The 51,026-nt window shown below is 39.9% G+C and overlaps 1 protein-coding gene across 1 annotated transcript; it reads left to right on the top strand.

Annotated features, from left to right (window-relative positions):
- The first annotated feature begins 8,010 nt into the window (after nucleotides 1-8,010).
- LOC114648976 (diamine acetyltransferase 1-like) lies at nucleotides 8,011-25,531 on the top strand. The gene is made up of 6 exons (XM_028798341.2): nucleotides 8,011-8,127; nucleotides 10,205-10,256; nucleotides 16,634-16,717; nucleotides 18,105-18,206; nucleotides 20,695-20,735; nucleotides 24,985-25,531. The coding sequence occupies exons 1-6, from the start codon at nucleotides 8,065-8,067 to the stop codon at nucleotides 25,162-25,164; spliced, it is 522 nt and encodes a 173-aa protein (XP_028654174.1). The 5' UTR covers nucleotides 8,011-8,064; the 3' UTR covers nucleotides 25,165-25,531.
- Nucleotides 25,532-51,026: the final 25,495 nt, after the last annotated feature.

Raw genomic sequence — 51,026 nt, 5'->3', positions numbered from 1 at the left:
GACTGGGAGAGCATGGGGGTTCATGAGGTCGCTGGAAAGGGGTGTGTGGCGCTCCCGATAACTCTCTATTATAAAAAAAAATCCTGGAGAGAAACTGTAGGGCTTCGAGACGTGATCTTAACGTTTAGATCACGGAAGACAGTTAAAAGACCCGCAAGAACCTTAAACATGAGACATTGTGCCAAGAGATTGACCCAGGACCGTCTCCCGATGACGTAGAACATGAGATTCTTGCAGGACATGCCCTAATTACAATCAATATCAAATAAGACAACGGGGCAGCAAAACATTCAGTCTTATGAAGGATTTGAGCACACACAGATCCAGGGTCTCAGCGCATATAAAGCATATAAGGACAATATGTTAGAAATAAAATGTTGACTATGCGAAGAAGAAAGCAGTGCGGAGAAAAGAGACTCAAAAACGTTGGAGAGAAAAAAGAGCAAAAAAGAAAAAATAATCTAGGTGCAAATTCAGAAAATAAGGAAAGTAATTATCAGCTCATAACAAGTGGAATTGAAACCAAGCACGTCCAATCGGGCTCAGAATTAAAAGACAGAGTAAAAGACTAAGTAGAACTTCATAAAGATGTTCACAAATGTTGGTGCTATACACATGCAGAGCAGTTTATGAAAGCAGTGGAATTTGAAAGGCTCAAAAAAAAAACGTATGCGTGATACAAATGTGGAGTAAGTTAAAGAATATGAAAGTAGGAAAATTAGAAACTATAAAAAAAAAGAAAGTAAAGATCGCAGTAGTGCAAACAAACGGAAATTATTACCCGAAAAAGGGAAAATAACCACCACGGACCAGGTGTCATTGAAAAAAAAGCAGGACAAAGCGAGGTCAGAAATAAAAGACAGAGTAGAAAACAAAGTAAAACGTCATAAAGACGTTACAAAACAAAGGGGCCAAACACATACAGAGCAGGTTAGAGATAATGAGAACTGGAATTCAAAAGATTAAAAAAAAAAACGTAGGCGTGAAACACATGCAGAGCAAGATACAGAATATGAAAGCAGAAAAAAACGACAGTGTCACAAAAAGAAAGTAAACATCACAATAGCGCAAAAAAAGAGAAATTATTATTTGGAGAAATACAATGCCTGGCCAAAAAAAAAGTAACCACCAAAAAAAAAAGGTCACACACTCTAATATTTTGTTGGACCGCCTTTAGCTTTGATTACGGCACGCATTCGCTGTCGCATTGTTTCGATAAGCTTCTGCAATGTCACAAGATTTAGTTCCATTCAGTGTTGCATTAATTTTTCACCAAGATCTTGCATTGATGATGGTAGAGTCTATTGCTGAACCTAGACCTGACCAACTGCAGCAACCCCAGATCATAGCACTGCCCTCACAGGCTTGTACAGTAGGCACTAGGCATGATGGGTGCATCACCTCATCTGCCTCTCTTCTTACCCTGATGCGCCCATCACTCTGGAACAGGGTAAATCTGGACTCATCAGACCACATGACCTTCTTCCATTGCTCCAGAGTCCAATCCCTTGAGTTCCCCTCGCATTGTGCGTGTGGAAATGCTCTTACTTCCACTATTAAACATAGACCTGAGTTCTACTGTTGTTTTTCTTCGATTTGATTTCACCACACGTTTAAGTGATCGCCGATCACGATCATTCAGGATTTTTTTCCAGCCACATTTCTTCCTCGAAGACGATGGGTCCCCACTATCCTTCCAGTTTTTAATAATGCGTTGGGCAGTTCTTAACCCAATTTTAGTAGTTTCTGCAATCTCCTTAGATGTTTTCTCTGCTTGATGCATGCCAATGATTTGACCCTTCTCAAACAGACTAACATCTTTTCCACGACAACGAGATGTGTCTTTCGACATGAGTTGTTTAAGAAATGAGAAGCAACTCATTGCACCAGTTGGGGTTAAATAACTTGTTGCCTGCTGAAAGATAATCGCCCATGCAGTAATTATCCAATAGGAGGCTCGTACCTATTTGCTTAGTTAAATCCAGGTGGCAACTTTTTTTTTGGCCAGGCAGTGTAACTAAAAGGTGAATAAAGATCGAATATATAGACACAGGTGATATGTCAGAAGTATGTAAATATTGTAAGGCTTTGAAGTTTAAGTCAGAGAATTTCAAAAACGTGTTTTACCTCACATGCATTTATTGGTTACTTTGCAAACAAAATTATTAACTGCTGATGATTTGATCGTTTTGTCTGTGCTGAAATTCCAAACAGAGAAACCTATCCTGAATTATGGTACAAAGTCATTAAACACATGTCTCACTGACCTCATTTAAAAGATTCAGCATATTGGGGCTAGAAAGATTCCAAATATTGTTTTTACATAAGTTCTGAAATAAAAGTGAAACTAATGAAATTGCAAAAAAAAAAATCTTAAAAGTGTGTATCCGGAAAACCAAACACGGGGGTTGGCGAGCGAAGCGAGCAGGGGGCACAGCCACCTAGTCTATGCAAAAGGACAAAGGTCCAAGTCTTTAGAGTCCTGGTGCTTCCTGTCTTGCTATATGGTTGCGAGGCATGGACGCTATCCAGTGACCTGAGACTAAGACTGGACTCCTTTGGTACTGTGTCTCTCCGGAAAATCCTTGGGTACCATTGGTTTGACTTTGTTTCGAATGAGTGGTTGCCCATGGAGTCCTGAATGAGGCACATTACCTGCCTTGTGAGGGAGCGTCAGTTACGGCATTATGGCCATGTGGCGCGTTTCCCCGAGGGTGATCCAGCTCTTAAGATCCTCATTGTTGGGGACCCGAGTGGCTGGACCAGGCCAAGGGGTTTCCCCACATAACACCTGGCTGCGGCAGATAGAGGGTCATTTCCAGAGGGTGGGACTGGACCGCGTGTCTGCCTGGGGGGTTGCCAACTGGGATCTTGAGTTGTTTCGTCATGTAGTGTGTGTAGGGTGCGGCAACACATTGTACCAGTGCATGCTCCCCAGCTTGACTTGACTTGACTCCTTTCACCTCATTTGTTATACAAATAACCTGTGGTTGGCTTGGCCTTTTAAGGAATTGTTGGAAGCCAGCAGCCTGAGACTGCAAGGTGGAGCTCTAGTCAGGGAACTTCAGAAGATCCCTAGAGCAATGTAATCCCCAGTACTGGTCCTGGAGCCTTCCGTGAGAAGATTTCTCATTTATAGTTCAAAACACATAGAGAGAGAGAGGGGTTGAGAGCATGCACAGATACAGTACATTGCCATACACAACGAAACCACCTCAGGATCCCAAATTAGGACCTGAATGCAGTCGTACTTAAGAAGAAAATAGCAGGAGAGGCCACATGTTCAAGAGGAACAGGAAGGTAAAAGAGGAGAGCTTTTCTGTGTTTTGGGAATTGGATATGTGCTTTAAACACACCACACAGATTGGGGAGAACCTGTGTAGGTAGGCTTATAGAGGAGAATATTTATTGATTTCTTGTATTTTTTGTTCTGTGTTCTCCATAAGGGTAAGCCTTCCTTTGTATTTTTGAATAGTCTGTAAAATATCCCTTTTTAGAAATTCTGAGTCCATTTAGGGGTGGCGCAGTGGTAGCGGTGCTGCCTCGCAGTTAGCAGACCTGGGTTCGCTTTCCAGGTCCTCCCTGTGTGGAGTTTGCATGTTCTCCCTGTGTCTGTGTGGGTTTCCTCCAGGTGCTCCAGTTTCCTTCCAAAGACATGCAGGTTAGGTGCATTGGTGATCCTAAATTGTCCCTAGTGTGTGGGCCAGCACCCTGACTGGGGATTTGTTCCTGCCTTGCGCCCTGTGTTGGCTCCAGCAAACCCCCATGACCCTGTGTTAGAATATAGCTAGATGGATGGAGTCCATTTTGATTGTTTGGGGTCTTTTCTGTATTGTGAACAAATATTAATTGATTCCAGCTTTGCTGCTCGATGTTGCTAGGATAGGCTTTGACTCCCCACAACTCTGAACTGGAATAAGAGGGTTTGAAAAAAAATAATGAATGAATTCAGTAGTTAATTATACTCTACAACATATTGGTATTATAGAAAGTGTTGGTGTACAGCGTCTGCTGATGCCACCTCTGTCCAAACTGCTAACTCTTTCAATGTGTCAAAGAAATGTCGGAAGACTCTTGCTCTGATAGTTTGTGTAATTAATAATAGATTTGATAAGTGTAGCTAACTTTCATTGTTTTAAAGCTTTTAACTTATGGTGATAAGTTTTGTAACCTTGCCTTGTAATACTTGTTTCTAAACAGCCCCCAGGCGTATGTGTACTTAATTATTATGTTGACCTCTTTTGTAAATTGTTTTGACAAAAGCCTCTGCTAAGTAAATAAATGTAAATATAGAAGGAGCACTTTAAACTCTTAAGTAAATGACAGACTTCATTAGACATGTCCTTAAACAGTGTCAGTGTTTTTTTTCTTCTGTAATGTTTAGTATGAAAAATATATTTAAAGCAAACTAAAATTTTTATTTAACTAAGGAAGATGTGTTGGTGCAGAGCTTTGTAATGCTGCCTCCTCACTGACTTGGCCTGCTCTCTGTCTGTGCAAGTGTATCCCAAATGCTGTACACTCTTCACGTGTCTATATTCAACACCATCCAACCTCTGCTCTTTAGAGACAAGCTGACAGAGATGGGATTCATACCTGGTGGCATGGATCGTGGACTATCTTACAGACAGACCTCAGTATGTGTGTCTTGGGAACTGCAGGTCTGACATTGTGGTCAGCAACACAGGAGCGCCGCAGGGGACTGTACTTTCTCCGGTCCTGTTCAGCCTATATACATCGGACTTCCAATACAACTCGGAGTCCTGCCACGTGCAAAAGTTTGCTGACGACACTGCTATCATGCGCTGCATCAGGAGTGGGCAGGAGGAGGAGTATAGGGACCTAATCAAGGACTTTGTTAAACGGTGCGACTCAAACCATCTACAACTGAACACCAGCAAAACCAAGGAGCTGGTGGTGGATTTTAGGAGGACCAGACCCCTCACAGACCCTGTGATCATCAGAGGTGACTGTGTGCAGAGGGTACAGACCTATAAATACCTGGGAGTGCAGCTGGATGATAAATTAGACTGGACTGCCAATACTATTGCTCTGTGTAAGAAAGGACAGAGCCGACTATACTTCCTTAGAAGGCTGGCGTCCTTCAACATCTGTAATAAGATACTGCAGATGTTCTATCAGACAGTTGTGGTGAGCGCCCTCTTCTATGTGGTGGTGTGCTGGGGAGGCAGCATAAAGAAGAAGGACGCCTCACGCCTGGACAAACTGGTGAGGAAGGCAGGCTCTATTGTAGGCATGGAGCTACAAAGCGGCAGGCACTGAGCAGGCTCCTGTTAATCATGGAGAATCAACTACATCCACTAAACAGTATCATCTCCAGACAGAGGAGCAGCTTCTGCGACAGACTGCTGTCACTGTCCTGCTCCACTGACAGACTGAGGAGATCGTTCCTCCCCCACACTATGCGACAATTCCACCCGGGGGGGTAAATGTTAACTTTATTCAAAGTTATTGCATTTTTATCAATCTTTAATTTAATATTTTTTTTTATCAATATGCTGCTGCTGGAGTATGTGAATTTCCCATTGGGATTAATAAAGTATCTATCTATCTATCTATCTATCTATCTATCTATCTATCTATCTATCTATCTATCTATCTATCTATCTATCTATCTATCTATCTATCTTCCAAAACAGTGTGCCTGTCAGACTTATCAACAATTTTAATTGACCCTCTATATATATGGCGTGACTGTACATGTCCTCATCTTGTTCCAGTTTTGTGCCCAATCCTGCTTTGATTGACTCCACCACTCCACAGAACCCTGAATTGAAATAACTGGGTTCTGAAAATGGAAAAATATGTTAATTAACCAAATTATTACTGTACTAATAATGGCTAGGACCTCCTTTTGTTCTCAAAACAGCCTTACTTCTTCATGGCGTGGATTCCACAAAATGTTGGAAGCATACTTTTAAGATTCTGTCCCATGTTGACATGTTTGCATCATGTAATTTCTGCAGATTTCTCAACTGCACATTCACACTGTGAATCTCCTGTTCTACCACATCCCAAAGGTGTTCTGCTGGATTAAAATCTGGTGACTGGGAAGGCCAGTGAAGAATTCTTGTAATCACTTTTGTTTTGTGACATGGTGCATTATCATGCAGGACGTAGCCATCAGAATATGGGTAAAATGGTGCCCATGAAGGGATGCATATGGTCTGAAACAACAGTCAAACAGGCAATTGCATTTACATGATAATACAATTGTTATTAATGGGTACAAAGTATATGCTAAAAAAACATCCCCCCCACCAATACACCACCACCACCACTACTAGGCTGGACTAGCCTGGACTGTTGAGGCAAGGTAGGCTGGGTGAGCCAAATGTTTACCCTATCATCTGTGTGCCTCAGCAGAAATTGTGGTTCACCAGACCAGGCAACTTTTTTTCCAGTCTTCAGCTGTCCAGTTTTGGTGAGCTTGTGCCACTGCAGTCTCAGGTTTCTGTTCTTGGGGAACAGGTGCGGAATCCAACATGGTCTTCTGCTGTTGTAGCCCATCGCCTCAAGGTTCAAAGTGCTGTACATTCTGACATGCTTTTCTACTCACTACCATTGTAGAGAGAGTTTATCTGAGGTACCGTAGCCTTTCTATTAACTTGAACCAGTCTAGCCAGTCTCCTCTGACCTCTCTCATTAACATGGCACTTCTGTTCACAGAACTGTCACTCATTTGGTGTTTTTTGTTTTTCGCACCATTCTGAATAACCTCTGGAGACTGTTGAAAGTGAAATTTCCAAACGATTAGCAGTTGCAATATGACGTCTGGCACCAAGAGTTATGCTATGGCTTAAATCACCAAGATCCCATTTTTTCCATATTCTGGTGTTTGATGTGAACATTAACTGACGCTCTTGACCTGTATCTGGATGATTTTATGTACCGTGCTGCTGCCACATGACTGGTGGATTAGATATAACATGGATACGCAGGTGTAGAAGTGTTAATAAATTTGCTTCGTGAGTATTTATTTAAGCGGTTAATCTTCAAAAACACACACACACACACATTTGTCTCTGGCTAGCACCCTGTCCACATCTGGTTCCTGTTTTGCGGTTGACACTGCTTAAATAGTGGCTCCCTACATCTCGAACTACGTTCACTCCTTTATTTTATGACCCCCCCCACTTATTTTAACGTTAAGTTTTCGTTTGTTCGCTTTGTTACCATGTTTTGGGCTCACCTCTGCATTAATATTTCGAGTCGTACACACCGATACCCCATTTGACAAGAACTTCCGATCTTTTTTTGCGAGGAAACAAAGCGAGAGCCTTAACGATGTGAGAAGTAGGGAGATCACATCCAGCTACCCGTTATCTACGCGTTTCGACCAGGCTTTTGGGTCCGAGCTCAGTAACTTAAGCTCCCTAGTGCGAATACTTGCGACTTTTTTTCTTCTAGTATTAAGGTTATCTTCCATATTCAGAAGACGTGCAGGTTAACTAGCGTTTACAAACTGATCCGAGATGAGCGTGTGTAGACGAATATGTGATTGGAACTTTGTATATATAGGCTACTGGTGACATAAGATAATACTATTTGAAAGCTTTGATTGAAAAAAGACCCATTGCGTGAATAGTATTAGTAATGTTGTTATTATTATTATTATTATAAGTACTGGTGAATTACTGTACCTCTGACATACTTTAGCTCTACATTTTACTGATTAACTGACGATTCACCTCAATATTGTGTATGATAAAAATGCAGAACAACCTGCTTGTTTAGCGACCTTCTGTAAAATGAGTCGGATCGTCAGAAGCGAGCACGCCCATCATTAAAAAGAGGGGTAAAACTTATAGACAAAAGAGCACTCAAAAAGTAGTAATTCGCCAATTAAAACTTAATACTACATAATCTAAACCATTTAAATATGTATATATATATTTCGTTCCAAAATAAAATACACTCTCTAAAGATCATCCCTACAATTTTTGTCAAAAGAGTCACTTGGTACATCCCAGCTCATTACAAAATATTCTGCTTTACTGTCACATACCGGTAGCTGGAATTTAATCCAGGAACGAAAAGAAAATGAAGTACACCATAAGACATGCCGGCCCCCAGGACTGTCGTGAAATTATGAGGTTAATTGTGGTAAGATGTATTATGTTTTTGATATTTACACTTGAAAGTAATTATTATTATTTCATATATGTCTATACCATTTTCATTGTTACTTTGTTCTATATATCGTAACCGAAGCGGCTTCACAAATAGGTCAAGTTTATCACAACAGGGTTCACAATGTGTAGCTTTAAAAGTTTTTAGTCAAATCAATTTTTAACAATGTGTTCCTATCTACCTCAAATGAGAAATAGCATATTTAAAGGTTTTATATCTCTCAATCAAAATCTGTGCAGCATATTCCAAAGTTCCCGTTCAGGACAGGTGGCTCAGTGGGTAGTGCTGTTTCTGATACTCAAGGTCGCAAACAATTCTCAATGTTTAAGGCTTACATCAGTCAAGTTTTTGAATCCTTTGTGTATTAATGGATTATTTGCTTTTTAAAAAAGTGTAAATAATAATTTTATTGTGTAATTAGATTTTGCTAGTGTTTGAAGGAAAAACAAGCAGCACAGCTTGTACATGTTTGCATCAAAAATTATACTTTGCTAAAGTTCCATAAAGAATGAAACAAATGCTTTTGGGTGCATTCAGATTTAGAATACAAATGAATGATCTAGTTAACACCTGAATGTATGCTACCATTAAGGCACTGGATGAACGGAGAGCCACTTAATTTAATATTTTACTTTTTAGTTTCTTCACATAAGGCCCAATGACAACTGCTTCATTTTTTAATTACTTTAGCCATAAAACACTTTCATTATCCTGCTTTGGCCTTTTTTTTTTTTAAAAGAAAGCAAATGGAAGTACATTTTCAGATTGATGGTGACTGTGATGCCTGTGATGGAGATGAGGTTATTTAAAAAATCAGTAATATATACAACAATCTTCATTTTATATAGTGCTCTTCATCAAGTAAACAACCTCAAGGTGGCTTACAGAGCAAGCAAGAATTTAATTTAAAGTAATAAAATAAGGAAATGAACCAAGTTCATTCAGCGCAAGGAAAGAAGCCATGAAGAGTCTATACAATAATGAAGGGTGATATAGTTTTATATAGCAAATAATTTGGGGAGATATGACTCTGAATTCAATTAAGTGGGTATGAAAAGTAAAAGGTGGATGGATTGATGGATGGATGGATGGATGGATGGATGGATGGATGGATGGATGGATGGATGGATGGAACATTTATGTGGCCAAATAACCTTAAATTGGATTAAGGGGATTTGAAAATTGATGGATGGCATGATCAATCGATCAACAGAACTTTTATGAGGGCAGCTCTATAGTGCAACTGGATTCAGTGTAAAACTTAAATAGATTTTCATATTAAGTGAGTGTTCTCCTGTGGTCCATTTGTGCAGTAGACTAGAGACCTGTCCAGAGAAGGTTATTGCTGCAGTCACCTCAAGTTCTTTGTAACTATACTACAAAAGCAGGTTCAAACAGATGGATAGACTTTGTTGATAGCCAACACTTCCAACGTGTCTTGCGTAAACAGTTCATCACATGTCTATCCCTATTTGTGATATTTTTCAGCTTCATATTGCTAATCCTAATTGCTAATTGCTCTGCAGTGATTTGCTTCTTGTCCGTTATTTAAAGAACAGGAACTCTGTGTATCTCCCTTGCTCCAAAGTAATGTACACATTAGAAAAGATATGAACTAGCATCCCACCATCACTCACCTTTGCCATTTACATTTCCCCAGTTCATTGCCCATACTGTAATGAGTTTATGTCACCTCTAGTGTAGCTGGAAATTTATTCTTTCCTGACAGCATGGTGTAGTGGGAATGCATTCACCCTCCCAGTTTAATCCATTGTCCATGAGCAAACCACTTAATCACACTTTTGTGGCAAATCTACAAAGAAAAAACCTGTACTTGTATTGTACCATTGGATGATGTTCATTTTAATTTATTTGAACATGTAATTTTTATTTGTTTTTACTATTTCATATTACCATATTTTCCATAAAAATAGATTATGATATTGTAGTGATGCTTCTGGTAAACAATATATAAAATAAAAGTTAATTCACATGCAAATGTAAAGTTTTTAATGTATTGATAATTATTATTTTTTGTGTTTTTTTCTAGGAGCTGTCAGTATATGAGAAATTGGAAGAGCAGGTTAATATCACACACAAAGGTATTCCGTGCAGATAAAATCAAATATCTTTGCTACTCTTTACAGTATCATAAGACTCAATGATACATTTGTAAATTTAGAGATCACTAATTTAGTTGCACTGGGTTTCTGTGTTTTGGGGTGAGTCACTTATCTGTCTACTACACTACAAAGAGTTAACTTTGGAAAAGTATTATAAAACACATTAAAGGTTATTTAGTTTGTATTTGCAATTTTGTATAGTAATGTAGAAGTATTTTCTTACTGTACTTGAGTATGTTTTGAGAGTATATCTATTTGACTTAAGTATAAAACTTTCTGTCTTTTTACTTTCACTTTTAGTTCACTAGATATTCCAATGCAAATCACTATTTTTACTCTAGATTTTGACAGACACATTTATTTCTGCAATATTATACCAGAAAACAAATAGGTTCAGCATATACACACAATGCTATACTCAGTCACTTATCTAAAATACAGGCTTCGACTACTTTAGGAACATCCTTCTTCTTCTTCTTCTTCTTAAGCTTTTCCCTCTTTTCATGTGGGGTCGCTATATTCAACCAGCCTCCTCCACTCTCATTTTTTGTATACTTCCACATCTATAACCACATTCTCCCTTAGGTCCCCAGTTCACTCAGTTTTTCTAAGCTGATTGCATTCAGTAGTTTATTTTTAAATGTTGCTCACCTTCCACTGTTAGTGTTAATCCAAGATATTTGAATGTACCCACTACTGTATTTTATTCTTTTCTCCCTGGTGGTTAACTCCTCCACCATGTTGTTGTCCCTTAAATCTTAAATATTCTTTTTTCAAGTAATCTTAAGGCCTCTGCCCTCCATAGCTCTTCTCCTCTGCTCCTCCAGTTTCCTTCCCACAATATTTTCAGTGGGCCTGATCTACTATTCCTCTGGTAATAACATTCATAACTTTTAAGACATGAGCTTAATGATGATTTTTAATGTAACCCTGCCATAACTGCAAATCCATCTGTTATTCCTACACCGCTTCTCATTTGTGTGTAGGCACCCTGATACATATCATTAGCTATCCTTACATTTTACTCTGGTACTTCCTTCTTTCTCATACTTCTTCACATTTCTTGCTGGGGAACTCTATCATATGTCTTCTCTTAATTAAATAATGCCATGTACAGTCTTTTGTTTTTCTCTCTACATTTTTCCATAATTAGTCCATCCATCCATTATCCAACCCGCTATATCCTATCTACAGGGTCACAGGGGTCTGCAGGAGCCAATCCCAGCCAACACAGGGCACAAGGCAGGAAACAAACCCCGAGCAGGGCACACACTAGGGACAATTTAGAATCCCCAATTCACCTAACCTACATGTCTTTGGACTGTGGGAGGAAACCCACGCAGACACGGGGAGAACATGCAAACTCCACGCATGGAGGACCCGAGAAGCGAACCCAGGTCTGCTAACTGCAAGGCAGCAGCGCTACCCACTGCGCCACCATGCCACCCCCATAATTAGTCTCAAGGTGAAACTCATACCTGTTGTATTTTTTCCTGGCATAAATCCAAAGTGTTCTTCCCCTATTGTTATCGCACTTCTTAGCCTTTTATCCATTATCCTTTCTCATAATGTCTATGACATCATCTTTAGCAACAATCACTTAATGAAAATTCACATATACTGCATGAAGAATCAAATGTTGTAGACATTCCAAAAACACCTTGCCATGTCCTGTAGAACGGGGCAAGACTGGATGTTTGAGGTCAGGACTGAATGTTTGCAATGCACAATCTCAGTTATTCCCACATCAGATGCTGCTGCTGCATTCAGACACTGTCCTCACAGCAGTCTGCCAGACTTGTGGGCTGGTCCATTAGTTGCAGTGACATCTTGTTACATATGTTGCTCACATGTCGTCTAACATTATCCTGGGCATAATAGCTCCAAAACAGATCATGAAAAAGTTGTAAAAGCCTAAAATGAACCATAAGGCCATTCCTTTGAATGTAAAACTAGAAGTGATAAAGCCTAGATAAAGAGCTTTGTCAAACATTATTTAATGAAGGGCAACGTCTTAATAGTGTTTAGTTTAATGACTAATGTTCTGATTCAGCTGAATCTATAATTCCATGCAGTTTGTTGTTATCCAAACAAAAATGTTGGCCATTTTTAGGGCCAGAGAATGCTTAAAAATGGTTTCATTTAAAATAATTATAATAAGGTTGTGAAGATTTACTTTCTACTAGTATTTAAGGAATGGATTAGCTCTTTAAATCAGGAGAAACCTGTACACCTTTACAATTAGCACCCTGCTCAATAATTTAGAACCCAATGATTAAGATGTACACTTGTGATGAATGTCACTGCTTCAAGTTGCAGTTACATGGCTCATACATTAGTTATTGTAATATGTCTCATACGCCAAGATAATGTTTATAAAGACTTTTTTGACTACATATATAAAACAGTTAGCAATCCTACAATTTACTTGTAATTTTGATACTTAATTTGAGATTATTCACGACTTCTACTTGAGTCATTTTCTCATGGACAAATATTACTTTTATTTAAGTCACTTTCCCAGCAGGATTATACAGTATACTGGTACTGAAAAAGTACCTAATTTTAAAAACAGTATGGTATCAGTATTTTTGGTAACTGTAATAAACATTCATTTTCTCAACTCCACTCTCTCCCCACCCCCAATGCGCTCAAGACTTGATGGTCCCATTCCCTACTTTGTCACAATCAAGGCTTTTTGGGGGATCCTTACTTTCCTTGACTTGAATGAGACATCATGGGGATTCCCCTTCCCCCTCTTTGCTTCAAAGCGATAGAGACTTGATGAGGGACCCCCCGCCATGCTCCAAGAGGGATGCAGAACAGAGTGTGACACAATGGTGTGGTGTACAGGGAGGCACATGATTATATGGTGCACCGGGGTGGCTGCATTAAACATACCTTTAGATAAAGTGATGTAATTAAAAAAAATAATGTAACTTTACAATATTTTAATCAACAAAAAATTAAAAGATATGCCAATTCTGTCTGTAGAAAAAATAAACACACACTTGGATTTAATAGCGCATATTGCCCCCCTTTTGCAGAAATAAACTCACATAGGCCTTTCGTATAATTGCATAATAGTCTCTGACATTGACTGGAAGAAAGTTTTTCCCATTGCTCCATGTAGAATCTTTTCAGCTTTCCAATATTTGAGGTGTCTTGCATGCACAACGCTTTTTTTAAATACCCTCACACATCGCGATGAGATTCAGATCGTGGCTTTGACTTGGCCCTTCTAGAACCCTCCATTTCTTTACTTTCAGCCATTCGTTGGTGGGCTTATTGGTATATTTAGGATCATTGTCATGTTGCAGGGTCCACTTTCTCACATTTTTCAAAAGCACCCTTTAATCTTCGTATGGTGGTAACTCATACTTTAACAACAAGAAGCAACCCAAACAAAATGTCTTGAGTTTTAAATAAGAGTTCAGACAAGATTCTCACTAATGATATTGCAGTCCTTTACACCTGATATGGTGCACTTGATTTTAATTTGAGGTATCTGAAGTAGTGATAAATGGAAGGGTGCACTTACTTATTCCACCTGCAAACTTTGCATTTATCTTTATGCAAATTATTGAACAGACTACAAAATGTAAATGTGGCATTTAGTTTATTTAATTATATCATATTTATCTACAGATATTGTTTGAATGAGGATCAAATTTTGATATCTCCACAAAAAAGAAAAAAATCAGTGTGCTTACTTTTTTACACAACTGTACATTATGTGTTTATTTATGTATTACTTGTAACTCGCATTACTAAAACAAAATCCTACTGTGGGATAATATTCAGTGCCTCAAGTTTTCTTTGGCAGCACATAATGTACTAAACGACAATGGCAAGTAGTGACTACAAAGAGCCAAAGCTTATCTGTTTGTCTGTTCACTTCAAATTTGTAGGTATGAATAAAACTTGCATCAAACATTTTGGTTTTTATGCTTCTCTCCCAAACAGATTCCAAATATTGACGTCATACTTGGCACCTGTGGCGGGAAGGTCTTGTAAGGATACAGTGTGTGTTGTTGCCATAAGAGGCTTTTTATTTTACTTTGGTGTGGTAAATTTGGGTGGGACCGGTCAAATGAGTTTATAGTGGATTTTATTGTTTAGCTAGTGATAACAGCATGTTGAGATTAGAATATCGCCTTCTTAAAAGAGATTTACAGCAATAAAAGTTTCTGTCACTTGGGGATTTTGGCTTGAGTTCAATGCTTTATTCTTTAGCTTATGTGCTAAAAGTTATAAGAGTTACATCCTTGTACAATTACTATGTAGATTTATCTTTGTAGTTTTATTATATATTGTAACAAAACATGGAATATAATTTACCAGAAAAAGCAGTTAAAGTTTATGTAGACTATAACTGGAATCTTTGGCTGATTTAATATTATTCACTAGTGGATTTGTCTTCACTAGCTGACTCGCTTCTACAATACAAAACAATACAATACAATTTGTTTTTGTATATCCCAAAATCATACCAGGAAAAAATCCCTAGTAGGGAAAATAAAAATGGAAGAAATCTTAGGAAAGGCAATTCAAAGATATTCCAGGTAGGTTGGGCATGTAGTGGGTGTCAAAAGAAAGGGGTCAATACAATACAATGCACAGAGCAGGGCACGAGTAATCCTCAGTACAATACAATAATACAGTAGTAATATTACAAGTACAGAGCAAAATGCAAGAGTAGATGATATCACATAATACGATTCAGGTTAGTTCAGAGTCCCGGAGACCTCAGCCATCAAGCTGCCTCCCCCCTACTGGTCTTTCCACAGGTTCTCTGAGAGTTATGAAAATTTATTGTTTTATTCACATTTTCTTCCACATTCCTTAATGATGCACTTTACATTAAATGGTGTATTCTCAATTGTCGCAGTTCATGAGCGTGGTCTCTTGTTGCCAGGATAGGCACCATCAACTGGACTCTGCATTGGATTCGGTAAAGCCTGAAAATAATCAATAATTAAATTACCCCACTGACATTTTCATGACTCTTTATGAAGTGTCAAAAATATCAACCCAATGCATAAACTTTACAAAAATATGTCAATTTTCAGAACCTGCATTGTCCAATCTGTGGTTGAATTTTCAGGATGAAGAATTGCACATAATGCATGAGCCAACACAGGATAGCACCATCATGCAAATATATACTTACTTATGATGGAGGTTTGTACAGTCACTGAGTCACCAAACACTCACAACTTTAGGATATGCAAGGAAAGCCATAATGCTTACAAAAATCTTTACTGACAAAGGGAGAATGTGCAAATTCCACATTGGTAATTACTGGGTAGCATTTGACCACTAGCCTAACATAGGCACAATACAGCTGTGTTGCCCATTGTGCCACTGTACACTTCATGGGAGCTTGAAATAGTATGTGGATTGGACAACTGACAGTGGCTAGGAAATCAACTATACCTTCACCACGCAAAACTCAAGTCAATACGAAATGTCCAGTAAGTTTACACATATGCAGTTATGACAAGAACAAAAAGCTGGATTGTTGAGAATCATTAGCACATTTCCCCTCATAATCTCAATTTAGAGTATACCCTTAAACAAATTAATTGGTGACTCTAAATTGGCCCAGTGTGAGTCAATGTAGGTGTGTATTTTTGCACTCCAGTGATCTAGCACGGCGGCACGGTGGCGCAGTGGGTAGCGCTGCTGCCTTGCAGTTGGGAGACCTGAGGACCTGGGTTCGTTTCCCGGGTCCTCCCTCCGTGGAGTTTGCATGTTCTCCCCGTGTCTGCGTGGGTTTCCTCCCACAGTCCAAAAACATGCAGGTTAGGTGGATTGGCGATTCTAAATTGGCCCTAGTGTGTGCTTGGTGGGTTTGTGTGTGTCCTGTGGTAGGTTGGCACCCTGCCTAGGATTGGTTCCTGCCCTGTGTTGGCTGGGATTGGCTCCAGCAGACCCCTGTGTTCGGATTCAGCGGGTTGGAAAATGGATGAATGATCTAGCACCCTTTCCAGAGTTTGGTTTGATGCTGTCATAATCTAATTATATGGAGATAATTTGTTTTCAAAAATAAAGTGGTTTAAAACAAAATTTTGAATTATTCCAAACTAACATGGGTTAAAGTTGAAGGAGGCTATAAGTAAGCTTTATAACACACTGAGTTCATCAACAACACGGGGGCACAGATGGAAAGAGGATAGATTTCACACCAACATTAGGAAGTTGTTCAGACGCATGGAAGTAGTGTAGTAGACAGCAGGACTTTAGGGACCTTCACAACTCAAACTTGTTTTTGCCCTGCAGGTTGGGCTGTTCCAGAAATGAATTAAGCATCAGGTCTTTTTTTAGGTTTTATATCTAATTGTTTCTTGCAGAGCTTGAAGTAGATGGATTTGGAGAAAACCCATTTTTTAAATGTTTGGTAGCTGAAGTCCCAGAAGACAAAAGAACTAAGGAAGGTAACTATTTTTGCTAGTTTTGTTTTTGCTAGTTGTCAACACCACAAACTAAGAGCCTTAAAAACTGTACTTTATCCTAATCTTGTAAGTCACCTTGCATAAAGGGGTAAACCATATTTGCAATAATAATAATAATATGCCTCCAAACTCCATGTAGCTGGTCCCATTATGGGTCTGGAAGTCTAATTTAGAGTAGTGAGTTCTACTGGGTAAAGCAGGGGTTCTTAACCTTTTTAATCTGATGACAAAAATAGGAAAATACTGGGACCCAAAAAGACAAATATCACCATAATGACACTAGAACCATAAAAAAGACAAATAACAGTTGCCATATAATAAAAATTGTAAACATTTTTGCTTCCTTTTGAGCATATATCTCGTATAATTATTACTAAATGAGAAGTGGAGAGAAAACATATGGTTAATAAAGCAACAATAATCATTCAAAATAGGAAATAAATTCCTGAGATATATCACTGCCAGTGTAAATGCTTAGTTTAAGCTTTTGTAAAGCTGAAAAATCAGTTTTTGAGGTGCAGCGTGAAGATATGGTGATTTCTGAGAGGATGGTCATTTAAGTCAGGGGTGGGATAAGGAATGGAACAGTCAAAAAACAATTAATTAATGCAGTTTATTTTTCTTGTCTTATGTAACATTTTTAAAATAACATTTTTCAAATGAGCTCCACCATTAACAATACATTTTTCTAAATTAGTTCAGAAATAATTGAACATATCACACTTTTCATTTTACAACTCAATAAATTGAGTAAAGAAATTGAGAAAAAAGAACCTTACTTTCTGAGAAAAGTTTAAACATGTGGGCACACTTTTAGAATTCTTCATTGAAGAATCCCCCCTGATTCATTGGTCAGAAGTCACTTTTGAATTGAAGACCCAGCTAACCACTGCATCCACTTAATAGTATCATCTCCAGACAGAGGAGCAGCTTCAGCGACAGACTGCTGTCACTGTCCTGCTCCACTGACAGATTGAGGAGATCGTTCCTCCCCCAAACTATGCGACTCTTCTATTCCACCCGGGGGGGTAAACGTTAACTTTTAGCATTATACAAAGTTATTGTTATTGTCTGTTTTTCACCTGCATTATTATCGTTCTTTAATTTAATATTATTTATTGTATCAGTATGCTGCTGCTGGAGAATGTGAATTTCCCATTGGGTATCTATCTATCTATCTATCTATCTATCTATCTATCTATCTATCTATCTATCTATCTATCTATCTATCTATCTATCTATCTATCTATCTATCTATCTATCTATCTATCTATCTATCTATCTATCTATCTATCTATCTAAAGCAAGTAATGTGAGCCGGCACATTAGATCGTTCATTTCTTTTTGTTTTTTTTGTTTTGTTTCTCAGGACACACTGTTGTGGGATATAGTATGTACTATTTTGCTTACAGCCCATGGAAAGGTCGATCAATATGTATGGAAGTTTTGTACGTGATGCCCGATTTCCGAGGTAGGCAATCACATACCCTTAACTGTACACTCCATATGTTTCCAGACATTATGTGCCACTGTATATGAGGCAGTGAGCTGAACTTCTTTAATAGAGTTTGTTCAAGTGAGTCCTAAAAAATTTTAACAGTGACTGTCTAGCTCATTCGTGGAATGTTATGACTGCCCAACAAATAGTGCCGCTGTCTCTGAGGAGACAGTGCGACTCTCTATGTGGATTTTGCACATTCTGTGTTCATGTGTGTTTCCTTTCAGTACTCTTCTTACCTCAAACATGCCAGTGAGTTGCAGGCCAAGTTGATTCCTGGCTCAAATTTGCCCAATATGAAATAGTGCTTATTTGTGTGTTTGTGTGCTCAACAATAGAGTGACATTGTGTCCAGATGTGTGTCCTGCTTGGTGCCTGGTGCTACTAGGATGGTTTCCAGCCATAATCTGCAATGACGAGGTTTGGAAAATGAGTGGATGGATGGTTTTAAATATATGCTGTTTATATGCTACTATGTAACTTGCTGTATAAGAAAATAGAAAATATTTTCTCTTTCTTATTCTTGATGGACATCACCTAATTCTGATAAAGTTCCTTGTACCATAACTTGAGACTATTTTCTCCACTCTGCAATGAGCAGGTTTACAAAATGGGTGGAGGGGTAGAAGGGTTGTTTACTGTATATATTGCAATATTATGTGATCTGCTAGAAAGCAGAAAATAACCTATAAATTAAGAATTAAAATATTAGTGCTATTGTTGGCAAGTTGCTGGAGCCACTCTGCCAGTGAGGAAATGTGTGTTAAAATAAATAAAGGCTAAAGGGTCAGGAAGTCTCAATGAAGAGGTACCACTACTGATGTCCAAACAGAGCAAACTCATGAAATGATGATTCTAGCAGAATTCCAGTGAATCGTCTCCTTGAGGACACCTGTTGAAATTAAGAGGAAGTGCATTTAGGACTGAATGACAGGAAGTGCTTCTTTACTCAGAGAATTGTGGGAATTTGGAACAAACTATTAAGTCATGGAGTTGAAACAGAATCCTTGACAACCATCAAGAAAGACAGCAATTAGCTAAACAAACAAGCCTGATGGACTGAATGGTCTAATTTGTCAAATTAGTTATGTTCTTATGTGTGACTCAGCCAGATGAAAGATCTTGGCAGTTTGACCAGTGGAGTGGAAATGCCTGTGTGTGGCAACTGCAAAGTTAAAATAATCGACAACTGTGCATAACATTACATCCCTAACTCACTTAGTCTAACTCTTTCTCATGATGAGAAAGAGCCTCTCCTAGTAGCAGTGTTCACAAAGTGGGAAACAGCCCTGGATAGCTTATCAGGACCTAATATGGAGTTGACAGTCAACTTAATATGACCTTCCTAAGGACATGGGAGGAAAAGTAGAGTATCTAAAGAAAAACCTACACAGACACAAAGAGAATATGTAAAATCTAGACAGACATTTTCTAGGCCCAGGATTCAAACCTAGGATGCTGGTTCTTTGAAGCAACAGTGTTAACCACAGTAACTTTGTTAATGTAGTCGAAACAAGTGTTATGAATCTCAGCAAAACTGTAAGAAGCAAAAAGCAAATGGACAATCAACACACAAGATATGTATAGTGCAGTGCAGAGGCAAGTGATCGGGACAAAAGATGGTAGGGTGTAGATTTTATTGTAAACACTATTAAACATGCTGTAAATCAAGGGATATTGTGCTCATACTGTATTATGTTCTAGAGTACTGTGTCCAGTTCTGGTACTGTGCTACAAGAAAGAAATAGCAGCTGTAGAGGCCGGACTAGGGGGCATGTTCTGTTCCTGAAGGCTCAGGGAATTAAACTTTTTAGTCTTAAGCAGATAATCTATATGGGGATCAAATCCCAGTCTTCAAAATTCTCAAAGGCATCAATAAGGCTGACCCAGCAGAATTTTTTAAAATAAATACCAATTCAGGAACACTGGTTCAAATGATGATGTAGTGGATTTAAAGCCCAAGCCAGAAAACAATTTTTACAAAATGATTTATGACAGTCTACCAGAAACTGCAGAGTTATGTTGTCATAGCTGAAACATTAACATCTTTTATAAGTATCTGGGTGAGATTTTGGGAAAATATATATTTTAGCTAACCAAATGAGCCTGATGTACTGAATGGTCTCCTCTCATCTGTCAAGTTCTTTTGACTATATAATAAGGGTTTATTGTTTTCCCAGTGTCTATGTAGTTTTTCTTTGTTTATTCTGGTTTCTCCACATCTTAAGAATGTACAAGCTAAGTTGATTGATAACCCTAAACAGGTTCATAAAATTAGTTTGCCCTGCAAAGCACTGGCGTTCCTTTCATGGCTGTTTCCTTCTTTGTATCCAGTGCAACGAGAATAGGCTGTAGCCCACAATAAACATGTAATTTAATGAATAACTCCAGAAAATGGTTGAGTGGAATTCTATTAAGTGACCATTTATTTAGCTGTACTCTTCTTTTCATTATTTGGCAGGTCAAGGAATTGGGAAAGCTTTGATGTGTGGTATTGCAAAGGTAAGTTTCTTTCTTTCTTTATTTAAACAAAATGTTATTTAGACTGTTTTGATTTTAGCACATTTAATTAATAAAAAGAAAGATAAAAAGCAAATAACCCAAACTCACAAATTCCATTTCATTTCATTGCACTTGTGCTGTTTTGCTTTTGTATTACTGATAACTGACATATTTGTCTAAATGCTTCTGTTTAGGACAGTTGTATGGAGTCAGTGTTCTTGGTTTGAATACAGTGGCCAGTCACTTTTTGTGTAGATCTCGCACTTTGTCCCCATTTCTACATGGGTTTTTCTTCTGAATACTTCAGTTTTCCTTCTACATCCCAAAGTCAGCAGGTTTTCTTCACTTTTTTCACATTTTGCCAAGTTGCAGCCTTGTTCTAAACCTATTTAAATTCATTTTTTTCCCATATCATGCAACACTCAATATCCCAGATTGTCAAAGTGGAAACGGGATTTTAGAAATTTTTACTAATTTGTTAAAATAAAAGACTGACACATTGACACAAGTATTTAGACCCTTTCCTCACTAGCTGAAGCACATTTGGCAGAGATTACAGCCTGGAGTCTTCTTGGGACTGGCACACAAGAATTTGGGGACTTTCTGCCATTCTTCTCTGTAGATCTTCTCAGGTCCTTTCATCAGTGGACAGCTATTTTTGGGTCTCTCCAGAGAAGTTAAATTGAGTTCAGGACTAGGCTCTGGATGGACAACTTACTATAAGTACATCCCTAGAGTTATACCTAAGCCGCTTCTGTGTAGTTTTTGCTTTATGCTTAGGGTCATTGTGCTGTTGGAAGGTAAAACTTCAGCCAAGGTCCAGAAATCATTGAAGCAGGTTTTTATTAAGGATAATTTTGTACTTTCTTTCATTTAACTTTCCCTCAACACTGTCTACTCTCCTAGTCCCTGCTATTGACTAACAACACCACAGTATGATGTTGCAGCCATCATACTTCACCATGGCAGTGGTGTTGTCCAGGTAATGAGCGGTGCCTGATTTCTTCCAGACATGACGCTAATCTTGGTTTCATCAGATCAGATACTCTTGTTTCTCACAGTCTAAGAATTCTTTAGGTACGTCTTTTGCCACTGTGCATAAACCCCAGATAATTGGAGTGTAGCAGTGATGGTTATTCCTCTGCAAGTTTCTCCCATCTTCACACAGGTTCTCTGGAGCTCAGTCAGAGGAACCATAGAGTTCTAGGTCACCTCTCATACCGTGGGCCTTTTCTATGATTGGTCAGTTTGGTTAGGTGGCTACTTCTATGAAGAGTCGTGGTTGTTCCAAATGTATTCTATATAAGAGTTATTGCTCTTGGGAATCCTCAATGCTGCAGGAATTATTTTTTGCCTTCCCCATATCTGTGCCTCACACCCCTGTCTCTAAACTCTGCATACAATTCCTTTAACCCTGTGGCTTGTTTTTTTCTGATACACATTGTCAACTATAAAACCTTCTATGGACAGGTGTGGGCCTTTCCTAATCATGTCCAGTCAATTGAACTGACTACAGCTGTACTTCAAACAAGGTGTAGAAACATCTCAGTGGTGACTAATAGAATGGGATGCGCCTAAGCCATATTTCAAGTGTCCTAGCAAATGATCTGTTCAGCTATGTCAATATGATATTTTAACTTTTTTTTTAATATATTTGCAAAACTTTTTAAAATTGTATTGACACTTTGTCATAGTGGGTATAAAGTGTTGCTTGATGTTGGGAAAAAATAATTTAAATGATTTTAGCATAAGGCTGTCACATAACAACATGTGAAAAAAATGAAGGGCTCTGAATACTTTCTGAATCCACTGTACATGCTGCTGTAATCCCCTGCACTTTTGATTAATTTGAGTGTGCACCAAAGTGCCTACCTTCCAAATGTAAAAAAATTAAATTAGATCAATATATATATATATATATATATATATATATATATATATATATATATATATATATATATATATATCCTGCGGTGGGTTGGCACCCTGCCTGGGATTGGCTCCAGCAGACCCCCATGACCCTGTGTTCGGATTCAGCGGGTTGGAAAATGGATGGATATATATATATATATATATATATATATATATATATATATATATATATATATATATATATATATATTGTGGCACTTCAGCCAGGACACAGACAGGCAGACACCAATGGTTCCAACACACACACATTTTATTTACAATATTTACAGTTCCCAACACAGTCCCGCACAGCACACAGTGTCCCTGCACTAATCACCCTCAAAGTTCGGGCCTTCCAATGATCCTTCCCTTGCTTCACCGCCTCCACTCCTCACCTCCAAGCTTCGTCCTCTTCCTCCCGACCCCGGCTGACGACTGGAGGGAGGCAGCCCCTTTTTATTTCCACCCGGATGTGTTCCAGGTACATCCTGATGAGCTTCCTGTGGCACTTCCTGGTGTGGCGGAAGTGCTGCATGAGCACCCAGAAGCACTCCAGGTGTCCCTGGTATTTCTTTCGCTACCGGAGGTGCAGATGTCCAGGGCTTCACAATCATCCTGATGGGCCCCTATAGGGTTGAGCTTCCATGCTCAATTCCCGTAGCCCCCATAAAAGCCAGGGTGGCTGCCTTCTCATGGTCTGGGGGAGGTATAGTCCCTCTCCCGGCCCTTCTAGTCGTCAGCCCTCAGCTACCCTCCACAATATATATATGTATGTATATATATATTTGAAGTCACTTTGGATTAACATGTGTGCTAAATGTATAATAATAGCAATAAGGGTTCTCCTTTTCCTTGCCAATCCAGGATATGCCATGCTTAAGGATCTTGAACATGGCTTATGACTGAGTACAGCAGTGGTTAACTGTTGGTAAGTGAAACAAAAGTATTAGATTCATAATCTGCAGCAGTATCTTATTTGGACCATGTATTGGCATCAAATCAAGTGCCTTTAAAGTGGGCATATACCCTTTCTTCTGTATTAATTAGGATTTTCTAGGAGATCTTCAGATATTTTCTACTTTGGAAACCTCTGCTTTTTATCAGATGATTTTCCTCTTCAACAGGGTTGTTCTCAGCTGAGTGTGACACAGTCAGTGTGAAAATTAGCATGTCCAAATCTAAGGCCACCATCTTCTCCTGGAAAACAGTGGCTTGCTCTCTGCAGAACTGTGGGAACAGTTGATCAAAATGGAGGAGTTTAAATATTACTTACCCCATGTACTTTGTTGCGGTGACTAAGAAAAAAATTTAATCTTGTGATTTTATGCAAAGTGGGGAGAAAAAAGTTGATGATACAATAGAACCAATAGTAACCAATACTGTACAATGGCAAACATTGTGAAAAACACTCATGGAAAAAAGAAGAAAAATCTCACGTTACTCGCATCACAAAATCAATGTCAGTTATGCAGTCTTATGCTCAAAATAATGTTAAACATATTCCTCCAGAGTACTCAGAGTGCACATCATAAACAGGAACCTAAAGGCTCATGAGAATGACTTCTTGAATTGAAGATCCACCTCTCCCTCTCCCTCTCCCTGTTGTATTTAATTCCTTAGTACCTCAGGATCATTAATGAAGATATAGGTGATCATGTGATTGAGCAGTGGATTCTTTTAGGGATGGAAGTTCTGTACGTTTTACTGGCAATGAAGCTGGGAGTTAAGCCTTTCAGTTTACTAGTCAGTCCACAACCCAAACCTCACATATGGTCTCAACCCATATGAAAAAAAAGATGGCAAGTACAAGCAGCGAATAAGAGTTTCCCATGTAGGATTGCTATATTCAAATCATGTGAGAAAGTGAGGATTTCCATTGCATCACCTTTATATAATTCATTGTAAAATGCTTATGCTTTTAGATTTATTATTATGTGTGTGGAGAGACAATTGAAGGGCGCTACTCTGTGTCAATGACTAAATGTGTCTTATACTGCACAAAATCCAAAAAAATGTGTTTATTAACTCATGGCTTAATTAAAAATACCTCAGCCTCCATTCCTGCTGAGTCACACATGTACAGGTTTTGCAAGGTTTTAAACACACCATTTAATTATAAAAGAAGATCACATAACACAAGTAGGATTAGCTTCCAATTTTAAAAACTGGTTGGAACAAAAAAAACTATTTCTAGAATATTTATCACTTTCTTGAAAGATTATGAGACTTGTTATTTAGTTAGATTGTCCCCCAGTTCTTTTTTCACTTTTTCATTTCATATTTTTGCTGTCTTACAAAGAATTCCCTATCTGTTTCTTTCTTTCTTTCTGCTGTGCAGATTGGCTGGGACAACAAATGCACTCGGCTTCAGTTTGTTGTTCTGGACTGGAACAAGCCTTCTATAGATTTTTACAAGAGTCATGGTGCACAGAATGTTACGGAGAAAGAGGGCTGGCAGGAAATGCGCATCGACGACAATGCCATGGAAAAGTTGGCACAGATGGCACCTAAAATTTGATTAGCAAGCGTGCTGATGTATACTAATTATGCCTCTCGAGATCCAGGTGTTAAGCAAAATACTGTAGCTGTGTGTGACATTCATCCAGCATACGTCCTCTAATTCAAATAAAGAGGACTACCCCATAGTCACAGATGGAATGGAAAACAGTTTGCAGGGGGGTGGGGGTACGGAGTTGGCATAACAATCAAAATATTCTAAAGGCAGTGGAATGTAAGACCATTTGAGTTTTTAGGCAATGCAAATTAGTTAACTGAATGTTAAAATTTAAGTTTATGGAGACTAAAGTAAATGTATGGTGCATTGCTCAAAGAGGATGTTTCTGCCCTTTTGAGTTTTTATCTTGTCCTAATAAAAAAGTGATGATGCCCGCATTTTGTTTTTTTTTTGTTTTGATTTTTAATTTATAAATGTATTGTTACTTGTAGAATGGCACAATGGGTTAGCATTGCTGCATCACAATCTGTGGATTCAAATTTGTGCTGCCTCTAAATGCTATTGGTTTATCACTTATCCCAAAGACATAGAGATTAGAGTAAGTGATCAGTAAAATCAAGTTTAATTGTGCCTATCCATGGTCAATTCCTGCCTTCTGCCTCATTCTGCCAGAACAGGCTGTGATAACACAGAAATGAAAAATGCAGTTTCAAGTTCATATTCAAATTTATTGTCATGTGTACAAAGTACAATGTAGCTCTTTTCTGTATGTCTCCAAATGACTAGTGACAGTAGGACTATGCAACACCATACATTAAACACAACATTAGATAATATATATCAAGAAACACTTGTGCAGTTTGTGGTCATCCAAGTGTGGGATGGCTCATGACGCAAAATAAATGTTGGGGTGCCAACCCAGTCATCCCTGTTTACTTCAATCGTCCAAACAAAAAATAACACAATAAACAACAAAAATACTGCCACTCAAGGCCTCTTTGTAATACGTGTAATTTGCTTTCCCAGTCAATATATATATAGTGACACATGAGTCACTGTCTTGCACCGCAAAACATGAGGCTGAGTCTCAGTACTTTAGCAAAACCAGCTTTATTCAGCTTGAAACAGGAACAGCACCTCTATTTATTGTAGTGGGATCTACCAATCTCCTATACACAAACACAGCAGTCAAGCAGGGTCATAGCCAGTTTAGTGGCCCAGTAATACTGTTCCCTGCATTTATAATATTCCTTTCATCACCCATCGATGACAGGAGCTTATAGCGCAACCACGATCGGCTCAGAGTTGCTTTCACGGCAATGGACAAGCAATCTTCCACAGATGTGATAATAGCGCTTCTGGATGCACTTGGCGTGTCATCCCATTTGGGGGTGTCCCAAAAGATTTCAGAAACCAGCTTGGTCCATACCGGTGTGGGCAAAGCGACCGTCTAAGCCAAGCGGGAGAGAACGTCAGCATTGATGTGTGCAGCCACGTGACGGTGGCGAACATCAAAAGCAAAAGCCTACAAACTAATAGACCACCGAGTGAGCTGGGCAATCATATCCTTCTGGTTGTACAGTCATTGCAGTGGGCTGTGGTCAATCACCAGGGTAAATTGTCATCCACAGAGGTAGTAACGGAGGGCCTTCACTGCCCACTTAATCGCCAAGCACTCCTTTTCAATAGTTGAATAAATTATGCTCCGTGGGTAGCAGCTTTCTGCTGAGAAACATCATGGGGTGTTCTTCCCCCTCAAAACATTGTGAGAGCACCGGTCCTAAACCGAAAGCGCTAGCATCTATTGCAGAATAAATTCCTTCAAAAAAGTGTGGATTACACAGAACCGGGAACATGATAAACCGGCTTTTAGGTCTGAGAAAGCTCTCTCACAGGCGTCGGTCCAGACAACACTATGATTCTTTTTGCCCTTTGTCAAGTCAGTGAGGGGGGCGGCTCGATGTGTAAAATTGGGAATGAACCAACTGTAGTAGTCCATAAGCCAGAGGAAGGCATGAACCTGCCTCTGTGTTTCGGGATGTGGATACGCAAGCACCTCGCCCACCTTGTCCATTTCAGACCTGAGAAAACCCTTCTCTATGGAATATCCCAGATAATGGGTTTCCGACATACCCAGCTTGCACTTTTTAGGGTTGGCTAAAAAAAAAAACTGTCAAGCACTGCCCAAAGGTTGACGAGATGAGATTCCCATTGTTACTGATAATGGCTACATTGTCAAGATAGGCACCCGCGTATGCAGAATGGGAATGCAGGATCTGATCCATCATTCGCTGAAAGGTCAACGGTGCACCATGGAGACCAAAAGGGAGCACCATAAATTCAAACAACCTGTCCAGAGTGGCAAACATGGTCTTCTCATAACTAGACTCCTCCAAGAGGACCTGCCAATAACCCTTCGTGAGGTCTAGGGTGGAGATGTAAGAAGTCTGCCCAAGCTTTTCCAACAACTTGTCCACACATGTCATCACGTATGCATCAAACTTGGAAATCTTATTCAAACGCCTAAAATCAATACAGAGCCATACTGAACTGAACTGTCTGGCTTTGAGGCAATTACGATTGGACTTCGCCATTCATTTTTACTCAGCCGAATAACGCCCAATTGGAGCATCTGTCGGACTTCCTCGTGTATCTCTTTCCTTGTTGCCTTTGGTAGGTGATAGGGGCAACCTGTAAAGTAACACCGGACGGATTGACAATCTTCTGTTCTGCGATTGTCGTCCGGCCAGGCACTACTGAAAAGACATCCGAGTTCTCCTCAATTAGTGATTGCAATTCCGCTCTTTGGGTGTCAGTTAAATCATCCCCAATGGCAATCTCAGTCTGGAGAACCACTGCGGCCATGACCAGGACTTCGTGACAGTTGTGCCACTCCTTTAAATGATTAATATGAAAAATTTGTACAGGTTTCTGTTGCCCGGGAACTCTGACTTTATAATTCACTGGGGACATGCGCTCTTCTATCACTGTTTGCCCTTGCCATTTGGCCCGAAATTTATGTTAATCGGATGGGATCAACACCAGCACACGATCCCCCTTCTTAAACTCATAGAGTTTACTCGTCTTGTTATAATTCCATTTTTGTGCCTCCTGTTTGCGCTGCTGATGTTCCACCGCAATAGAGGACAATCTGGTAATCTGCTCTTGCAGTGAAACGATTTGGTCGACAAACCTTCCCCCATGGTGTGTCTCGTGAGTCCATGTTAATTCTTCCTGAAAAATGTCCAACACCCCGCATTGTCGGCAGCCAAACAATAGTTCGAAAGAGCTCATCCCAGAGGACTCCAGGACCTCCAGTACAGCAAACAGGAGGAAAGGTACTACCGTATCCCAGGAGGTTGGATTGTAATGGGCCACGTGCCAAATCATCTGTTTTAGGATTTTATTAAATTGTTCAGTCAGGCCATTCGTTTGAGCACTCCATTATTTTTCAGGTTCTGCCTTCTGGTTAGCAATCTATTGGAATTTTTTGCTTTTCGTTTCCCAAATGGCAAACCTATTGAATGTAGCGTTTTTGCTCCTACCTTTTTTTCTGCAATCCCTTTTAAATCATCTGAATAAATATCTAAATATTAAAGTGTCATAATATAGTTTTTGGAGTTTCTGAAGACAGGAACCTAGTGGTGGTTTGTTAAAAATAATACACGTTCTTCTGCAGCACCATGTTGTTTTTTGTATGAACGCTATCATGCTGGAGACTGGCTGCTAGGTTGTGTTTCTGAAAAACTGTTCTTGAAGGTCACATGTCATGACATCAAAAGCATACCGTTTTAACACTAGAATTACCAGAGCCTACGAAAAAACTCGTAAATCCGTCCCACCTTAAATCGCGTCTTAAATCCGTTTGCACCTCTCCGCCAGAGTCCTTTGTCATCTAAATGTGCTGATAAACCAAAGCTACTAGCAGCCAGCTATCCCATCCCCCCACCGACTTAGAATGAACTTCTCTCCTAGCTCAAGCCTTGCCTTGATTTGATTACCTGGGATTGAAGTGGAGTTTTACAGTGGAAATAATTCTAGCGTTATTTGGAATACACGCATTTCATGTGTGTTCCATTTCTATAGTTGGCTGTGCAAACACATTTTTAAAACAGAAACGTTTTTCATATTCTAATAGTAAATGACAAAATGTAGGCATAAACTATATAACGTATGAACCCTGAAGTCCATATATCAAAGAAACACTTTCACAAAAGGTACAAATAAAAGAACATGTGCGCCTTCATTAAAAAAAAAAAAAAAAAAAAAAGCCGCGTTAGCATGCCACATTGACACACTTATTACAACCGCCGCGGTGGTGTAATGGTATCAGCACCTGACTGGGGATCAGAGGGTGGTGAGTTTGTTCCTGCACGGCTCCACTTCGAGAAATTAACTGCTTTTATTCTTACAATTTTAGAATAACAATATAAATTTGATTTCAGTCTGTAACAGGCGGTGTAACTTATGATACTGGTAAAGGTTAGCTTTTTTTTTTTTTTTTTTTTTTTTTAATTCACTTTTCATTCTCGCAGTCACATTCAGAATCAATCCATACAACCCCATCTGACACAGCTGGTTTCACATAAATAAAAGTGCACTTTTATTCAAGACTATAACCGAAGAATAAAGAAAGCAAGTTACAGTTGGTGGTTGATACGACAGCTTGCGTGGTGCAATGTTAAGAACTGCTGATTTCCGATCCGTGCTATATAAAATCATCACATTCAAATATTAACAGTTCCCACACACCCAAGGTCCGCCATTCCTACATTTACAACATGTGTACTTGTTGCAGTGTACACACCTCTCTGTGCTATGGTTCCTATTACAGTGAATGAGCACCTGACACTGTACTTTCTTCCCTGGGGGAAGCTGAGGTCTTAGAACGGAAGTTTGTTGACGCTGTGTCATCTTTTCTTTTTCCATCGCCTTTTCCTGTAAGAAGCGACGACGAAGTTCCTCTGCAAGGTGAGCCATGAACACTCTTCTTTTCTCAGCGGACCCCGTGCATGCCTTATACACTACGTGTGCGTTCATCGCTGCTAGGTCAAGGATGTTGTACAACACAGCAACCGGCCACCTGCGTGTTCCTGTGCGCACTGAACAAGCACGCGCCTTCTGGTCCATGATGTCAACGCCACGCTGGGGAAAAAAGAAAGACAAATATATGTGACATTTTGAAGAAATCATTTTATCACCAGAAGAGCACCAGAATACTTCGTCACACTAATATTTTTTTCATTAGCATACCTTCATGTGGTTGTAGTCTGTGACCGTGTTTGTTTTTTTTTTTTTTTATCTTGCCCAATCTCCACATCATGGTGCATTGTGCTGAGAATGCAGACAGACTTCATCTTTTTGGGCACATACACTGTCAGCATGGCACTGGGAGATCTAAACACCAGCGTGGAGAATTGTTCGTGTACTGAACTGACTTTAGCTGCAGGTGGAAGTTCCCGTCGCACTTTATTCATGGTGCCAAGCAGAGTTGTATTGCGGTGCAGCAGTCTATTAGCCAGCGAAAGTGACGTGAAGAAGTTGTCTGTTGTTACGGTTCTGCCTTTTTGGATTGCGGCAGATTTGGAGACAAAGTACATGTGCAATGCCACTCCTTATTTAGGAAAAGATCCCAGTCGTCCCACGGGAGAAAGACTTTCCGAGTCTGTGGTCATAAAGCTTATGGAGCCATTTCTGGACAAAGGCAGAACCGTAACAACAGACAACTTCTTCACGTCACTTTCGCTGGCTAATAGACTGCTGCACCGCAATACAACTCTGCTTGGCACCATGAATAAAGTGCGACGGGAACTTCCACCTGCAGCTAAAGTCAGTTCAGTACACGAACAATTCTCCACGCTGGTGTTTAGATCTCCCAGTGCCATGCTGACAGTGTATGTGCCCAAAAAGATGAAGTCTGTCTGCATTCTCAGCACAATGCACCATGATGTGGAGATTGGGCAAGATAAAAAAAAAAAAAAACAAACACGGTCACAGACTACAACCACATGAAGGTATGCTAATGAAAAAAATATTAGTGTGACGAAGTATTCTGGTGCTCTTCTGGTGATAAAATGATTTCTTCAAAATGTCACATATATTTGTCTTTCTTTTTTCCCCAGCGTGGCGTTGACATCATGGACCAGAAGGCGCGTGCTTGTTCAGTGCGCACAGGAACACGCAGGTGGCCGGTTGCTGTGTTGTACAACATCCTTGACCTAGCAGCGATGAACGCACACGTAGTGTATAAGGCATGCACGGGGTCCGCTGAGAAAAGAAGAGTGTTCATGGCTCACCTTGCAGAGGAACTTCGTCGTCGCTTCTTACAGGAAAAGGCGATGGAAAAAGAAAAGATGACACAGCGTCAACAAACTTCCGTTCTAAGACCTCAGCTTCCCCCAGGGAAGAAAGTACAGTGTCAGGTGCTCATTCACTGTAATAGGAACCATAGCACAGAGAGGTGTGTACACTGCAACAAGTACACATGTTGTAAATGTAGGAATGGCGGACCTTGGGTGTGTGGGAACTGTTAATATTTGAATGTGATGATTTTATATAGCACGGATCGGAAATCAGCAGTTCTTAACATTGCACCACGCAAGCTGTCGTATCAACCACCAACTGTAACTTGCTTTCTTTATTCTTCGGTTATAGTCTTGAATAAAAGTGCACTTTTATTTATGTGAAACCAGCTGTGTCAGATGGGGTTGTATGGATTGATTCTGAATGTGACTGCGAGAATGAAAAGTGAATTAAAAAAAAAAAAAAAAAAAAAAAAAGCTAACCTTTACCAGTATCATAAGTTACACCGCCTGTTACAGACTGAAATCAAATTTATATTGTTATTCTAAAATTGTAAGAATAAAAGCAGTTAATTTCTCGAAGTGGAGCCGTGCAGGAACAAACTCACCACCCTCTGATCCCCAGTCAGGTGCTGATACCATTACACCACCGCGGCGGTTGTAATAAGTGTGTCAATGTGGCATGCTAACGCGGCTTTTTTTTTTTTTTTTTTTTGAATGAAGGCGCACATGTTCTTTTTTTTGTACCTTTTGTGAAAGTGTTTCTTTGATATATGGACTTCAGGGTTCATACGTTATATAGTTTATGCCTACATTTTGTCATTTACTATTAGAATATGAAAAACGTTTCTGTTTTAAAAATGTGTTTGCACAGCCAACTATAGAAATGGAACACACATGAAATGCGTGTATTCCAAATAACGCTAGAATTATTTCCACTGTAAAACTCCACTTCAATCCCAGGTAATCAAATCAAGGCAAGGCTTGAGCTAGGAGAGAAGTTCATTCTAAGTCGGTGGGGGGATGGGATAGCTGGCTGCTAGTAGCTTTGGTTTATCAGCACATTTAGATGACAAAGGACTCTGGCGGAGAGGTGCAAACGGATTTAAGACGCGATTTAAGGTGGGACGGATTTACGAGTTTTTTCGTAGGCTCTGGTAATTCTAGTGTTAAAAAACTGGCTCCATGTGTACCTAATTCATCCAGGATTGTATGCCTAAAAGAAAAATACTTTGCGACATTTTCTGTTGTAAGTTTTTGATTCTACTTTTTACATTCTTTACTGTCCTCTAATTACGATTTACATCTTGTGTTTCTTGGCTGTACTTACATGAACCCTTTTTGGCTTATTATTTACCACTCAGTTTTGTGACTATGATACGGGTTACATTTAATTCTCGTCTTCCCAGCCCCGACCCCTGAATGTATTTAGACATCTCTTGCTATCTTCCAATTCCTTTTTCTCTCTAAAGTGCTGTTGCCTTGCACAAGCATTACATAAAGAAGCTTTGTTTTATTTTGGTGTCAGAGGTTTTTTAATGGTTCTCCTTTCCCTTTCTTGGACGTTTTGATGTTTTACTATTTTAAAGCCTTGGCACTGTTTTGGACTTAGGCCAGCATGAAGCTTACCTGTTGAGTTTGGGCTTGCCTGCAAGTGGTAAGGCCTACAGTGGGGTGCCAGACCAAAGTAAAGCTGTGGGCTGACTGATCATTTTGAGTCCTGCACCATCTTTTTCGTGTTTCATGCTGGGAGGGTTGTACAGCCATAATGCACTAACATGATAAAGAAGAACCCCTGAGGAAACACTCCATTAGAGTTACAAAGACATATAGTTAATGAAATATTTAATTGGATATACATACAATGTCTAATAAATACTGTTTTCTAACTTAACATAATAAAGTAACCATAACTTTTAAGACCAAGTACGGTAGTAAGACTGTCACTCCTGAAATAGCATGAACGACATTATCAAATTAAATGATTCATATCCTACCACTAGCTCACTTATTATATATACTCAATGAGCAATTCATTAGGAACACTATACTAACATTGGGTATGGCCTCTTTTTTCTTTCCAAACAGCCTCAATTCTTGTGGATTCCACAAGATGTTGAAAACATTCCTTCCAGAGTCTGGTCCATTTTCACATGATTTGGTCTGCAGATTTGTCAGCTACACATTCATGAGGCAATCTCCCGTTCTACCATGTCCCAAAGGTGTTCTATTGGACTCAGATCCAGTGACTGGGAAGACCACTGAAATTCACTGAACTCACTGTCATGTTCATGAAACCAGTTTGAGACTAGTTTTGCTTTGTGATATGGTGCATTATAATGTCTTCTGTTGTTCTAGTTCATCCTCTTCAAGGTTTGAAGTGCTGTGCATTCTGAGATGTTTTTCTACTCAACGCAATTGTACAGAGTGGTTATCTAAGATACTGTAGCCTTTTTGTCACCTCCAACCGTTTTGATGATTTTCGTCTAATCTCCCTCATCAACAAGTTATTTCCATCCACAGAACTGACATTCACTGGATATTTTTTTTGTTTGTTTTTTTCACCATTCTGAGTAAACTCTGGAGACCATTGAGCATGAAAATCTTTGGAGTTCACCAGTTGCAGAAACACTTAAACCAGCCCACCTAACGCCAACATTCATAACATGGACAAAATCAATGAGATCACAAGTAAAAAGGAAACAAGCAAAGCATCTAGCAGGTTTAAAGAAAAAAAATATGTAAATGTATTATCATTAAATGAAAGTAAAAGGCTTAAAAAAAGAGAGAATGGAAAATGATTAACAAAAAAGGAACTTGACCTGAATGACTCACTAACAAAAGAACTGAACCAGTGCCAGGAGCATTCCTAGAAAATAAGTGAAGCTCCTCAAGAGTGCCTGGCTGCTGCAAGCAAATGGCATGGCAAATGTAAAATCTACAGAAGTAACCATAGGAAAAATATAAAATACTGCTCGGTGATTACTCAGCTTTTACTATTGTAAGATAAAATGGGGTAAATGCTCACTGGCAGAAGGAGAAATGCTCTACTAACATCCAGCCCAGTAAATTAGCAGGATTTTGGTTTGTGCTTTTATTGAGTTGTACTTTGTGTTCCTTTCTTTTTAAAACATCCTTCAATCTTAATTAATATGTTTAAACTCATTCTCATTCCAATTATCCTGTAGGACCTCCATGTGCTTATTTTCTGAAGCCTGCTTAGTCCAAATCAGAGACCCTAAGAGGTGTACTCTTAAAATATATGAAATTTCTCCTGGGGACATGGAGGAACTCCAAATTCATGTGTTTCTCCCCTTATCCTAAGCCAGATACCACCACTCTGTTGTGCCCCTTCAAGAGTTGGTGATCAGTTTATTCACATAGCTATCTGTACAGTTCCTTATCATAGACTCACCATAATACCCTGTTCTCTTGAACTGTTTGAGCTGCAATATATTTGAAGGAATGCTGCAAAAAAAAAAAACTGTTAACTTTATGTTTTCATGCAAAGTGGAGATAACAAAGTTTCTGGTAAAGTAGGCATCAATGGTTAACTAACGCTGGACAACAGGAAACGATATCAGAAACATCCATTTCTCATGTATTCCTCAGGTTGTGTAATCCTTATATCAATTCATCCAGTTGTATGCTCACAACATCACAAACACGTGCATTTCTACCTAAATATTAGTAAATAAACCACTTTTGGAAAACACTCTCGTGAACTAAAACAACATCCTCAAACATGACCAAGCATTTGATTTGAAGACCCAGCTGTCCAATTAATTGATAGATCATGAGTCCAGCCTGTAATGGTATGTGGTATGGTTTATTAAATTTTTTTTTGCTCATTTAGTATTAACTTTCTGCATTTTTCAGACATTCCATATGGGGTTTTAGAAGGCAAGGAATTTAATTCTTTTTTATTTCTTGCTATATCGTGTGGTTTAGAGTATCGTAATTTATTTTTTATCATTTCTGCTACCATTTTGGTTTTGATGGGCATCTCTGTTTTGATCTCCCATTGGTAAGACACCAGCGCCGTTAGAGGTGGAGTCACAACCCTGATGCTAACAACGCACCTGGTTAAATGGACATCCGCTTGTGCAAGTTCACTGTTTCGCGTTTGTGGACACAAAAACCCTTTCATGCGTCTTATTTTGCTGTTTTCTATTTTGACCTACTGGTATTTAATCTTGCTTCCCCCATTTTTTACCTGATTTTGTCTGACCATTTGGCTTTGTTAATACTTGCACTCTGTCACTCGGTATTGACCCTTACTTTAATTTTTGACTTATGGCAATCTCTGATCTGTCTCATCACTAATTTGATTGATATCTTGTATAACACAACACAGCCCAGTAACAGCTTAGTCATTAGCTAACATTGTGCTTCCCATGATATCAAGAGTGAAATGAGAGACAAATACGACTAAATATAAAAAATTAAAGAAAAGCAAGTGAAAAGATTATGAGAAAATTAATATGTCTCAGACTGTCACTAAACAATCCTGAGCATGTTTAATTTTTATTCAGAAGTCAAGTCAAGTCAAGTTGGGGAGCATGCACTGGTACAGTGCATTGCCACACCCACTACACGACGAAACAACTCAGGATCCCGATTGGCAACCGCCCAGGCAGACACACGGTCCAGTCCCCACCTCCGGAAATGACCCTCTATCTGCTGCACCCATGTGTTACATGGGCAACTCCTTGGCCTGGCCCAGCCACTCGGGTTCCCAACAATGAGGATCTTACGAGCTGGATCACCCTCGGGGAAACGCGCCACATGTCCGTAGTGCCATAAGTGATGCTCCCTCACAATGCAGGTAATGTGGCTCATTTGGAACTCAATGAGCAACCGCCCATTCTACACAAAGTCAAACCAATGGTACCCAATGATTTTCCGGAGAGACACAGTACCAAAGGAATCCAGTCTTCGTCTCAGGTCACTGGATAGCGTCCATGTCTCGCAACCATATAGCAAGACAGGAAGCACCAGGACTCTAAAGACCTGGACCCTTGTCCTTTTGCATAGATATCGGGAGCGCCACACACCCCTTTCCAGCGACCTCATGACCCCCCATGCTCTAGCAATCCGTCTACTGACTTCATAGGAAGAGTCACCAGAGACATAAATGTCACTGCCAAGGTAAGTAAACTTCTCGACAAGTTCGACACTCTCTCCGCAGACAGACACACTGCTGATGTCTGTTCCCAAGAGGTCATTAAAGGCCTGGATCTTGGTTTTTATCCAGGACACTCGCAAGCCCAGACACTCAGACTCCTCACTCAGTCTCTCGAATGCCCTGATCAGAGCCTCCATTGACTCCGCGAAGATCACAGCATCGTCAGCAAAGTCGAGATCCGTGAATCTTTCTTCAGCAACAGATGCCCCACAGCTGCTGGACCCTACGACCTTGCCCAAAACCCAGTCCATACAAGCATTGAACAGAGTAGGAGCAAAAATACACCCCTGATGAACCCCAGAATCAACTCGTAAAAACACAAAGATTCTACCTCCTCACTGCACAGCACTCACAGTATCAGTGTATAGGCCAGCCATGATATCCTGCAACCACGAGGGGATCCTGCGAATCCTCAGGATGTCCCACAGGGCAGCTCGATCAACTGAGTCGAAAGCTTTATGAAAATCGACAAAGGCTGCAAAGAAACTCTGCCGATATTCGCGTTTGCACTCCATGAGAATCCTCAGTGCCAGGATGCGGTCGATGGTAGACTTCTTAGGCGTAAAACCAGACTGTTCCGGTCATTGGTAGTGGAGCAAGTGATCATGGATCCTATTGAGGATGACCCTAGGAGGACCTTACCCGGCACCGAGAGCAGTATTATCCCCCTGTAGTTGCTACAATCCAGGCAATCACCCTTCCCTTTCCAGATAGGGACAACAAGTCCCGTTTTCCAGTCAGTTGGAATGATGCCAGTCTCCCTCAACGATTGCTTGCAATGCCAGGAGGACAGCCTTACCACCAGCCTGGACAAGTTCACCCCGGATACCACAGATCCCTGCAGCCTTTCCTCCCCTCAGCTGGTTCACCACCTGTGCAATCTCAGTGAGATTGGGTGGTTCCCAGCTAATTGGAGGATCAGCCTCAAGAACCATGGACCCAGAGATATCCAACGGCGTAGCCAGAGGATCAGCTTTGAACAACTGCTCAAAGTAGCCAGCCCAGTGGGTCACAACTGCAGTGTCATCTGTAAGGACCGTTCCATCAGCCACCCTGACTGTGACTCTCCGAGGAACAGATTCAGATGTGCGGAATGCTTTGATTCTTCTGTAAGCAGGACATGAGTTGCTAGACCACAGATGGTGTGTCACTTGCTCACAGATTCCTCTAACAAACACCTCTTTATCTGCCCTCAGAGCCCTCGCAGCCATCCTTCTCAGTTCCCGGTACAGTCCAGAATTGCCATTGAGCCGTGTGCTGCGACTCATCTTGATGATATCCAGGGTGCCCTGCGAGATGAAACACCTCCTTTTTTTTTTTTTTTAAATTTCATTGATTTTATTGTAATCATTCCATACAAATAGTTACCCACTAACTTAAAAGAGGAGAATTAGGATTCTTCCAGTAATAAAATAAGTCCGTGCCAATAGTGTAGTGAAGGCGATCATAGTTTGTTTGTCCTTCTCCACTTTAAGCCCATCTGGAAGAACACCAAACACAGATGTTAATGGGTTAGAAGCGATTGTGACACCAAGGCTGACTGAAAGGCACTAAAACTTTTTGTCCAGAATGATGTTAATTTGGTGCAGGCCCAAAACATGTGACCCAGTGAGGCTGGAACTTGATTGCAACGTTCTCAGGTTGTATCTTGCCCTGGAAACATTTGACAATTTTAAATGAGATAGATGTGCCCGAAACACCTTCTTCTGGGAACACCAGTAACACCAACACAACCCTCAGCAACCTTCAGGGTCTTGTCACAGAAGGTCTTTCTTATTACATTAGGATCGTCAGTCACACCCAGATCTGCAAGTTCCTCACACAAACTGCATGCAAACACATTAGAAACAGCCTGATCTTGGAGTCTGGCCAAGTCCAGGCTCATTTTTCTAGTAGGTGGTAACCTATTGGACCTAAGCAGGATCCTAAATTAACGCGACACGTGCGTGAGTCAGCATTTAAGTCTGATGATTTTCTTCACTGCATCGAACCATTCATCAAACACTGAAGGACACAGATTGATCATGTTGGAGCTGCATTGTGGCTTGCTGTAACTTGCTGATAGTAAACAACGATGCCAACGTCTCGTACAAAGCTGCACACACACGCCGCTCATTTTAGCTGGTACTACTTGCGCACATGTCGCATTAATTTCTGAGAACACATTGTGAGTATGAAGTATAAAGTGGCTATAATAGTTTGCCTCCTAGACAAGGGTGTATATCCACAGTGCACAATCACGTCTGCAGCTGCCTGCTCCCAAGTATAAATGGGCCTTCAGGCATAAACTGAAGTATTCCTATGCTCTCATGATGGGCGACTGGTGAGTGATTCGTTCTTTTGGAATGACCTGAATGAATCATACAAATTGATTCAGTGGAGCTCAAAGTCAAAGGGGGTGCTTAAACGCATGCATGTCCCAAGTGATATCATTAACGTCTAACGTTTCACTGATCTGGTAGATGTTTAAAGTGCATGTACATGACACAAGAATGACATATATAATAAATCTGTACTTGCTTCACACACTTCCTGTGTACAGTGGATTGGTGTTTCCTCCAAGATTTCTTTCTGCTTTGTACCCAGTGCTGGCTACGTTGGGACCCTAAATTGGATTAAGCATGTTTGGGAATTTTAAGATAAGTGATATAATGTTATTTCTTTACAACAACAAGCAACGATTGTGTTTTTTTAGATATCAAGATACAGAACCTGCTCTTCTGAATCGTAGATGGGTGGTTAAACCTTTCCACAGAGATTGTCACCACAAAATACTTTTTAGTGCTATCTTTTTCCAAGGATTTGAACTTTGATCCCAGAAAGGTGAAGTAGCCTGTTCAGGATTACAAAGAAAGTTATTAGAACTGAAGCAGAAAACATCTAGTTTTAAATCCAAAAATTAATTGTTAGGACACACCAAGTGCAATAAGCTGTGGTGGGAACATGGAGGATATGCCTGTCTCCCCTTTTTTAAAGACCACATTGATAAGTGTTAATCCAAGCATTCTCTAACTGGAATGTCCCATATAAACGCAGCTGCTTCTAGTGAAGCAAACTGGTCCTTTTCTCCGTCTCTCTCCCTCTCCATCCTTTTTCCTTTCGTGAATCCTCCCAGTCAAGTCTTACAGCAACATGCCAGGCCATTTGCCATAATCATGATTCAACTACAATCCTAGTCACATTCCCTGTGATAAACATGTATACCTTCCAGGGCTGAAATATTCAATGTAATTGTCAATGTCAGTTAAGTTATAGAGCACATTTAAAACAACATCAGTAATGCTGTAGCCAAAGTGCTTTACATTAAACTTACAATAAGCATAAATAAAATAAATAGAATAAACTACAATAAAACACAATACAACCAGATGTAAATTGAAACAAACAAATCACTAAGATGAGGGAAACATCAGTTTCACCGTAGGTCACGGAAAGCTAAAGAATAGAAATTTGTCTTCAATCTAGTTTTAAACAGTTCAGTTGAAGGTGACTCCTTAATGTAATTAGGTAAAGAATTCAACAAATGTGGTGCAGCAGCTGCAAAAGCCCTGTCCCCCTTAGTTTTGCACTTTGTACAAGGGACAACAAGAGACAACTTTATGGTAGATCTAAGCTCTCTGGATGGCTGGTGTATAACACACAATTCAGATAAACAGGCAGGAGCATACCCATGTAGTGATTTAAAGACTAGCAGCAAAATTTTAAAATCAATTCTAAAGCTAACTGGCAGCCAGCATAAAGAGGCTAAAATTGGAGATGCAGAGGCAGACTTTTTTGCCCCAACTAAACAACGACCAACTGCAACCTGAGTATCAGGGATTTACTGATCCCAGAATACAATGAGTTACAGTAATCAAGCTGATGAAAGATACAAGCATGAGTAACTTTCTCAAGATTCCAAGGAGGAAAAAAAAGGCTTAACCTAGGCCAAGAGACGAAGCAGGAAAAAGCAACTCTTGCCTCTGGCCCCATACCCCAGAATTTGTCCAAGTCAGTAGAAACAACAAACAAACATGCTGTTGGCTCAATAAATTAAACTGATTTTCGCCAACAAAAGTTTAAGTCAAGGAAGAGATTAGGGATGGGAATTGATAAGATTTTCACGATTCTGATTCCATTTTCGATTCTGTTTAACAATTCGATTCTTTATCAATTCTCCTATCGATTCTTATTTTTAAAAAAGGAGAACACACAGGTCGATTAGCTTAGAACTTTGTTTTATATCTTATCTTTGAACAAGATAGAAATTTAGGAGTAGCATGACCTTACAAATCCAACAATGAGATCTTAAGAGATCCACAGCCTACGGCTCCTCAATGGGGTGCCACGGGGTCCCCAGAAAAAAATTTGTAAATGTAAAATAATAATAAAATAAATATTCTTCTGTAGCAATAACAAAGTATAACATAAATTATTCTGTGGCAATTACACAAGAATGTCCAGTAACATTTACACTCTCCTTTTTAAAAGTATATATGAGCTGAGCACTCAAAAATAAAACTACATCAGCCAGCAACAAATACAATCAACTCAAGTTCAATGGAACTGTGCACTGTGCAATTCTGCAACCATCAACTATGGAGAATTAACAATTCTTTTGCAGAAATACAAGCATATCTGCTTTTTCAGGAAGGATACGTGATCTTTCTGGACTTATGGTCTCTCCAGCTGCGGAGAACACCCTCTCAGACGGGGTGGAGGATGCCTGCACACACAGAAAGCTTTTAGCCAGTCCTGACAGCAGGGGCAGAGTCTCTCTCTTGCTCCACCACCATAGGGTGCCGTTATCCTTGCAGGAGATGGGGGTTAGGCTTCTATACAGCTGGATCTCCTGATCCACTCTCTGGGCCAGGGAAAGAACGGGCTGCCGTTGTTGGAATGACTGCAGCTCATTGTCCTCCTCTTCAAAGAGTTCCTTTTTTTGCTTTACTGGTGGCGCCTGAAATGAAATGGACAATCCATGACATCTAAATTATCATCACAATGAGCTAAACTTACATAGTCTTCTTCATCCTCATCTTCATCTTCGAACAACTCTCCCTGTGTGTCTCCTTGCTCCAGGTGCTTGAGTAGAAAGTGACAAATAAACAAACAAATCAAACTAAGTACCACAGATCCATAGATGAAAGGTCTCACTCTCACAATGGAAATGTGCTACAATGAAAGACACTGTCATATTGAAATACCTCATCTGCTCCTGCCTCTGTGTTTGCTGCAATTGCTGCTTCCCTGATCCTGTCCCAGACTTCATCCTTATCCACTTTGGATTTAAATCGGGGGTCCAAGATGGTGGCCTCCTCCAGGAATCTCTGGATATCAGCGTCCTTAAATTTTTAAAAGGGAGGAAAATGTGACATCATGAATATTCTTAAGTATTTATAACTGTCATTTTCCATCCATCCATTTTCCAACCCGCTGAATCCTAACTACAGGGTCATGGGGGTCTGCTGGAGCCAATCCCAGCCAACATAGGGCACAAGGCAGGAACCAATCCTGGGCAGGGTGCCAACCCACCGCAGGACACACACACACACACCCACACACCAAGCACACACTAGGGCCAATTTAGAATCGCCAATCCACCTAACCTGCATGTCTTTGGACTGTGGGAGGAAACCGGAGCGCCCGGAGGAAACCCACGCAGACACGGGGAGAACATGCAAACTCCACGCATGGAGGACCCGGGAAGCAAACCCTGGTCTCCTAACTGCGAGGCAGCAGCACTACCACTGCGCCACCGTGCCACCCCCAACTGTCATTTTATTTATGATAAAAAAATCATCAATTGTACCTGGTATCGTTTGGAAAGATCTTTCCAAATGTTCTCCTTTATGCTCCTTGTGAAGGCAGAGTCATCTTCTTGTACGGTGTAGTGTTGCTGTAGCTTTTGCAGGATGGGCAAAATCTCACCACAGGTCGGACTTTTGTCGCTGGAGACTGCTAGTGTGGAGGTGTAGTGCTTCCGCATGAGCAGCACAAACTCCTCTGCTTTTCTTAAGTCATTATTGCCCATTTTAGCCAGTCTGCAATATCAACAAAACAAAAATACAACCGATATGTTGCATAAAACAAACAAAAATAAAACCTGAGTCCAAGTTAAGCCATATTATCATTATTTTTCAATACTACTCACCTTTCCTTTTCCATGGACTTTCTTATCCCTGGATTGATGGCTGCAGCCTGGATGGCAGGAAACTGCTCGCAGAATCTCTCCATCATCAAATACAGAGAGTTCCATCTGGTCTTTACATCTAGGAGGAGCATATGCTTGGGCAGCTCTGAGGGGTAACACATCCACAACTTAAATGCTAATGTAATATTCCTTATCTTAGTTTATGAATTTAATTTGATCATGATCTAATGATTTACATGTACACAATCTTAAAAAACTATTTACTATGCTTACTGAGCAATTCTTGCTTCTCCTTCAGGACCACTTTTGCCATGTGGGACCTCTTCATCCATACAATCACAGAGCGAATTCTTGCCGCCCAGTTGGAAATGGCAGGACAGTTGTAGAGCTTCTGAGCTCCAAGGTTCAGGGTGTGTGCAAAGCATGGAAACTTGAGAATTTGTAGCTTTTTGACAGCTACATTCATGTTGGCCGCATTATCAACAGTGGCTGCCACAACCTTGTCTTTGATACCATACTCCTCCAAGATCTCATCAATCTCCTCTGCTACAGCTGTCCCTGTCTGTGCCTGGTACACTGGTTTGGTTTTGAGGACTTTTTCTTGAGCCTGGCCATTCCTGACATAATGCAGCGTTACTGTGAGGTAATGATCTTGACTAAAACTTGTCCATCCATCTGCAGTGATGGCTGCCTTCAACACATACTTCAGCTCAGAAATCAGATTTGCCTTTTCAACCACATACCAAACAGGGATCAAGTGGTTGGTTAAACTGTCTCTGTTTGGGGCTTTGTACTTAGGGTTCAGAGTCTTTGTCATTTCTCTAAAAGATATATAAATGGAAACAGATGAAACATCTGGTAAGAGGAGAACATGCAACTTTGACATTCCCTGACTTAGCCTACAATTAAACACATTCACTTACCGAAAATCGGGGGCATCTACTGTGGCAAATGGGTGCAAGCCTTTTACCACAAACTTAGTCACTGCTCGGTGACATTCGTCTATCCTGGCCTGTGTCATTTTACTTTTCTCTGCAGACTGCAGCGAGAACTGCCAGCATCTGAGCCAGCCAGACTCTGTCTGTCTCTCTCGTCTAAATGCAATGCACAGTAATAGCAGGTTTTGCAATAAGGCAAATCGCGCTAACATAATATGCAATGTTAGTTGATTAGTTACCTGCCGTATTAACGGGAGAGGACGCGCAAACGTTACCGCTGCTGCTGGGTTGAGATTCTCTAGTCCGGAGCGGATCAAAAACACGACATTCATTTAAGGTTATCGCGTGTTTTGTGAGCAAATGCTTTTGCATATTCGTAGTGTTTCCTCCCTTTGATGAAATATCTACTTTGCAAGTATTGCAAGTTGCCCTGTTGTCATCCTTTCTCGTAAAGTATAACCAAACTTTTGAGCGTTTGTGCCGCTTAGGCGCCATGTTTCCTGCTGGGTAAATGACGCTACGCAACGTGGTGACGTCATTCGAGGCGACTGGAATCGATAGGGGAATCGTTTGCAAAAATGGCAAACAATTCCAAGGAATTGAAACAGTGGGAACCGGTTCTCAACAAGAACCGGTTTTCGATTCCCATCCCTAGAAGAGATCACTGTGGTTGAAAACTATTACTACATTGCACTAACTCTAAACTGGATTAGCTGTTTGATAATGGCTTGACTGGTATATTTACAAATGTGGACAGCACTTATAGGGTTTATTGGGTCATTATTGTCATGTGTTCACATTACAGTTGGGAAACAAAGTCAGAGAGGCGAGATTGCATTGGTTTGGACATGTGCAGAGGAGAGATGCTGGGTATATTGGGAAAAGGATATTAAAGATAGAGCTGCCAGGCAAGAGGAAAAGAGGAAGGCCTAAGAAAAGTGATATGCAAGTGATAGGTGTAACAGAGCAAGATGTAGAGGACAGGAAGATATGGAATAAGATGATCCGCTGTGGTGATCCCTAATGGGAGCAGCGGAAAGAAGAAGAAGAAGATTGTCATGTGTTCACATTACAGTGACATTTTTACTTGCACATGATAATCAACAAGCCTTAAAACTCTCAGGTGCCACAGTTACTGAGTTTAACCACCTTACGTAGAAACTTCTGTCTATTTTACCTTAAATAATTAGTTTACCTTGAAACTTCTGTCTTTATCAATATGAATTATACTATACAGTATTAAAAATAATTAATTACACTGGATAATAAAGTTTTTCAAATGTTTTGACACCTGAAAAATATTTGATGACTATGATAGACAACTGCAATTTAACGATATCATGTAGAAATTTGGAGAAAAATTAATCACGTATTAAATTTAGTGTTTTTAGTCTTTTGAAGATGTTTGACTTGTTGCATTAGTTCAACTGAGCTAAAAAGCTTTCATTTTTACCAAGCATCTGATGCCTCTCATTTCAGTATCTAACAATAGTTGACCATCATTGATGGATTCCACTTGACCTGATACTGCTTTTCCATCATTACAATGTTCTGGTGACAACTTTCACCATGTTCATCACTGACTGCACCGAGATTAGCAGTGAAGAAGTCCAAGTGTGAATGTAGAAAATAATTTAGCAACTTGTTGCACTTTATGGTTTTGCATGCTTGAAGTGTGTTGTCAACCAGCTGGACTTAGTCTGGTACCCTGTAGCTGTTAAAAAAATTCTCAACAACCTCCATGATTGCCTTCCATGAGATTTTCTCTGGCTGCACTACCTTCCATCCATCCATTTTCCAACCCGCTGAATCCGAACACAGGGTCATGGGGGTCTGCTGGAGCCTATCCCAGCCAAAACAGGGCGCAAGGCAGGAAACAAACCCCAGGCAGGGCACCAGCCCACCGCAGGGCTCGCACACACACACACACCAAGCACACACACTATGGACATTTTAGAATCGCCAATGCACCTAACCTGCATGTCTTTGGACTGTGGGAGGAAACCAGAGTACCCAGAGGAAACCCACGCAGACACGGGGAGAACATGCAGACTCCACGAACCCGGGTCTCCTAACTGCGAGGCAGCAGTGCTACCCACTGCGCCACTGTGCCGCCCTTCCTTAATCTTGGCATTAGTTATTCAATATAAAAATCTGTCTCAAATATCGAAGTCCTTCATATTCCTCGTTTAGCGCTTTCAGGAAATTTTTCATCAGTCCAAGTTTTATATGAAGAGGAGGCAAAAATACTTTGGTTGGGTCAACAAGTGGTTTATGTGCCACACATTGAAGCAATTATGGTATGACCAGTTCTTTTTAATGTAATAAGACTCTTCAACCGTACCATTCCAGTTCTTGTTATATCATTTTACATTCCTAGTAACAGTACCACAAATGTTGTAATTGTTGTACTGTATGTTTACTTACAATGTGTGAGGAAACAACAAAAATAACTGATTGCAAGAGAATTTTTCTAATCAGCCAGTACAAATCCATAAGAGACACACAGGAAGCACACTCCTCATTGTCCAGTGTTATCTGTATGTCTAGTCATTTTCAACCCCACCTAATATTTCTCAAACTGACAGGGAGCCAGAGTGTATTTCACTTTATGCATAGTTTATTATCTTGTATGTCATTTTACATAAACAGATTTGCCATTTTTGCCCATCATTCTACATTTGATAATCCATGATGACCAAGTGTGTGACATGACAGTCACAGATTTAATACAAGTATAGTTTAAATAACTTGTCTTTGTAAATAGTTATTGGTGTTAAATTTATTTATCTGAAGTTTAACAAGTTTGGACAATGATGATCAACACAGTAGCTGGGCGAGTATGTGCACCAGCGTGTAGTTCCCTCGAGGATGCATGCCATTTGGAGGTCTACAAATTGGCCATGTGTGCCTCAGGGGTTAAAGGGACTGATGCTGTGGCAGTCGTTCAGTGCTATGGAAGAAAGATGAAGAGTATTATTTAGTTGTCAACATATCTGGATCCAGGAACAAAATTCTATGTATGTTTTAGAGAGTTCAAGGTAATACTTACTGGTAGGAGTGAACCAGCATCATGCATGCACATGTGCAAATGAATGAAGATACAGAGAGCATTCACCTGATTAGAATGTGACATATGATGAACTTCTCATTGTCTCTGATAGATAGATAGATAGATAGATAGATAGATAGATAGATAGATAGATAGATAGATAGATAGATAGATAGATAGATAGATAGATAGATAGATAGATAGATAGATAGATAGATAGATACTTTATTAATCCCAATGGGAAATTCACATTCTTCAGCAGCAGCATACTGATACAATAAATAATATTAAATTAAAGAATGATAATAATGCAGGTGAAAAACAGACAATAACTTTGTATAATGTTAAATGTTAACGTTTACCCCCCCGGGTGGAATTAAAGAGTTGCATAGTTTGGGGGAGGAACAATCTCCTCAATCTGTCTGTGGAGCAGGACAGTGACAGCAGTCTGTCGCTGAAGCTGCTCTTCTGTCTGGAGATGATACTATTAAGTGGATGCAGTGGATTCTCCATAATTGATAGGAGCCTGCTGAGCGCCCATCGCTCTGCCACAGATGTTAAACTGTCCAGCTCCATGCCAACAATAGAGCCTGCCTTCCTTACCAGTTTGTCCAGACGTGAGGCGTCTTTCCTCTTAATGCTGCCTCCCCAGCACACCACTGCGTAGAAGAGGGCGCTCGCCACAACTGTCTGATAGAACATCTGCAGCATCTTATTGCAGATGTTGAAGGACGCCAGCCTTCTAAGGTAGTATAACCAGCTCTGTCCGGTATGATGACTGGTATATCTCAGGAGACATGTACTGGGATTGTCCAGGCAATGGCTATACATATGAAACAGTAGTGCAGCCCCAAGAGGTTGTCCTTTGGCTGGTTTAGTTAGAGTTAGTACTTGTTTTTGTACATATCCACCATCTTAGGCCATCATAACTAGACTCCCGTCTGAAAAGACGTACCTGCAATGCTTGCTAATTACGTTTTTTTTTTTAAAAATCAATTTCAGTTATACAGTGTTTGCCTATGGGTGCCCCAACCCTTCATACTGTTTCTGTCTTGTTCTTACAATATATAGAGAGAGATATTAGAGTCAGCTCTGATTATTTGGGATTTTTGTGGAGGTAGTCTGGGTTTTGGTGATGTGCTTTATTTTTGTACCTATTTGAAATTTTTTTTTTTGGATTTCAGTGTCTATTGATGGATGAAGAAAATTCTTTGTTTTTTCGTCTTCTTCACTATTTATTTTAGGAGCCACTGTAAATGCTGTGGGTAGCACGGTGGCGCAGTGGGTAGCGCTGCTACCTCACAGTTAGGAGACCTGGGTTCGCTTCCCTGGTCCTCCCTGCGTTGAGTTTGCATGTTCTCCTGCCTTGCGTCCTGTGTTGGCTGGGATTGGCTCCAGCAGACCCCGTGACTCTGTAGTTAGATATAGCGGGTTGAATAATGGATCGATTGATGTAAATGCTGTACCCAGACACATGCACTTTATTTTGCTTTTTACTCATAGCATTTACCTCTGTTTAACAATTACTTGACCCTATCTGCAAATAACTGGCACTTTGCTTTTATTAATATCTTTTTTATCTGTGTCGTTGTCCCTCAACCACTGATACTGTGAGTTACAACTACAGATTCCCAAGGATTAGTTGTGGGTGGAAGACATGAAACAGTCCTAGACAGTCCATCGGTGGGCTCACTCACGCCAATTGCCAATCAACTAAACATTCATGCTTTTAAGGGTGTTGGAGGAAAAACACATCACCAATATGTAGACTTCACATCAGCATTAATGAGGGCTGGAATTCAAAACCCGGATCCTTGTAGGAAGTGGTGCCAATCCTTGTGCCATTTGTTCATTCATTTATAAAACTAAATTTCTCTTAAATGTTATCTAAAGTAATATATACATCTCTAATGTGAATTTGAAAAGTTAAAAAAATTAAATATATAAAATAAAGGTTGATTTATACTTTTATATTCAATGCATTATATGTTATAGTGATTTTGAATTGGTACTTCAGTGTAAAAGTGCACATTACAATAAAGCCTATTTGAATAAAAACTGAAAATGGAGAAGCACTAGATAGATTAATGTACTATGCACCCATTTCTTACTAAAAATGTACATCTTTTTGCTTTCCTCTTAAAATTGCAAACTTGCCAAAATTTTTTCAAACTTGACTTTTGCTTTGCTGACATTTTTCTTTTCTCATTTAAATAATTCTACCAGTACTCCGTGCTTTATATGTAACTTATTGCGAGGTTACAATGCTTATAAATGTTGAGGTTAAATATTAAAAAAAAGAACGGACGTAGCTGACTCAAACGTGTGACTGAAATACCCGGAGTTGGTTTTCATTGGCTTGTTCACTAAGATCATAAAGTTTTGACATCGCTGTGTATAACAGTGTTGTGCTCATTTAGCTAAAGGAGCTGAGGTAACGAGAGGCGCCAGTCATGGAAGGTACGTAAAACTCAGTAGGTTGAATAATGTCACACGCAGTCGTTAGGCAAGTGGTGTTGGGTGCAGTGGGCTAAAGTAAACATTTAATGGAAAATAATATTGCTTATACAACTAACCTAAAACGTTTACAACTGCCAGGAAAGCTAAATAAAAATCCGTTAAATGTGGATATGTGGCAATATACGCATTTTTGTCTGTTCTGACTGGCATGTGATTACATGTACGGCATATGCGCAATAATTAATCTGCATCAGTCGAAAAAGATTTTCATGTATTCCTTACCGCTATGTGACCGCTATGTGAACAAGGATAATACAGGCGAAGGATCGCACAATTAAAGCGATCAGTGTTTCTTCATCGTTCATTAAGGAGTTTTAGGCATGTGGGGCACTTGTTTCATGTCCTGTCGTTTCATGAATCTTAAGGCAAGCATCGAAAGTTCATCTGAGTTTTTTGAAGGATCATTGCGTTGTGCGCGATGGTCTTTAACTCTTTTTTCTTTTTTTTTTAATTAAATGAATGTTTTGGTATATTCCACAATGAGGAATACGCCCCGCCTCCACGTGTTTGCGATTGGCTTTGTACAATTTACGCCTCTTCCGCCTGGTTGGATGTTCACCCGGCACGCCTACTCAGATTGTTCATAGAGTAATGTAGCCGTTGGGAGGGGCATAGACATATATAGATAGACGCCGCATTCACTGTGTTGCCCAGTCGACACGATACGTCAGCGCGTCCGCCATATTGCGGGTGGCAAAAGTGCCATTTAAATTAATACAGGTAAACGTGGAAACCGGGTTTTCTGATGAAAAAACAATAACGTTTAAAACAGTATCCTTTACACACAACAGATTCTGGCGAATCGTTTAAATGCAATATCAATTTATACACTAATAATGACAATTATTAAATAATAATAATTATTATTATTAAATAATTCCTCCCATATAAGTAACATTTCTCGGACTGCCTTCTTCCATCTCCGAAACATTTCTAGACTTTGTCCTGTTCTTATGCAACACAGTACTGAAGTATTGGTTAATGGCCTGGTCACCTCACGTATAGATTACTGTAATGCTCTTCTATCTGGCATCCCACAAAAACTTATCCCATCCCTTACAACTTCTTCAAAATTCTGCTGCCAGGATAACAACCGGCTGTTCTAAATCCACTGAACATATACATATTACACATATTCTCTCTCTACTTTACTGGCTCCCTGTTACCTACAGAATACAATACAAAATACTGCTTTTAACGTTTAAAGCTCTCAACAACCTCACTGATCTCCAACAGACTTACACTCCTCTCGCTCACTCAGATCCTCATCTGCAGCTCGACTTTCTGTACCGCACATCAGACTCAGTTCTATGGGAGCTCGAGCGTCTCTCATAGTGCTCCTCAACTCGGGAATTCTCTTCCCTCTCATATTCGTCAGCTCGATTCAATAACACAATTTAAAACTACCGTCTAAACTTATCTTTTCAAACTGGCATACCAATGGTGAATTTTGCACTGTTACTACCAGTTATCTTTGTTTGTGTTTCTTTTAACAGTGAAATGATACACTCAATGACAAAAATAAACAATTTTATTGTATACAAATTGGCTTAATAATTTCTGAAAATATTTCACTCATTCCTCTCTCAGTCTCTCTCTCTCACACACACACGCGCACACACACACACAATGTGGTTACTTAAATATATACAGGATAGGATCTAAAATCCATGAAACAGAACTGTCTTACATAGTTTTTTCTGTATGTTGCCACTCTGTAATTTGAGAGTATTCAGTCTGGCAATATGGTGCAGCCTTAGTTTGTGGAAGACAGACACAACTAAAGACATGA

Source organism: Erpetoichthys calabaricus, chromosome 3, assembly GCF_900747795.2.
Source record: "Erpetoichthys calabaricus chromosome 3, fErpCal1.3, whole genome shotgun sequence".
NCBI classification, from domain to species: Eukaryota; Metazoa; Chordata; class Cladistia; order Polypteriformes; family Polypteridae; genus Erpetoichthys; species Erpetoichthys calabaricus.
This window is presented reverse-complemented; position numbering and strand designations above follow the sequence as displayed.

Excerpts from the sequence above, each read along its gene's own strand:
- LOC114648976 (XM_028798341.2), top strand. The coding sequence starts at position 8,065 with ATGAAGTACACCATAAGACATGCCGGCCCCCAGGACTGTCGTGAAATT. Across the intron at positions 18,207-20,694 it reads CGTGATGCCCGATTTCCGAG|GTCAAGGAATTGGGAAAGCT; the intron begins GTAGGCAATCAC and ends ATTATTTGGCAG. Across the intron at positions 20,736-24,984 it reads TGATGTGTGGTATTGCAAAG|ATTGGCTGGGACAACAAATG; the intron begins GTAAGTTTCTTT and ends TCTGCTGTGCAG.